The sequence below is a fragment of the Arachis stenosperma genome, chromosome 3 (assembly GCF_014773155.1).
Source record: "Arachis stenosperma cultivar V10309 chromosome 3, arast.V10309.gnm1.PFL2, whole genome shotgun sequence".
Lineage (NCBI taxonomy): Eukaryota > Viridiplantae > Streptophyta > Magnoliopsida > Fabales > Fabaceae > Arachis > Arachis stenosperma.
The window spans coordinates 103,981,896-104,053,984 of record NC_080379.1 but is presented as its reverse complement, the minus strand read 5'-3'; the positions used below and the strand labels follow the sequence as shown (position 1 = coordinate 104,053,984).

Sequence of the window (72,089 nt, the reverse complement as noted above, 5' to 3'; positions counted from 1 at the left end):
AAGCGGGCAAATTGCTTATCCTGTTCTGCTTGGCAGAGTTTCTGAGGATAAGGCATTTTGGCTTTATATTCTTCAACCTTAGTTGCTGTAGGTTTATTGCCTACAGGTGTGGGCTAAGAAGCCATTTTAGAGGGCTTGTTATCAGCCCTTGTATGTGTCTGATCTCCCACTGGTGTTCGAATGCCAGGGGTGGAAGCTGAAGTGGCGTTAGACGCCATCTCCTTACCTGTTTCTGGCGTTTGGACGCAAGAACTGTGCTTCCTTTGGGCGTTCAACGCCAATTCCTTGCTTGTTTCTGGCGTTGAACGCCAGGACTGAGCATGGTCTAGGCGTTCAGCGCCAGCTTTCCCCCCATTTTCTGGCGTTTGGGCGCTAGAGTCATTCCTTTCTGGGCTCTGATTGTCCTCAGATGGATTTTGGGTGGTTTGCTCATTTCTTGACTTCCTGCTACCTTGAAGTGAGGTATTTAATGTTTTCCCACTCCTTAATTGAACTGCTTGGCATTCTTCTGTTATTTGTTTTGATAACTGCTGTTCTGTCTGCTTCAACTGTATTTCCATATTCATATTAGCCATTCTTGTTTCTAGTAGTATCTCCTTGAATTCGGCTAACTTTTTGGTTAGAAAATCTAATTGCTGATTGAATTCAGCAGCTTGATCTGTAGGACTGAGTTCAGTAGTTACTATTTTAGCCTCTTTGTTGATGGAAGATTCCCTGCTTAGGTACAGATGCTGATTTCTGGCAACTGTATCAATGAGCTCTTGAGCTTCTTCTATTGTCTTCCTCATGTGTATAGATCCACCAACTGAGTGGTCTAGAGAAATCTGAGCTCTTTCTATAAGCCCATAGTAGAAGATGTCTAATTGCACCCACTCTGAAAATATTTCAGAGGGGCATTTTCTTAGCATCTCTCTGTATCTCTCCTAGGCATCATAAAGGGATTCATTATCTCCTTGTTTGAATCCTTGGATGCTTAGCCTTAGCTGTGTCATCCGTTTTGGAGAAAAATAGTGATTCAGGAATTTTTCTGACAGCTGTTTCCATGTCTTTATGCTGTCCTTAGGTTGGTTATTTAACCACCTCTTAGCTTGGTCCTTTACAGCAAATGGAAACAATAATAATTTGTAGACATCCTGATCTACTTCCTTATCATGTACTGTGTCAGCAATCTGTAAAAATTGTGCCAGAAACTCTGTAGGTTCTTCCTGTGGAAGACCGGAATACTGGCAACTTTTCTACACCATGATAATGAGCTGAGGATTCAACTCAAAGCTACTGACTCCGATGGAGGGTATACAAATACTACTCCCATATGAAGCAGTAGTGGGGTTAGCATATGACCCCAGAGTCCTTCTGGACTGTTCATTTCCACTTAGTTCCATGATGGAGCAAGGGAGATGATATGGATGTTGATATTATTTATTTTATTAAAAAAATTTATTATATATATTTTCGAAATAATAAAATAAAATAAAATAAAATAAAATAAAATAAATAAATAAATGAAATAAAAATGAAAATAAAAATAAAAATAAAAATTTAAAAATATTTTTTGAAGATTTTCAAAAAAAAATGAGGAGAGAGAAATTGGTTAGGATATTTTCGAAAATTTTGAGAAAAGATAAGATAGAAGATATGATTTGTAAAAGATAAATTTGATAGGAAACAAATATAATTGAAGATTGAAAAGATATAAAAGGTATTTGAAAAAGATAAATTTGTTTTGAAAAAGATATTGTGAAGATTTGAAAAAGATATTTATGAGTTGAAAAGATTTTAAGAAGGAAAATATAATTTTTTTTAAATCTTAAAAGGATAAGATTTGAAAAATTTTGAAATTGAAATCTGAATTTTTATAAAAAAAATTCGAAAATATGGCTTAAAAATAGTTAGAAAAGATATTTTTTTGAATTTTGAATTTTTTGATGAAAGAGAAAAACACATAAAAGATACAAGACTTAAAATTTTTAGATCTAATGCTCCTTGTTTTCGAAAATTTAGGAGGGAAAATACCAAGGAACATCAAACTTAAAAATTTTAAGATCAAAACACAAAGAAGACTCAAGAACACTTTGAAGATTCACAAGAACACCAAGAACAAAAGAAAGAACACCAAACTTAAAATTTTTAGAAAACCACAATGAAATTTTCGAAAATTAAAGAGAGATTAACAAGAAAACACCAAACTTAAAGTTTGGTATAAGATTTAATCAAAGAAATTTTTTTTTAAAAAAGGTTTTAAAAAGGGAAGATACCCAATTGCCAAGAACATAAGCCAACGCTCTAGCCATCTGATTTACAAATGTAACGTGTTTTAATATTGTATATAAAAAGATTTATTTTTGAAAACTAATAATTTGAAATTGCACCATAAAAACACAAAAAATACACAAAACAAAATAAACCAAAGATCAAACAAGAGAAATTGACAAGAACAATTTGAAGATCAAGGAAGAACAAGAACATGCAATTCGAAAAATTAAGAGACAAGGAAAAACATGCAATTGACACCAAACTTAGAACAAGACACTAAACTCACGAAAAAAATTAGAAATTGATAAAGAAAAATAATATTTTTGAAAAATTTTTGAAAAGGGAATAAAGGACTCAGAATTTAATGACTCTATAACAACAAAAATAAATTATTCCTAATCTAAGCAATAAAATAAACCTTTAGTTGTTCAAACTTGAATAATCCCCGGCAACGGCGCCAAAAACTTGGTGCACGAAATTGCAATCACACTTTTGCATTCCGCACAACTAACCAGCAAGTGCACTGGGTCGTCCAAGTAATACCTTACGTGAGTATGGGTCGATCCCACGGAGATTATTGGTTTGAAGCAAGCTATGTTTATTTTATTATTCTTAGTCAGGATTTCAATTAAAATTATCAGTTTGAATTATTAGAAAAATAAAAGAGCGTGAATTAATTACTTGTAATGCAGTAATGGAGAATATGTTGGGGTTTTGGAGATGCTTTGTCCTCTGAATCCCTGCACTATAATGTTCAACTCAATAACATAATTGCAAGGTTCCTTCCATGGCAAGCTCTATGTAGGGTGTCACCGTTGTCAATGTCTACTTCCCATCCTCTCAGTGAAAATGGTCCAGATGCTCTGTCACAGCAAGGCTAATCATCTGTCGGTTCTTAATCAGGTTGGAATAGAATCCAATGATTCTTTTGCGTCTGTCACTAACGCCCAGCCTTCAGGAGTTTGAAACTCGTCATAGTCATTCAATCCCGGAATCCTACTCGGAATACCACAGACAAGGTTAGACTTTCCGTATTCTCATGAATGCCGCCATCAATCCGGCTTATACCACGAAGATTCTGATTAAGGAATCTAAGAGATATTCATTCAATCTGATGTAGAATGGAGGTGGTTGTCAGACACACGTTCATGGGTTGAGGAATGTGATGAGTGTCACGGATCATCACCTTCTCCATAATTAAGCGCGAATGAACATCTTACATAAGAACACGCATATGTGAATGGAAAAATATAAGTAATTGCATTAATTCACCGAGACGCTGCAGAGCTCCTCACCCCCAACAATGGAGTTTAGAGACTCATGCCGTCAAAGAGTATGTAGTTCAGATCTGAAAATGTCATGAGGTACAAAATAAGTCTCTAAAAGTTGTTTAAATAGTAAACTAGTAACCTAGGTTTACAGAAAATGAGTAAACTAAGATAATTAGTGTAGAAATCCATTTATGGGGCCCACTTGGTGTGTGCTGGGGCTGAGACTTAAGCCTCTCACGTGCTTGGGCTGTTTCTGGAGTTCAACGCCAGGTTGTAACGTGTTTTGGGCATTGAACTCCAACTTGTAACCTGTTTCTGGCGCTAGACGCCAGACTGCAACATGGAACTGGCGTTGAACGCCAGTTTACATCCTCTATCTTTGCCCAAAGTATGGACTATTATATATTGCTGGAAAGCCCGGGATATCTACTTTCCAACCCAATTGAGAGCACGTCAATTGGACTCTTGTAGCTCCAAAAAATCTATTCCGAGTGCAGGGAGGTCAGGATCCAACAGCATCAGCAGTCCTTTTTCAGCCTAACTCAGATTTTTGCTCAGCTCCCTCAATTTCAGCCAGAAAATACCTGAAATCTCATAAAAATACACAAACTCATAGTAAAGTCCAGAAATATGATTTTTGCCTAAAAACTAATAAAATTCTATTAAAAACTAATTAAAATATACTAAAATCTACATGAAATTACCCCCAAAAAGCGTATAAAATATCCGCTCATCACAACACCAAACTTAAACCGTTGCTTGTCCCCAAGTAACTAGATAAATAAAAGAGGATAAAAAGAAGTCAAGAAGCAATAATATCTCAGAGTTTTAAGTGAAGCCCAGATTCTAATTAGATGAGCGGGACTAGTAGCTTTTTGCCTCTGAACAGTTTTGGCATCTCACTTTATCCTTTGAAATTCAGAATGGTTGGCATCCATAGGAACTTAGCCCAGAGGGTACGCACAGGTCAATTTTTAGCCGAGTGTGTGGACACACACATCTGTGCGTCCGCACAGGTCCCTGCACGTGATTTTGTTAATGAGACGCATGCTATGCATTTTGTGAAGGCTTTTGGCCCAAATTTTGAAGGCTTGGAGCTGAATTTGGAGTGCTATATAAGGGGGATTCAACACTTAGTAAAGGGGGGCTCACTTAGATAGTTTTGAAAGGGTAATTAGGAGTAGGAGTAGAAGTAGTGTACCATTACTCTCTTAGGGTTTTATTTTCATTTCCATTTCCATTGTAGCAGTTTATAACAAGCTTTAATTTTGGATGTTGATAAATTCTTTTGTGAGTACTCTTAATTTCCTCTTTAATTAAAGCACTTTTACTTTCATTTCCTTTGGTTCAAGTTACTTTGTTCATATTTGCAATTTTGTGTTACTTGAAGTTTTGATCAATAAATTTAATATTTCATGCTTTCTTTATGCTTGTTTGGATGTTTATTGTTGATATTATTGATAGTTGATTATAGTTTTCCATTTTACTTTGCAATTTCCGATGTTTTACTTTTATGCACACCAAGTGTTTGTGAAAATGCCACTTGGTAATTTTGAGTAGATTTTCATACCTTGGCTTGTGGTTTGAGTTTCTAGGATACTAGAGTCATAATGTCCGACATTTAGTGGTGATTCCTGGGTAGTTAGTTGACTCTTATTTCCATGACGCTAGCCTTTTATCAACTAGTTTGATAAGTGGGTCGGGACTTATGGATTAAGGTCAATTATGCTTGCCTGACTTACTTCTCGATGGTTGGGGTTAACTAGGCAAGATTGACTAATCATAATTACCATAGTTGTAGTTGTGATGATGATAGGATTCCTTGGTTCTTCCCTCCCATGTCAAGGCCCCCTTTTATGCATTAATTAAAATTTTTCTCATTACTTAGTTCTTTGATTTCTTAGTTCTTTTAATCGTTGATTTCTCGCTTGAAAATCCCTTTTTGGCCGTAACAACCAAAGAAGTAACACCTCAATTGCGTTTCTAGGGAGAACGACCCGAGGTTTAAGTACTCTCAGTTATTTTGTATTGAATTTATTATTTGATTGATGACTAATTTGTTGGGTTAGGACTATACTTACAACGCAAACTCCATTTTGATAATCAAATTCCTAACCTATGCAAATCGGACGTCGTCACCTCCCGAGTGGCATAAGATAATTCTCAAAAGCTGCACCCCCAATACAATAGTAAAAAGTGCTATATATACTAAACTAGTTACTAGGGTTTACAGAAAATGAGTAACTAAGTGCAGATAGTGCAGAAATCCACTTCCGTGGCCCACTTGGTGTGTGCTTGGGCTGAGCTTTGAAGCTTTCACGTGCATAGGCCATTCTTGGAGTTAAATGCCAGCTTGGATGCCAGTTTGGGCCATCAAATCTCGAGAAAAGTATGGACTATTATACATTTCTGGAAAGCCCAATATGTCTACTTTCCAACGCATTTGCAAGCGAGCCAATTAGGCTTTTGTAGCTCAAGAAAATCCACTTCGAGTGCAGGAGGGTTAGAATCCAACAGCATCTGCAGTCCTTTCTCAGCCTCTGAATCAGATTTTTGCTCAGGTCCTTCAATTTCAGCCAGAAAATACCTGAAATCACAAAAAAACACACAAACTCATAATAAAGTCCAGAAATGTGATTTTTGCATAAAAACTAATAAAAATATACTAAAAAGTAACTAAAACATACTAAAAACTACCTAAAAATAATGCCAAAAAGCATATAAATTATCTGCTCATCAGTAAATAATTTGAACTTTTCCCACTCCTATTCCTTGTTCACACGTATTTTTGCATGAAACTTGTACTTTTTGATGTGAGCCTGAAATAGTTTTGACCTAATCAAGTGTCAGAGGAATTACTATTGAGTTGAGCCACCTTCATTCACAGACTCATGATTTTTTTAAATCAGCAGGGACACATTTTGATTCAATGTGCTTTATGGTTTTCACCAAGGAATCTTAATTTGGAATTCCTTTCTTAAAGTGCACTCTAATTCTCTTTCTGGTGCATTTTTTTATTTTTTTCGACCTTGTTTGATCGTAACACAATGTATCTTTCAATTTCTGGTAGATACCATTCAAGTTGTTTGCTCTCTTTTAAGCTTGGTATCCCTTTGAATAAACTTGAGCTTATTTTGGCGTCACGTGCGATCCTTGGACGCAACCATTCAAAACATTAGTTCCTTATGACACGACTTATGAACGCGAAAGACAGAACTTGTAAGTGTGTGACATCTCTGGGAGTTGTTAAGCTTTGATTTTGCAAATGGCGTTGCCTATGACTAAGTTGATACCCAAGGGTGCCCCATTGGAACGAACAATAGATTGTGGAGAAAATTCTTCAAAACCTAAAGGAGAGGTTAACTATAGTGCCAGTGTTTGTGTTGCTTAAGCCTTATGAACCATTTGGGATCTATAGTGACGCTTCGTTGAAAACTTTGGGATACATTCCGATGTAACATCAGAATATAGTGGCTTATGCACCACAACAGTTGTAGCCGTACTTAGTGAATTCTCTGACTTATGACCTAGAGCTTGCTGCGGTTGTGCTTGCATTGAAGGTGTGAAGCTTGGAGGAAATACCTCTGTGGAGTTGAATTTTGAGTCTTTTCTGACCACAAGAGTCTCAAGTACATCTTTGATCAGAAGGAGCTCAACATGCGCCAGAGGAGATGGATGGAGTTAATGAAGGATTACGACTTTGAATTAAGTTATCACCTAGGGAAGGCTAATGATACTTTGAGTAGGAAGTTGTTGATAGCTACTTGGATTAGAATGAATAAGAAAGAGTTGGTGAATGAGTTTGCAGAACTTAAGTTAGGTATTGGGGAAGTAGACGAAAAGGCTTGTTTGAATCAGTTACATATCTCGAGTGCATTTAGACCGAAATTCAGAAGGCCCAGCAGGGCAAGCAAGAGCTTCAGAGGATGTCATAACCTATTGGAAAAGAAAGTCAAGGAGAGCTCGCCAAGGATGGAGAAGGCATATGGAGATATACGGGGAGGATTTGTGTGGCAAACATTGGGGGTTTGAGACAAGAGTTATTGGCAAAGGCTCATATGAGCGGTTTTTCTATTCATCCTGGAACCACAAAGATGTACCATGATTTAAGGAAGATGTTCTGGTGGCCTGGGATTAAGGAGGATGTAGCTACACTTGTGTCCAAGTGTCTGATGTGTCAGAAGGTGAAGATAGAGCATCAGATACCATCAAGAATACTACAACCTCTTGAAATTTCCCCAATGGAAATGGGAAGGTATTATGATGTGCATAAACTTGATATGCTACGATTTAGGAAATTGCACGATCGGCAAAATTCCTTCCGGCAAGTGCACCGGTTATCGTCAAGTAAAAACTCACAATAGAGTGAGGTCGAATCCCACAAGGATTGGTTGAGTGAGCAATTCGGATTAGAAGTATGTTCTAGTTGAGCGGAATCAAGATTTAGATGAGAATTGCGGAATGTAAAATTGCATGAATTAAAGAGCGAGAAGCTAAATTGCTGAAATTAAAAGGGATGGGGGTGAGTGCATGAATTTAATTGCAGAATGTAAGAGAAAGTGGTAGATCAGAAATGGGGAATTCATTGGGTTTCAAGAGATATTGAGATCTCCGAATCAAAACGTTTTATCCCTTCCTCAACCAATGCATTCATTGAATTTTGCTTGGCAATCTTATATGATTGGATCCCAATCCCTTGGCTCACCAATTCTCTCTAAAAATAAACAAATTCCCAATCCCTTGGTTTAAATGTTCATAAGAAGAGATGATGCTCGATCACTGATTATACCACACAGTTTCATGAACCACAATTTGGTAGGATTACATGTCACAATATCCATCCAAACCCCAATCCAATTCACTGTGAGAAAGCTTCTCTAGCATGAATCCTCCATTCCTTTCCCAAGGTTCCGAAGGATTCCAATTATGGGTAGTTTCTTTCCCAAGACAACTACCCAATGGAATTAGATCGAGAAGCTTTCTAACAAAATTCAAGAGAAAAGATTGAAGAAGAAGATAAAACTATTATTGATTCATTGAATTACAATAGAGCTCCCTAACCCAATGAAAGGGGTTTAGTGAGTCATAGCTCTGAATTCAATTACAAAAAGTATGAAAACTAGAAAAATGATCAAAAGTTCCCCCTGTGTAAAAAGTCCCCCTCAGGGGCTGGATTCCCCTTCAATCCCCCTCCTTTTCAAATGCAGAAACTAAGGCCTTTAAATAGGCTCCCTAAATTACAAAATGAAAATGAAATTAAAAGCAAATTACAATCAAATGAAAATAAACTATTCTAGATGATTCTTGTGGCCTTGATTTGGTGTTGTTGATGGGCCTTGCTTGCTTGAAGGGTAGAGTGACATAATTGATCCAAAAAGGATAATGATCCATTAAACTACACTCAAACGTTGCACCCCCCTTTCTTGAGTCGTCACTTTGTTCTCTTGTCAACCTTACCAATTTGATGCCAAATATAGACTATTATACCTCGTTGGAAAGCTATGGATGTCAGCTTTCTAACGCAGCTGGAAGCACCTCAATTGGATCTCTATAGCTCAAGTTATGCTTGATTGAAGGTGACAAGGTTGCTGGTTGGTTTGACAGCGTTTAAGCCAACGTTTAAGTCACTTAAACGTGCTCGAAAATGCCAATTTTGGGAGCTCAGTTGCATTGTCCACCCCATACTTCTATACATCGTTGGAAAGCTCTGGATGTCTACTTTCCAATTCAACTGGAAGCGCATCATTTGGAGTTCTACAACTCGAGTTATACTCCATGGAAGATGAAGAGGTCAGCTGGCCTGATTGCATGTTGGTACTATGCTCTTCTATGCACATTACGGGGCTGTTTTCTCCCTCAATTTTTAGTATCCACCATGCATGCCATATATGCTTGGAAAGCTCTAGATGTCTTCTTTCCGATGCATTTTGAATCACCTCATTTGGAGTTTTGTAGCTCAAGTTATTTATGTTTGAAGAAGGCATGGTCAAGCTGTTCCATATAACACGTTTAAGCTCCAGTTTAAGCTTAAACTGGAGCTTAAACGCTGGCACTCCCTGGAGGCACAAGCTCGAGCACGTTTAAGCTTCAGTTTAAGGTTAAACTGAAGCTTAAACGTGGAAATGGAAGAAGGCAACCCTGGAGTGTGGAATTGTCGAACACGTTTAAGCTCCAGTTTAAGGTTAAACTGGAGCTTAAACGTGGAATGGCTCCCTGATGCATTTCATTTCTGGCGTTTAACTTCCAGTTTAAGGTTAAACTGGAGGTTAAACGCCACTTTCAGCTTTCATGATTTTGGCGTTTAATGCTCCAGTTTAAGCTTAAACTGGAGCTTAAACTGGAGCTTAAACTCCACATGTGATATTCAAGCTTCTTTTATTGATTTTGTTGCTTCCTTGCCTAGCCTCTTCTTCCCTGAAATCATCCAAACAACTGCATTAAAGTCTTGCTAAAATTCATGAGAATTCTTCCATTCATAGCATTCAAGGAATATAACTAAAAACTCATGGAATTTGCATCAAAATCTTCATGTTTGAATGATTTAAGACAAGCATGACTATTTGGCCCAAATGATTACTTAAGGCTCAAGAAAATGCATAAAACAACTAAAAATAAAAGAAAAAGGCTAGTGAAACTAGCCTAAGATGCCTTGGCATCATATTACCATGGATTTTGTAATGAGTTTGCCAAGGACTCGGACAGGATTTGATGTGGTTTGGTTGAATCAAGTGTGTTGGGACCAAAATTAATAGATAAAACCACTAAACAAATCAAGAGAATTCGAGCAATGATTCTAACTGCTTAAAGCTGACAAAAGAGTTATGCGGACTAGAAGAGGAAACCTTCAGAGTTTAAAGAAAGGATCGTGTATTCTTGAAAGTTACTCCAACAACTAGGATCGAAAGAACAATCAAAATGAAGAAGTTGGACCGAAGGTACATTAGACCATTTGAGGTGTTGAGGCGAATCGGGCTAGTGGCTTATCAAGTGGCCTTACCACCACATATTTCTAACCTACATGACGTATTCCACATGTCACAACTTCATAACTACACACCAGATGCATCGCATGTGTTAGAGTATGAATTAGTTCAATTAAAGGAAAGCCTGACATTTCAAATCACACTAGTGAGGAGTGATGACATTAGTGTGAAGAAGTTGTGCAGAAAAGTAGTTTTGTTGGTAAAAGTAGCATGTAGTAGAGCTAAAAGGGAAGAACATACTTGGGAGCTAGAGTCAGAAGCACGAAAGGACTATCTCGAGTCATTCTCAGGTAAAATCCAAATTTTGAGGACAAAATTTCTAATTAGGAGAGGAGGATGTAAGAATTAGAAAATTAACTAATTATTTAATTAAAATAGAGTAAAAATAATTGAATTGTCCGATAAATGTTAAATTAGAAAATTTAATGAAAAAAATAAAATTTAGTGTAAATATATATATTTTTTTCCACGAAACGGCGCATACCGTCTTAAATTGTTCGGCACTGTGTGTGACAAAAATTAAATTTTGCGTGAATAAATTTAGGAAATTGAATTTCATATTTTGGCAAGATAAAAATACTTGGAATAGAAAATCGGACACTTATTTTAAAGGTTTTGCCCTAAGCTTAGGCCAAACAAACCAAAAATCTAACTGGGCCAAAGTTGAGCCCAAGCCTACCACTTATATATGCCAAAATAAGAGGCATTCAACCTCATTATTCAGAAAAGAGAGTGAGAGATGCTGAGATTGGAAGAGAGGAAGAGAAACCCTATTATCACTATGAATGTCTTCTTTCTTGGATCATAACTTTTGATCCGGAGCTCTGATTGCAGCATCGTTTGTGGGCATGCATTCATCTCGCCGAGCTCTTCAAGTCTATTCAAACAAAGTGATGAGAAACTCAAATTCCTTCCTCCAATTTTCAGCCCTATATCAAATTCAAAAATAGCTGTTGGGTATTAAAATTTTCATGGTTTTGGTTATTTAGGTATAATTTAGCTCGGGTGATTAGTGGGTTTCACCCCAAGTTTCAGTGGGCTAGGTAATATAACTCTAAACCCTTGTGGTTTGCCTAATTCTACGAACCATAGTGTTAATTTTGGATAATTGTGTGAAACTAGCTTGAAATTCATGTTGATTGGAGTTGGTTTGGCCAATTGGATTGCTTGGAAGTGAGCTTTGATGGCTAAAATTATTGATTTGGTTTGGTGGCTTAATTAGAAGCTTGAAAGAAATTGGCAAAGGTATGATTTTGGTTTCTTTTAGGTAATATGTAATGTTATGTGAAACTTTGGCTAGTTGTCTTAAGATAGGATTGAATGATTGAGTATGTGGTTAATTGTTTGAGGATGTGGTATGAGCATGGTGAATGAATATTTGAGGTTGAATTGTATGAATTTGATTGATGAGAAAGATTGGGTTGGAGGTCGTGACTGGGTAAGTTGATGACATGGAATGATTGAATGTGATATGTGAGTAATTGAATAAAGTTTGAATTATGTAAATTGATGATTAAAAATTATTGGATGTTGGTGTGGAATGTGTATGTACTGGATTGATTGGAGAGTGGATGAGTTGTATGATTGAGCTTTAGTATGATGCTACGAAATGATGATTACTAGGGCTTTTGATGATGATTGATGATATTTGTGAGTATGGCATTTAATATGGAAAAATATTGTTGGATTTAGTAATTATGGAATTAATGGATTAATAGATTGATAAATTAAATTATTTAGGTATTGGAATGATTGAGGAGGTTTTGATATGTGTAGGAGTGTTAGTATTGAAATTGGTATGGTACATATTGAAATTGGTTGATCGTTTTGAAAACTAGAGGCTTTGGTAAATTTTGGTAAAAGCTTGTTTCTAACCAACTTCGACAGGCCATAACCTGGTTTCTGGACTTCCAAATTTTGTGGAACTTGTTTTAAATAAAAGTTGGGTCCGTGTAGTTTATAGCATTTGAAGAATGGACAAAAAACAATTTTTAATAAAAAAGTTGTGCGCGTTTGAAGTTTTGTGTAAAAACTGAATTTTCTGCACTTATAAGCTTTTTGGAAAAATTTGCATTTGTGCATGAGGGGATGTCATGTGTACACGAGTCCATAGCTCTGCCTAATACTCTCACATATGCGAAGGGTATGCGTATGCAAAAATGACGATTTTTTACATCATGCGTGCACGAGGGGTCGCATGCATAAGCATGACCACCCTGTTTTGCTAAAATTGTATTTTAGTATTTTTAACTATTCCTCTAGTCTTCCAAACCTCTGTGACACTTATTTAAGGTCCCTTAGCTAGTGTTTAGGCTTTGGGACGAGCGACAGAGTACTGAATAAATAAAAATGGATTTTATTTTATTATGAGTTTAAAGACGGTGACTGGCGCGAGAATTATCGTCGGTCTAGAATTTCCTCAATAAAAGAATCTATCCGTTGCAAGTATACTTCTAAACTGACAAACAACTCTCTGTCAAAGTTTAAATTGTTTGTCATGAGTGAAAACCAATAAAAACTGAGAGTATCTAAACCTCGAGTCGTCTCTCAAAGAAATTGCAGTGAGGTATGCATGTTATCGATTATGAGTATACGGGGGGTGGTTTGCGGATAAAGAGGTGGTAAACTAAATAACAAGAAAGTAAAATTAATAACTAAAGAAAGTATAAGTGCTAAAAGACACTCCAGGCAAGGATTGGGAATCGAAGCTTCCTTTTCAAGTGATTGACCACGAACATAGTGATTATCTAGAGTTGATTCCATTTAGTTATTTCCAACATCGGGAGAAAGTCAAATAGGCATAGTCAGTCTTAATCCATAGGTCTTACTCGTCAATGGAAACAAGAACAACTAACAACCCTCAATCACCAATCAATATCGGACATCAAAGATATCAAGGTCACCTTCATTATTCAATTCCAAGCCAAGAGTGTAAAAATCTACCCTAAAACTAAGAGAGGCATTTCTACAAACACTTGGAAGGCATAAAAGAAAAGCATGGTAAAATTGCAATAATCATAAAATCTAAAACTACCAAGTACAAGATAACAATAAAAAAAACTCAATTAAACATCAATAAATATGAAAACATCAAATTGCATTAAAAGAAATACAAATTCAATAAGAGTTCACAAGATTAAAAGCAACACAATAAAGGAAATAACAAATAAAACTAAGATAGCAAATATGCAATCACAAGAAATTGTAAGGAAAATTAAATCAAGGCAAGATCAAAACCTAAATCTAAGAGAAAATTAAGCTAAGTCTATCCCAATTCTAGAGAAAAGAGACATCTTATCTCTCTAGAAAATAACCTAAAACATGATATAAAATAAACCTAAATTGCTCTCCCCTTGAAATACTTCAGAAATGAATTGGATTTGGGCTTCAGAGGGTCCAAAAATCGCCAGCCACTTTTTTCTTAAGTGAGTGATGTGCTTCATGTTGCGCGTACGCATGGGGCATGCATGTGCGTGACCTGACGAAATCTCCAACGCACGCGTACGCGCAAGGCATGTGTATGCATGACTGTGAATCACTCAAAATCCTCATTTCTTTATAAATTCTCTACGTTGCATGCTTTTTTTCACTTCTTCTATCCAATATGTTCCTTATAAGCCTAAAAATACTCAACAAACACTCATGGTATCGAATAGAATTAAAGTAAATTAAAATTGGCAAAGTAAAGGTCTAAAAAATATGTTTTCAATCTTAGGTGCAAATTAGGAAGAATTCATGAAACTCTGCTATTTTAGTGAATGAATGTAAAAAAAAGTTGATAAAATCAACCAAATTAGTTACAAGATAAACCATAAAATAGTGGTTTATTAGTGACCTAGATTTGGGAAGTTCTGTGGATAGGTTAATTAAAGTGGATTGGTAGAGTGTGATATTGATGGTAATTGAGAAATGAATACGAATGATGAATTATGAAAGATTGAGATTGATGAATCTGATAAAGATGAAAAGTGATTTCTAAGATTGAGCAACATATTATTGATATATCATGATTGGTAAGTCGCTCTGTGTCTCGCACAAGGATGGTGGTTGTATCCCACATGTTGAGGTTGCGACACCGGTGTAGCGGCTATGGCAGTCTTTTGCCTACGTTCAAATATGAGGACTGAGGCAGTGTCCCGCTCACATAACCTTTCGTGCCATAAGAGTGAGCTCGGGCGCTATGTCCCGAAAGAGTGGGCCGGACACAATATCCCAAGGAGCGCAGAAAAGTGAGCCGGACACTATATCACAGGGAGCGCATAAAGTGAGCCGGGCACTATATTCCAGGAGTGGATGTGTCGAGCTAACAGTTGAACCGACAAGTGATATCACAGCCAATCGGACAGGTATTCATCATATGCATTTTCTATGTGTTTATTTGCTTTGATTAATTGCATTATGTCTAAATGTATGACATGCCTAATTGCTAATTGAATTACTTGTTGTATATGAAAATCTTGTGTTTTACTTGTCTGCATTACTTGTGTCTGTTACTGGGATTGAGGATTGATGCCAGGGCATCTAGGCCAGTTTCACTGACCTTTTCTTTATTGTTTTAAGATAGTTCCATGCATTTTCTTAGTGAGTAAGGCAAGTTTTGGATGAAAATACACTTACCCCTTGATTCAAGCAACTATTGTGAATTTCACATGATTTCATGAGGATTTTGCTAGAATTGAATGATAAATTGATGATGCATAATCTCATGACTTTGGCTAGAGTTTTGATGCACTTTAATCTAGTTAACGTGACCACTAACGTGGAATGGTAAATAGCTTGCAACATTAAGGAGAAAAGGGATCACCAATAACGCCCACGAAGCCACCATAAGCCCACGTTAATTACCACGTCAACTAAGTTAACGTGGAGACAGAAGAAAGCTCCAATGTTAGTGGTAAATGTGAACACCACTAACGTTCCAAGATTTGGCAATGAGCCACGTTAAGAGTCACGTTAACTTAGTTAACGTGAACTCTAACGTGGAAGAGAGGAACAATGCCAACGTTAGTGACACTTACCTTTGTCACTAACGTTAGATCAACTAGCATTGGCTACGTTAGTGGTCACATTAAGACCACTAACGTGAAAGTTAACGTAGAGCTGAGATTGATGAGCCAACGTTAGTGACACTCACCTTTGTCACCAACGTTGGAAGATGGCATTACTACCACGTTAGTGGCCACGTTAAGTTAACGTGAGATCTAACGTGGAGATTAGGGGCACTTTGAGCGTTAGTGACAAAGGTAAGTGTCACTAACGCTCTCAAAGGTGAGGTATAACCATGTTAAGAGCCACGTTAGTTACACTAACGTGAACTCTAACGTAGGGACAAAGGGAATAAAGCAACGTTAATGGGAAAGGTGAGTCCCAATAACGCTTGCGAAGGGTTATAAGCCAACGTTATTGGGAAAGGTGAGTCCCAATAACGCTAGCAAAGATTTACAAGGCAACGTTAGTGGTCACGATAGTGCCACTAACGTCGGAGTTAACGTAGGCTATATGGGGTTGGAATGTTAGTGAAAATTGTGATTGCCACTAACATTCTCGAACCCACAATGTCACTTAACGTTAACTTCACTAATGCCCATGCCTAATTCATACTTCTCTGCAAGCTGGGCCCACTAAAGATTGGAACTGCTTCAACTCAAGATCCAAAGCCCACATCCAAGACTTGAAGAACTCACTAGAAGATCAAGAGGAGTAGTATATATATGAGTAGTTTTGAACTATAGAGGAGCTGGGCACTTTGGAGAACTACTCTCTGTATATCCACTTTTCTGCACTTTTAGCTGGGATGTATTATTTTCTGCCATTTTCCATTTCTAGATCTATGAAAAACTAAACCCCTTTCATTGGGTTAGGGAGCTCTGTTGTAATTTGATGGATCAATTATAGTTTTCATTCTCTTCTTCTTTCTTCTCTTTTGATTTACTAGAAAGCATTCGATCTTAATTCAATTGGTTAGTTATTTTGGAAAAGAAACTCTCCATAATTGGATCTCTTCTGAGCCTTGGAAAAGGGATGAGGAGATCATGCTAGAAATGCTTTCTCATGTTGGACCAAATTGGGGTCTGGGTGGATATAGTGACATGTAATCCTCCCAATACTTTGATTTGGAAATACATGTGGTATAATCAGTGACCATACTTCATCTCTTCCCATGAGCAATTAAATCAAGGAATTGGGCAATTGTTCAAGCTTAGAGAGATTGGATTACCAATGGATTGGAATCTAATCACTTAAGATTGCCAAGGAGATCAATAGATGCATTAATTGAGGAAGAGATGAAAATGAACTTGATCCAGAGAATACAACATCTCCTGAGCCCAATGAATTCCCCATTTCTGATCTTACCCATTCTCTTTATTTTCTGTCATTTATTTTCATGCTCATTACCCCAAATTCCCATTTAAGATTCTGCACTTTATTTTCTGCTATTTATTTTTCCGCCATTTAATTTTCTGCAATTCTCAAACTACACTCTGTTTAGCTCAACTAGCATACTCTTCCAACTAAAGTTGCTTGACCAATCAATCCCTGTGGGATTCGACCTCACTCTATTGTGAGTTTTTACTTGACGAAAAATTCGGTATACTTGCCGAAGGGAAATTTGTTGAGAGACAAGTTTTCACGCATCAAGTTTATGGCGCCGTTGCCGGGGATTGATTTTGTATCAACAATGATTAAGTTGGAAGCTCACTAGATTGGGCATTTTTCCCTTGTTTGTTTACTTTATTCAGTCATTTATTTTCACTTTGTTTAACTTCTTCCTCATCCTCTATACCCTCTCTGTTTTTCTTTCTTTTTTTGTTATTATCTACAATTCTCCTCACTAACCCACTATCTGTTTGATAATTTGCATCACTCACACTAACAATCACTCTAACAATAATAACCTCTTCATTTTATCTTTTGCTGCGTGTATTGTTAGTTGTATGACAGGGAGAAGAGGAGGGACCTCAACTTCTTTCGATTCAGAACCTGAGAGAACCCTTGGAGATTAAGGAGGAAAGCAAGAGGGAAAGGAGTTGTTGGTGCTGAGGAAGAGGAAGAGTACTTTGAACCCAACATGAAAGAGAACTTAGAGAACAATCATGAAAAAGAAGCTCACAACCATGCTAGAGAAGGCCCTGCAAATCATGCTGGGCAAGAAAGGAGAGTTCTAGACTCCTACATCAATCCAAATCCAGGAAACTATAGAAGTAGCATCCAGAAGCCCACCATACATGCCAAAAACTTTGAACTAAAACCCCAGCTCATCACCCTTGTTCAGAACAACTGCTCATTTGGAGGAAGTGCTCAAGAAGACCCCAATCAACATCTAACCACCTTCCTGAGAATTTGTGACACTGTGAAGTCTAATGGAGTCCACCCGAATGTCTATAGGCTGCTCTTGTTCCTTTTTTCACTCAGGGACAAGGCATCCAAGTGGGTTGAATCCTTTCCAAAGGAGAGCTTGACAAATTGGGAAGATGTGGTGAACAAATTTTTGGCAAGATTCTACCCTCCTCAAAGAATTAACAGGCTAAGAGCTGAGGTGCAGACTTTCAGGCAACAAGATGGTGAGACTCTTTATGAGGCATGGGAGAGGTTCAAGGACTTAACAAGAAGATGCTCACCAGATATGTTCAATGAATGGGTTCAACTTCATATTTTCTATGAAGGTATTTCCTATGAGTCAAAGAAGGCTGTAGATCATTCATCAAGGGGCTCTCTAAACAAGAAGAAAACCATTGAAGAAGCCATAGATGTCATTGAAACAGTAGCTGAGAATGACTACATCTATGCCTCTGAAAGAAGTAACACTCGAGGAGTAATGGAGCTGAACCACATGGATGCATTGCTAGCTCAAAATAAGATGATCACCAAGCAGCTAGCAGATCTCACCAAGAAGGTGGAGAAAAACCAAGTTGCAGCAGTCATCACTTCATCACCAACTCAAGAATGAGTGAATATAGGAGAAGAAGGTGACTGGGAACAAGCCAACTATGTTGGAAACTCGCCTAGACAAATCCATGACCCATACTCCAAAACTTACAACTCTGGATGGAGAAATCACCTCAACTTTGGTTGGGGAAATCAACAAGACCAAGGTCAAGACCAGAGACGCCACAACCTCAACTCCAACAACAATGCAACTCACCAACATACCTCACAAAGATCCTATCAACACCCGCCTAACCCCAATCCACCATTACTAACGGACGATAGACTTTCAAAAATTGAGACTCTACTTGAAGATTTATGTAGAGAAGTCCAAGACAACAAGGTGTTTAAGGAAGAAGTGCGAGCCAATATAAAAAACCAAGGAGAAAACATCAAGAGACTGGAGTCCCAAGTAGGGCATCTATCTTAACAAATTCCCAAACCCACTGATGGATTTCCCAGTGACACGGAGAAGAACCCAAGAGGAGAAATAAAGAAAGTAAGGTGGGAAGAATGTAAGATGATCACCACAAGTGATAAGAGGAGTATGAATGAAGTAGAACACCTCCAAGACAATCAAAAGGGAAACCAGGAAGAAAGGAGCCATGCACCTCAACCCACACTCAAGGAAGAGTTGAAGAAGATGGAGACACTTAACCCATATGCACCCTTTCCCCAAAGGCTTAAAGGTGGTGTAGCAGGGAGAATGTATTCAAGATTCCCTGACATGTTTGCATCTCTTGATGTAAATACACCATTTATTAAAGCCCTCTATCAAATGCCTTCCTACATAAAGTATATAAAGGAGCTATTAGCCATAAAGAGTTCATTGAAAGGTGGACAAACAATAAAGATGAATAGGGATTGCAGTGCTCTCATTCAACCAGGGCCACCCACAAAGAGGAAGGATACAGGGAGTTTTCATATTCCCTGTGCCATAGGAGAAACAATGATTGATAAAGGACTCTGTGACCTGGGAGCGAGCATCAACTTAATGCCTCTATCCCTCATGAAAAAGTTTCAAATCAATGAGCTAACACCCATAGATGTAATCATTATGTTGGCTGACAAAACTCAAAAACAGGCAATAGGAGTGGTTGAGAATGTGCTAGTGAAGGTTGGGAACTACTTCCTCCCCACAGACTTTGTTGTCCTGGAAATGGATGAGAACCCTATTTACCCCATCATTCTGGGAAGGCCATTCTTAGCCACAGCCAGAGCACTCATAGATGTGGAATGAGGAGAGCTAGTGTTGAGAATACATGATGATCAGCTCACGTTCAATGTTTTCAACCTCTCACAAGAAGCAGATCATGATAACAAAGAGCTGATGGAGGAGCCAAACAAGGAAGCACAAGCACCACACATAAGGACTCCTATGGTTAACAACCAATGTGATCAGAAGGAGCAACAACCAAGTGTAATCCAAAAGGAACCAGACCCACCAGAATCACATGAAATAGACAACAAAACCATTCTCAAAAAGGAAACCACAAGGAACAAGTTGGCATCAACAGACACAAGAAAAAAGGTCCCAAGGGGATGGAAAAAGAAGAAAATCCCTACAGAAGATTTCTCGCCAAGAGATGAAGTGGTCTCTACATACTTCCCATCTATACCACCTCACCTCCTCACTATTCCATCCTAGCTGCCTCCAGTGTACACCATCAATAAAATCTTGTCCCTAGAGCATATGGAGCTTATCAACAAGGCCAATGGACATAGGTTCACTACAAGGGGGAAGATTTCAAGCACTATCAGCCACCTTGACAAGGACCAAACGTCAAGCTAATGACGCTAAAGAAACGCTTCATGGGAGGCAGCCCATTTTCTATGCCCTCTTCCTTTAATTTCTAATAGTAGTAATAAGGCAAATTTCATGGATTTTTAAATCAATTTTGATGACCAATATAAGATCCCTTTACATGCAGCTTATAGTACATGATAAGTTTGGTGTTCAAGGCACACCAATTGGGCTTGAACACATTTTATGAGATAAAATTATTCCCCAAACATGTTGCACCATATGATCACAAACAAGTTTGGTGTACCAACGTTGCATGCATGGGAAATTTAGTGGATGATTGATTTGCATTCATGGAAAGCATTTAGTCATTTAAAAACAAAAGAAAAAGATATTTTTTTAGCTAGCTCACACCTTAAGTTTTCCCACTAAAAATTTCAATTAACCATTTGCATTCTAGTGCACGAAATTGTGATTCATTCTTTTCACAACTCAAACAGTCCCCGGTAATGGCTCCAAAAACGTGGTGCTCAATACCATGGTCTAAACATAATTTCACAACTTCGCACAACTAACCAGCAAGTGCACTGGGTCGTCCAAGTAATAAACCTTACGCGAGTAAGGGTCGATCCCACGGAGATTGTTGGTATGAAGCAAGCTATGGTCATCTTGTAAATCTCAGTCAGGCAGATTCAAATGGTTATGGATGATATATGAATAAAGCATAAAATAAAGATAGAGATACTTATGTAATTCATTGGTGATAATTTCAGATAAGCGTATGGAGATGCTTTGTCCCTTCTGTCTCTCTGCTTCCCTACTGTCTTCATCCAATCCTTCTTACTCCTTTCCATGGCAAGCTGTATGTTGGGCATCACCGTTGTCAGTGGCTACAGTCCCGTCCTCTCAGTGAAAATGTTCAACGCGCTCTGTCACAGCACGGCTAATCATCTGTCGGTTCTTAATCAGGTTGGAATAGAATCCAGTGATTCTTTTGCGTCTGTCACTAACGCCCAGCCTTCAGGAGTTTGAAGCTTGTCACAGTCATTCAATCATTGAATCCTACTCAGAATACCACAGACAAGGTTTAGACCTTCCGGATTCTCTTGAATGCCGCCATCAATTCTAGCTTATACCACGAAGATTCTGATTAAGGAATCCAAGAGATAAACATTCAAGCCTTGTTTGCTTGTAGAACGGGAGTGGTTGTCAGGCACGCGTTCATAAGTGAGAATGATGATGAGCATCACATAATCATCACATTCATCATGTTCTTGGGTGCGAATGAATATCTTAGAACAAGAATAGGCTGAATTGAATAGAAGAACAATAGTAATTGCATTAATACTCGAGGTACAGCAGAGCTCCACACCTTAATCTATGGTGTGTAGAAACTCCACCGTTGAAAATACATAAGAACAAGGTCTAGGCATGGCCGAGAGGCCAGCCCCCAAAACCTGATCTAAGATAGCATAAAACTCTCCAAGATAGCTACCCAGATGATAATACAATAGTAAAAGGTCCTATTTGTAGAGAACTAGTAGCTTAGGGTTTACAAAATGAGTAAATGACATAAAAATCCACTTTCGGGCCCACTTGGTGTGTGCTTGGGCTGAGCATTGAAGCTTTCAACTGTAGAGACTTTTCTTGGAGTTAAACGCCAGCTTTGGTGCCAGTTTGGGCGTTTAACTCCCATTCTTGTGCCAGTTCCGGCGTTTAACGCCGGGCAGTTTTGATCTGATTTGGAACGCCGGTTTGGGCCATCAAATCTCGGGCAAAGTATGGACTATTATATATTGCTGGAAAGCCCAGGATGTCTATTTTCCAACGCAGTTAAGAGCGCGCCAATTAGGTGTCTGTAGCTCCAGAAAATCTACTTCGAGTGCAGGGAGGTCAGAATCCAACAGCATCTGCAGTCCTTTTCAGCCTCTGAATCAGATTTTTGCTCAGGTCCCTCAATTTCAGTCAGAAAATACCTGAAATCACAGAAAAACACACAAAATCATAGTAAAGTCCAGAAAAGTGAATTTTAACTAAAAACTAATAAAAATATAATAAAAACTAACTAAAACATACTAAAAACATACTAAAAACAATGCCAAAAAGCGTATAAATTATCCGCTCATCACAACACCAAACTTAAATTGTTGCTTGTCCCCAAGCAACTGAAAATCAAATAAGCTAAAAAGAAGAGAATATGCAATGAATTCCAAAAACATCTATGAAGATCAGTATTAATTAGATGAGCGGGGCTTTTAGCTTTTTGCCTCTAAACAGTTTTGGCATCTCACTTTATCCTTTGAAATTCAGAATGATTGGCTTCTATAGAAACTCAGAATCCAGATAATGTTATTGATTCTCCTAGTTAAGTATGATGATTCTTGAACACAGCTACTTTATGAGTCTTGGCCGTGGCCCAAAGCACTCTGTCTTCCAGTATTACCACCGGATACATACATGCCACAGACACATAATTGGGTGAACCTTTTCAGATTGTGACTCAGCTTTGCTAGAGTCCCCAATTAGAGGTGTCCAGGGTTCTTAAGCACACTCTTTTTGCCTTGGATCACGACTTTATTATTTTTTTTCTTTTTCTTTTTCCCCTTTTTTTCCATTTTTCCTTCCCTCTTTTTTTTGTATTCAATGCTTTTTCTTGCTTCAAGAATCATTTTAATGATCTTTCAGATCCTCAGTAACATGTCTCCTTTTTCATCATTCTTTCAGGAGCCAACATTCATGAACATCAAATTCAAAAGACTTATGCACTGTTCAAGCATACATTCAGAAACCAAAAGTATTGCCACCACATCAAAATAATTAATCTGTTATAAAATTTAAAATTCATGCAATTCTTCTCTTTTTCAATTAAGAACATTTTTCATTTAAGAAAGGTGATGGATTCATAGGACATTCATAACTTTAAGGCATAGACACTAAGACACTAATGATCATAAGACACAAACATAGATAAACATAAGCATGATTTTTCGAAAAACAGAAAAATAAAGAACAAGGAGATTAAAGAACGGGTCCACCTTAGTGATGGCGACTTGTTCTTCCTCTTGAAGATCTTATGGAGTTCTTGAGCTCCTCAATGTCTCTTCCTTGCCTTTGTCGCTCATCTCTCATGATTCTTTGATCTTCTTTAATTTCATGGAGGAAAATGGAATGTTCTTGGTGCTCCACCCTTAGTTGTCCCATGTTGGAACTCAATTCTCCTAGGGAGGTGTTGATTTGCTCCCAATAGTTTTGTGGAATTAAAGTGCATCCCTTGAGGTATCTCAGGAATTTCAAGATGAGTGGGATCTCTTGTTTGCTCCATCATTTTCTTAGTGATGGGCTTGTCCTCATCAATGAGGATGTCTCCCTCTATGTCAATTCCAACTGAATAACAGAGGTGACAAATAAGATGAGGAAAGGCTAACCTTCCCAAGGTAGAGGACTTGTCTGCCACCTTATAAAGTTCTTGTGCTATAACCTCATGAACTTCTACTTCCTCTCCAATCATGATGCTATGAATCATGATGGCCCGGTCTATAGTAACTTCGGACCGGTTGCAAGTGGGAATGATTGAGCGTTGGATAAACTCCAACCATCCCCTAGCCACGGGCTTGAGGTCATGCCTTCTCAGTTGAACCGGCTTCCCTCTTGAATCTCTCTTCCATTGGGCGCCCTCTTCACAAATGTCTTTGAGGACTTGGTCCAACCTTTGATCAAAGTTGACCCTTCTAGTGTAAGGGTGTTCATCTCCTTGCATCATGGGCAAGTTGAATGCCAACCTTACATTTTCCCGACTAAAATCTAAGCATTTCCCCCGAACCATTGTAAGCCAATTCTTCTGGTTCAGGTTCACACTTTGATCATGGTTCTTGGTGATCCATGCATTGGGATAGAACTCTTGAACCATTAAGATTCCGACTTGTTGAATGGGATTGGTAAGAACTTCCCAACCTCTTCTTCGGATCTCATGTTGGATCTCCGAATATTCACTCTTTTTGAGTTTGAAAGGGACCTCGGGGATCACCTTCTTCATGGCCACAACTTCATAGAACTGGTCTTGATGCACCCTTGAGATGAATCTCTCCATCTCCCATGACTCGGAGGTAGAAGCTTTTGCCTTCCCTTTCCTCTTTCTAGAGGTTTCTCCGGCCTTAGGTGCCATAAATGGTTATGGAAAAACAAAAAGCAATGCTTTTACCACACCAAACTTAGAAGGTTTGCTCGTCCTCGAGCAAAAGAAAAAAGAAGAGAGTAGAAGAAGAAGAAAATAGAGGAGATGGAGGAGGCTATGTGGTTCAGCCAAGGGGGAGAAGTAGTGTGTAGGTTGTGTGAAAATGAAGGAGTGAAGATGGGTTTATATAGGAGTGGAGAGAAGGTGTATGGTTCGGTCATGTATGGGTGGGTTTGGGAGGGAAAGTGGTTTGAATTTGAATGGTGAGGTAGGTGGGGTTTTATGAAGGATGGACATGAGTGGTGAAGAAAAAGATGGGATTTGATAGGTGAGGGGTTTTTAGGGAAGAGGTGTTGAAGTGATTGGTGAATGGGTGAAGAAGAGAGAGAGTGGTAGGGTAGGTGGGGATCCTGTGGGGTCCACAGATCCTGAGGTGTCAAGAAAAATTCATCCCTGCACCAAGTGGCGAGCAAAACTGCTCTTTATGCCAATTCTGGCGTTAAACGCCGGGCTGGTGCCCATTTCTGGCGTTTAACGCCAGCTTCTTGCCCTTTCCTGGCATTTAACGCCAGTCTGGTGCCCCTTTCTGGCGTTAAACGCCCAGAATGGTGCCAGACTGGGCGTTTAACGCCCATTTGCTGCCCTAACTGGCGTTTAAACGCCAGCAAGGTTTTCCTCCAAGGTGTGCTATTTTTCTTTCTATTTTTCATTCTGTTTTTGCTTTTTCAATTGATTTTGTGACTTCCCATGATCATCAACCTATAGAAAACATAAAATAACAAAATAAAATAGATAAATATAACATTGGGTTGCCTCCCAACAAGCGCTTCTTTAATGTCAGTAGCTTGACAGTGGGCTCTCATGGAGCCTCACAGATGGTCAGAGCAATGTTGGAACCTCCCAACACCAAACTTAGAGTTTGAATGTGGGGGTTCAACACCAAGCTTAGAAGTTGGTTGTGGCCTCCCAACATCAAACTTAGAGTTTGACTGTGGGGGCTCTGTTTGACTCTGTTTTGAGAGAAGCTCTTCATGCTTCCTCTCTATGGTAACAGAGGGATATCCTTGAGCCTTAAACAGAAAGGATTCTTCATTCACTTGAATGATCAATTCTCCTCTGTCAACATCAATCACAGCTTTTGCTGTGGCTAGGAAGGGTCTGCCAAGGATGATGGATTCATCCATGCACTTCCCAGTCTCTAGGACTATGAAATCAGCAGGGATGTAATGGTCTTCAACCTTCACCAGAACATCCTCTATAATTCCATAAGCTTGTTTTCTTGAATTGTCTGCCATCTCTAGTGAGATTCTTGCAGCTTGTACCTCAAAGATCCCTAGCCTCTCCATTACAGAGAGAGGCATGAGGTTTATACTTGACCCTAAGTCACACAGAGCCTTCTTAAAGGTCATGGTGCATATGGTACAAGGTATTGAGAACTTCCCAGGATCCTGTCTCTTTTGAGGTAATCTCTGCCTAGACAAGTCATCCAGTTCTTTGGTGAGCAAAGGGGGTTCATCCTCCCAAGTCTCATTACCAAATAACTTGTCATTTAGCTTCATGATTACTCCAAGGTACTTGGCAACTTGCTCTTCAGTGACATATTCGTCCTCTTCAGAGGAAGAATACTCATCAGAGCTCATGAATGGCAGAAGTAAATCCAATGGAATCTCTATGGTCTCATTATGAGCCTCAGATTCCCATGGTTCCTCATTAGGGAACTCATTGGAGGCCAGTGGACGTCCATTGAGGTCTTCCTCAATGGCGATCACTGCCTCGTCCTCCTCTCCAAGTTCGGCCATGTGGGTCATGTTAATGACGTTGCATTCTCCTTTTGGATTCTCTTCTGTATTGCTTGGAAGAGTACTAGGAGGGAGTTCAGTAATTTTCTTGCTCAGCTGTCCCACTTGTGCCTCTAAATTCCTAATGGAGGATCTTGTTTCAGTCATGAAACTTTGAGTGGTTTTGATTAGATCAGAGACCATGGTTGCTAAGTCAGAGTGGTTCTGCTTAGAATTCTCTATCTATTGCTGAGAAGATGATGGAAAAAGCTTGCCATTGCTAAACCTGTTTCTTCCACCATTATTGTTGTTGAAACCTTGTTGAGGTCTCTGTTGATCCTTCCATGAGAGATTTGGATGATTTCTCCATAAAGAATTATAGGTGTTTCCGTACGGTTCTCCCATGTAATTCACGTCTTCCATTGAAGGGTTCTCAGGATCATAAGCTTCTTCTTCAGATGAAGCATCCTTAGTACTGCCTGGTGCAGCTTGCATTCCAGACAGACTTTGAGAGATCATATTGACTTGCTGAGTCAATATTTTGTTCTGAGCGAATATGGCATTCAGAGTATCAATCTCAAGAACTCCTTTCTTCTGATTCGTCCCATTGTTCACAGGATTCCTTTCAGAAGTGTACATGAATTGGTTATTTGCAACTATTTCAATGAGTTCTTGAGCTTCTGCAGGCGTCTTCTTCAGATGAAGAGATCCTCCAGCAGAGCTATCCAATGACATCTTGGACAGTTCAGACAGACCATCATAGAAGATACCTATGATGCTCCATTCAGAAAGCATATCAGAAGGACACTTTCTGATTAATTGTTTGTATCTTTCCCAAGCTTCATAGAGGGATTCACCTTCCTTCTGTCTGAAGGTTTGGACTTCCACTCTAAGCTTACTCAATTTTTGAGGTGGAAAGAACTTTGCCAAGAAGGAATTGACTAGCTTTTCCCAAGAGTTCAAGCTTTCTTTAGGTTGTGTGTCCAACCATATCCTAGCTCTGTCTCTTACAGCAAAAGGGAATAGCATAAGTCTGTAGACCTCAGGGTTAACCCCATTAGTCTTGACAGTGTCACAGATTTGCAAGAATTCAGCTAAAAACTGTTGAGGATCTTCCAATGGAAGTCCATAGAACTTGCAATTCTGTTACATTAGAGAAACTAATTGAGGCTTAAGCTCAAAGTTGTTTGCTCCAATGGCAGGGATAGAGATGCTTCTCTCATAGAAGTCGGGAGTAGGTGCAGTAAAGTCACCCAGCACCTTCCTTGCATTGTTGGCATTGTTGTTGTTTTCGGCTGCCATGGGTTCTTCTTCATTGAAGATTTCTGTTAGGTCTTCTACAGAGAGTTGTGCTTTAGCTTCTCTTAGCTTTCGCTTCAGGGTCCTTTCAGGTTCAGGGTCAGCCTCAACAAGAATGCTTTTGTCTTTGCTCCTGCTCATATGAAAGAGAAGAAAACAAGAAAATATGGAATCCTCTATGTCACAGTATAGAGATTCCTTGAGGTGTCAGAGGAAAAGAAAAATAGAAGGAGGAGGTAGAAGAATTCGAACTTATCAAGAAAGATGGAGTTCGAATTGTGCATTAAGGAGGAGTGTTAGTCCACAAATAGAAGGATGTGAGAAGAGAGGAAGAAATTTTTTGAAAATAAATTAAAAAGATTTTAAAAACATTTTGAAAAATACTAATTGATTTTCGAAAACTAAGAGTGGAAAAGAAATCAAGTGATTTTTGAAAAAGATTTTGAAATTAGAAATCAAAAAGATATTATTGAAAACTATTTTGAAAAAGATGTGATAAAAAAGATATTATTGAAAAGATGTTGTTTTTAAAAAGATATGATTGAGAAGATATGATTTGAAAAATAATTTAAAAAGATTTGATTTTAATAATTAATGTCTTGGCTAACAAGAAAGATATGATTCAAGCATTAAACCTTTCTCAACAGAAAAGGCAACATACTTGAAATGTTAAATCAAATCATTAATTGTTAGCAAGTATCTTTGAAAAAGGAAAGAAATTGATTTTGAAAAAATATGATTGAAAAGATATGATTTGAAAAAAATTTGATTTTGAAAAAATTTTGAAAACTTGAAAAAAATTTGAATTAAAAACAGAATCTTCCCTCTTGTGCCATCCTGGCGTTAAACGCCCAGAATGGTGCACATTCTGGCGTTTAACGCCCAAAACACTACCCTTTTGGGCGTTAAACGCCCAGCCAGGCACCCTGGCTGGCGTTTAAATGCCAGTTTTCCTTCCTCACTGGGCGTTTTGAACGCCCAGCTTTTTCTGTGTAACTCCTCTGCTATATGTTCTGAATCTTCAATTCTCTATATTATTGACTTGAAAAGACACAAAGAAAAATTTTTTTGGATTTTTAATAATCAAAATGCAACTAAAATCAAATAAACAATGCATGCAAGACACCAAACTTAGAAGTTTGTATACTATTGACACTAACAAAATGAGAATGCATATGAGAAACAACAAAACACTCAAGACAAGAGAACTTAAAGATCAGAACAAGGAAATCATCAAGAACAACTTGAAGATCAATTAAGACACATGAATGAATTCGAAAAATGCAAGAAGAACAGAAACATGCAATTGACACCAAACTTAAAATGAGACACTAGACTCAACAAGAAACATAAAATATTTTTGGTTTTTTTTTTATTTTGTAATTTTTTGGATTTTTTGAAAATTAAGTGGAAAAGAAAATAAAGATATCAAAATTCTTAATGAGAATTCCAGGAATCATGCAATGTTACTCTAAAGCTTTAGTCTAAAGAAATTAGACATGGCTAGCCAAGCTTCAGCAGGACATTGCATTCAAGAGCTAAATTGATGAGAATCAATCAGCTTTAGTGATGATAATAACATCACCTTGAAACACTAGAATTCATTCTTAAGAACTCTGAAGAAAAATACCTAATCTAAGCAACAAGATGAACCGTCAGTTGTCCAAACTCGAAACAATCCCCGGCAACGGTGCCAAAAACTTGGTGCACGAAATTGTGATTTACTCTTTTCACAACTCAAACAGTCCTCGGTGATGGCTCCAAAAACATGGTGCTCAATACCATGGTCTAAACATAATTTCACAACTTCGCACAACTAACCAGCAAGTGCACTGGGTCGTCCAAGTAATAAACCTTACGCGAGTAAGGGTCGATCCCACGGAGATTGTTGGTATGAAGCAAGCTATGGTCATCTTGTAAATCTCAGTCAGGCAGATTCAAATGGTTATGGATGATATATGAATAAAGCCTAAAATAAAGATAGAGATACTTATGTAATTCATTGGTGATAATTTCAGATAAGCGTATGGAGATGCTTTGTCCCTTCCGTCTCTCTACTTTCCTACTGTCTTCATCGAATCCTTCTTACTCATTTCCATGGCAAGCTGTATGTTGGGCATCACCGTTGTCAGTGGCTACAGTCCCGTCCTCTCAGTGAAAATGTTCAATGCGCTCTGTCACAGCACGGCTAATCATCTGTCGGTTCTCAATCAGGTTGGAATAGAATCCAGTGATTCTTTTGCGTCTGTTACTAACGCCCAACCTTTAGGAGTTTGAAGCTTGTCACAGTCATTCAATCATTGAATCCTACTCAGAATACCACAGACAAGGTTTAGACCTTCCGGATTCTCTTGAATGCCGCCATCAATTATAGCTTATACCACGAAGATTCTGATTAAGGAATCCAAGAGATAAACATTCAAGCCTTGTTTGCTTGTAGAACGGGAGTGGTTGTCAGGCAGGCGTTCATAAGTGAGAATGATGATGAGCGTCACATAATCATCACATTTATCATGTTCTTGGGTCTGAATGAATATCTTAGAACAAGAATAGGCTGAATTGAATAGAAGAACAATAGTAATTGCATTAATACTCGAGGTACAGCAGAGCTCCACACCTTAATTTATGGTGTGTAGAAACTCCCCCGTTGAAAATACATAAGAACAAGGTCTAGGCATGGCCGAGAGGCCAGCCCCCAAAACGTGATCTAAGATAGTATAAAACTCTCCAAGATAGCTACCCAGATGATAATACAATAGTAAAAGGTCCTATTTGTAGAGAACTAGTAGCTTAGGGTTTACAGAAATGAGTAAATGACATAAAAATCTACTTCCGGGCCCACTTGGTGTGTTCTTGGGCTGAGCATTGAAGCTTTCATGTGTAGAGACTTTTCTTGGAGTTAAACGCCAGCTTTGGTGCCAGTTTGGGCGTTTAACTCCCATTCTTGTGCCAGTTCCGGCGTTTAACGCCGGGCAGTTTTGAGCTAATTTGAAACGCCGGTTTGGGCCATCAAATCTCGGGCAAAGTATGGACTATTATACTTTGCTGGAAAGCCCAGGATGTCTAATTTCCAACGCAGTTGAGAGCGCGCCAATTGGACTTCTATAGCTCCAGAAAATTCACATCGAGTGCAGGGAGGTCAGAATCCAACAGCATATCTGCAGTCCTTTTCAGCCTCTGAATCAGATTTTTGCTCAGGTCCCTCAATTTCAGCCAGAAAATACCTGAAATCATAGAAAAATACACAAACTCATAGTAAAGTTCAGAAAAGTAAATTTTAACTAAAAACTAATAAAAATATAATAAAAACTAACTAAAACATACTAAAAACATACTAAAAACAATGCCAAAAAGCGTATAAATTATCCGCTCATCACATTCCTTTTTTTTTTAGTGTATAGGGAATCAAAAGGGACATTGATGGTACTTGATAGGACAATTAAGGAAGGGAGATTCAGCCACTATACCAAGGAAATCTCAAACTTGTCTTCAAGGGGAATATCTTTGGAAGTGTTGCCATGCAACATTGGGAGTTGGATAGCTTTGGAGACCGAACCAAGACCCTCATAAAAGATGTGATCCTTGTGCTCATTCAATACCAAACCCCAACCATCCACTATCAAACAACACCATCAATCCACACCCTTCAATCATTTGCCATCTTCCTATATAAACCCTGGTGGACGAAATTGTGGTCATCAACAATGGCTCCAAAGACTTGGTGCTCTCAAACATAAATCACACTTTGTCACAACTCCGCACAACTAACCAGTAAGTGTACTGGGTCGTCCAAGTAATACCTTACGTGAGTAAGGGTCGATCCCACAGATATTGTTGGTATGAAGCAAGCTATGGTCATCTTGTAAATCACAGTCTGGCGGATAATAAAGGGTTATTGGATTTTCGAATAATAATAATAAATAATAAATAAATAAAAAATAGTTACTCATATAATTCAATGGTGGGAATTTCAGATAGGTGCATGGAGATGCTGTGTTCCTTTTGAATCTCTGCTTTCCTACTACTTTCATCCAATCTTTGTCACTCCTTTCTATGGCAAGCTGTATGTAGGGAATCACCATTGTCAATGGCTACATCCTATCCTCTCAGTGAAAATGGTCTAAATGCTCTGTCACAGCACGACTAATCATCTGTCAGTTCTCGATCATGTTGGAATAGAATCCCTTGATACTTTTGCGTTTGTCATCACGCCCAACAATCGCGAGTTTGAAGCTCATCACAGTCATTCAATCCCGAAATCCTACTCGGAATACCACAAACAAGTTTAGACTTTCCGGATTCCCATGAATGCCGCCATCAATTCTAGCTTATACCACAAAGATTCTGATTAAGGAATCCAAGAGATATGCGCCCGATCGGAAGTGGTTGTCAGTCACGCGTTCATAGGTGAGAATGATGATGAGTGTCACGGATCATTGCATTCATCATGTTAAAGTGCAACGAATATCTTGGAATAGGAATAAGTCGAATTGAATAGAAAATAGTAGTAATTGCATTGAAACTTGAGGTACAGCAGAGCTCCACACCCTTAATCTATGGTATGTAGAAACTCCACCGTTGAAAATACATAAGTGATGAAGGTCCAGGCATGGCCGAATGGCCAGCCCCCAAACGTGATCACAGGACCAAAAATACAATTCAGGATCCAGGATGTCTAATATGATAGTAAAAAGTCCTATTTATACTAGACTAGCTACTAGGGTTTATAGAAGTAAGTAAATGATGCATAAATCCACTTCCGGGGCCCACTTGGTGTATGTTTGGGCAGAGCTTGATCTATCCACGATTTGAGGCTTATCTTGGAGTTGAACGCCGAGTTATAACGTGTTTTGGGCGTTCAACTCTGGTTCATGACGTGTTTCTGGCGTTTGACTCCAGAATGTAGCATGGAACTGGCGTTGAGCACCAGTTTACGTCGTCAAATCTCCAACAAAGTATGGACTATTATATATATCTGGAAAGCTCTGAATGTCTTCTTTCCAACGCTGTTGAGAGTGCGCCATTTGGAGTTTTGTAGCTCCAGAAAATCTATTTTGAGTGCAGGGAGGTCAGATTCCAACAACATCAGCAGTCCTTTGTTAGCCTTCTATCAGAGTTTTGCTCAGGTCCCTCAATTTCAGCTGGAAAATACCTGAAATCATAGAAAAACACAAAAACTCTTAGTAAAGTCCAGAAATGTGAATTTATCATAAAAACTAATGAAAACATCCCTAAAAGTAACTAGATCATACTAAAAACTACCTAAAAACAATGCCAAAAAGCGTATAAATTATCCGCTCATCACAACACCAAACTTAAATTGTTGCTTGTTCCCAAGCAACTGAAAATCAATTAGGATAAAAAGAAGAGAATATACAATAAATCTCAAAATATCAATGAATATTAATTCTAATTAGATGAGCGGGACTTGTAGCTTTTTGCTTCTGAACAGTTTTGGCATCTCACTTTTTCCTTTGAAGTTTAGAATGATTGGCTTCTCTAGGAACTTAGAATTTCGGATAGTGTTATTGATTCTCCTAGTTAAGTATGTTGATTCTTGAACACAGCTACTTTTATGAGTCTTGGCCGTGGCCCTAAGCATTTTGTTTTCCAGTATTACCACCGGATACATAAATGCCACAGACACATGACTGGGTGAACCTTTTCAGATTGTGACTCAGCTTTGCTAGAGTCCCCAGTTAGAGGTGTCCAGAGCACTTAAGCACACTCTTTTTGCTTTGGATCACGACTTTAACCACTCAGTCTCAAGCTTTTCACTTGGACCTGCATGCCACAAGCACATGGTTAGGGACAACTTGATTTAGCCACTTAGGCCTGGATTTTATTTCCTTGGGCCCTCCTATCCATTGATGCTCAAAGCCTTGGATCCTTTTTACCCTTGCCTGTTGGTTTTAAGGGCTATTGGATTTTTCTACTTGCTTTTTCTTTTTCTTTCTATTTTTTTCGCAAATTTTTTTTTTGCAAGCTTTTATTTTTCACTGCTTTTTCTTGCTTCAAGAATCAATTTCATGATTTTTCAGATCATCAATAACATTTCTCTTTGTTCATCATTCTTTCAAGAGCCAACCACTTTAACATTCATAAACAACAAGATAAAAAATATGCACTGTTCAAGCATTCATTCAGAGAACAAAAAGTATTGTCACCACATCAATATAATTAAACTAAATTCAAGGATAATTTCGAAATTCATGTACTTCTTGTTCTTTTGAATTAGAAACATTTTTTATTTAAGAGAGGTGAAGGATTTATGGAATTTATTCATAGCTTTAAGACATAGTTACTACATATTAATGATAATGAAGTAGAGACACAAAAAATAGATAAAAATGAAAAAATAAGAACAAGGAATGAATCCACCTTAGTGGCGTCTTCTTCTTGAAGGACCAATGATGTCCTTAAGCTCTTCTATGTCCCTTCCTTGCCTTTGTTGCTCCTCCCTCATTGCTCTTTGATCTTCTCTAATTTCATGGAGAATGATAGAGTGCTCTTGGTGTTCCACCCTTAATTGATCCACATTGTAACTCAAATCTTCTAAGGAAGTGTTGAGTTGTTCCCAATAGTTGTTGGGAGGAAAGTGCATCCCTTGAGGTATCTCTGGGATTTCTTGGTGATGAGCTTCCTCATGCGTCTCTTGGGTTCCATGAGTGGGCTCTCTTGTTTGCTCCATCCTCTTCTTAGTGATGGGCTTGTCCTCCTCAATGGGGATGTCTCCTTCTATGATGACTCCAGCTGAGTAACATAGATGGCAAATAAGATAAGGAAAAGCTAGCCTTGCCAAAGTAGAGGACTTATTGGCTATTTTGTAGAATTCAAGGGAGATGCCTTCATGAATTTCTACTTCCTCTCCAATCATGATGCTATGGATCATGATGACCCGATCCACAGTAACTTCAGATCGGTTGCTAGTGGGGATGATGGAGCGTTGGATGAACTCCAACCATCCTCTAGCCACAGGCTTGAGGTCTAGTCTTCTTAGTTGAACCGGCTTGCCTTTGGAGTCTCTTTTTCATTGAGCTCCTTCAACACATATGTCCCTAAGGACTTGGTCCAACCTTTGATCAAAGTTGACCCTTCTTGTGTAGGGGTGTGCATCTCCTTGCATCATAGGCAAGTTGAATGCCAACCTCACGTTTTCCGGACTAAAATCTAAGTATTTTCCCCGAACCATTGTAAGATAATTCTTTGGGTTCGGGTTCTTACTTTGATCATGGTTCCTAGTGATCCATGCATTGGCATAGAACTCTTGAACCATTAAGATTCCGACTTGTTGGATGGGGTTGGTTAGAACTTCCCAACCTCTTCGTTGGATCTCATGTCGGATCTCCGGATACTCATTTTTCTTGAGCTTGAAAGGGACCTCGGGGATCACCTTCTTCTTGGCCACAACATCATAGAAGTGGTCTTGATGGGCTTTGGAGATGAATCTTTCCATCTTCCATGACTCGGAGGTGGAAGCTTTTGTCTTCACTTTCCCTTTTCTAGAGGTTTCTCCGGTCTTAGGTGCCATCAATGGTAATGGAAAAACAAAAAGCTATGCATTTACCACACCAAACTTAAAATATTGCTCACCCTCGAGCAAGAGAAGAAAGAAAAGAAGAAGAAGAAGAGAAAATATGGAGAGGAGTGAGGGGGAGGTGTATTCGGCCAAGGTGTAGAAGAGGGGGTTGTGTTGTGTGAAAATTAAGGAGAATAAATGGGTTTATATAGGGAGAGGAGAAGGTGTAGGTTCGGCCATTTAGGGTGTGTTTGGGTGGGAAAGAAATTTGAATTTTGAAGGTAGGTGGGGTTTATGGGGAAGAGTGGATGGATGTGAGTGGTGAAGGGGGTGATTGGGAAGAGAGATTGAGGTGATTGGTGAAGGGTTTTGAGGAAGAGTATTTATTGGAAAGAGAGGATGAAAGTTGAGAAGAGGGGATAATATAGTAGGTGGGGATCCTGTGGGGTCCACAGATCCTGAGATGATCCTGTGGGTCCACAGATCCTGAGGTGTCAAGGATTTACATCCCTGCACCAATTAGGCATGTAGAATGCCTTTCCATGCAATTCTGGCATTTAAACGCCGAAGTGATGCATGTTCTGGGTGTTCAACGCCCAGTTGCAGCATGTTTCTGGCGTTGAATGCCAATTCCATTCTTGATACTGGTGTTCAGCGCCAGCTCTCCTCAGGGTGCATTCCTGGCGTTTGAACGCCAGGGTATTGCTTGTTTCTGGCGTTTAGCGCCAGATCCATGCTCTGTTATGGCGTTGAACACCAGCCAGATGCTCCTTACTGGCGTTTAAACGCTAATAAGTCCTTCCTCCAGGGTGTGATTTTTCTTCTGCTGTTTTTGATTCTGTTTTTAATTTTAATATTTTTTCGTGACTCCACATGATCATGAACCTAATAAAACATAAAATAACAATAAAATAAAATAAAATTAGATAAATAAAAATTGGGTTGCCTCCCAATAAGTGCTTCTTTAATGTCAATAGCTTGATAGTGGGCTCTCATGGAGCCTCACAGGTTATCAGGTCAATGTTGTATAGTCCCAACACCAAACTTAGAGTTTGGTTGTGGTGATTCAACACCAAACTTAGAGTTTGGTTGTGGCCTCCCAACACCAAACTTAAAGTTTGATTGTGGGGACTCTGTTTGACTCTGTACTGAGAGAAGCTTTGCATGCTTACTCTCCCTTGTTACAGAAGGATAGCCGTGTGCCTTAAACACAAGGTAGTCCCCATTCAATTGAAGGACTAATTCTCCTCTGTTAACATCAATCACAGCTCCTGCTATGGCTAGGAAAGGTCTTCCCAGGATGATGCATTCATCCTCTTCCTTCCTAGTGTCTAAGATTATGAAATCAGTAGGGATGTAAAGGCCTTTAACCTTTACCAACACTTCCTCTACTAATCCATAAGCTTGTCTTACTGTCTTGTCTGCCAATTGTAATGAGAATAAGGCAGGCTGTACCTCAATGATCCCCAGCTTCTCCATTACAGAGAGTGGCATAAGATTTATGTCTGACCCTAGGTCACACAGAGCTTTTTCAAAGGTCATGGTGCCTGTGGTACAGGGTATTAAGAATTCGCCAGGATCTTGTTTCTTTTGAGGTAAGGTTTGCTGAACCCATGTATCTAGTTCACCAATAAGCAAGGGAGGTTCACCTTCCCAAGTCTCATTACCAAACAACTTGAAATTCAGCTTCATGATAGCTCCTAAATATTGAGCAACTTGCTCTCCAGTTACATCTTCATCCTCTTCAGAGGAAGATTAGTCTTCAGAGCTCATGAAGGGCAGAATGAGGTTTAATGGAATCTCTATGGTCTCTATATGAGCCTCAGATTCCTTTAGGTCCTCAATAGGGGACTCCTTCTTGCTCATAGGACATCCCAGGAGGTCTTCCTCACTAGAATTTTTGTCCTTTCCTCCCTCTCTGTATTCGGCCATATTGACTATATCAATGGCCTTGCACTCTCTTTTTGGATTTTCTTCAGTATTGCCTGGGAGAGTACTAGGAGGGGATTCAATGATTTTCTTACTCAACTGGCCAACTTGTGCCTCCAGATTTCTGATGGAGGACCTTGTTTCATTCATGAAACTTAAAGTGGCCTTAGACATATCAGAGACTAAGTTTGCTAAGTTAGAGGTATTCTGTTCATAATTCTCTGTCTGTTGCTGAGAAGATGATGGATAAGGCTTGATATTGCTGAGCCTATTTCTTCCACCATTATTAAAGCCTTGTTGAGGCTTTTGTTGATCCTTCCATGAGAAATTCGGATGATTTCTCCATGATAAATTATAGATGTTTCCATAAGGTTCACCCATGTAATTTACCTCTGCCATTGCAGGGTTTTCAGGATCATAAGCTTCTTCTTCAGAAGATGCCTCTTTAGTACTGTTGGATGATTTTGCCATCCATTCAGACTTTGAGAAATCATGTTGACTTGCTGAGTCAACACTTTGTTCTGAGCCAATATGGCATTCAGAGCATCAATTTCAAGAACTTCCTTCCTCTGAGGCGTCCCATTATTCACGGAATTCCTCTTAGAAGTATACATGAATTGGTTATTTGCAACCATGTCAATAAGTTCCTGAGCTTCTGCAGGCGTTTTCTTTAGGTGAATGGATCCACCTGCAGAGTGGTCCAATGACATCTTGAAAAACTCAGATAGACCATAATAGAATATATCTAATATGGTCCATTCTGAAAATATGTCATAAGGACACTTTTTGGTCATCTGCTTGTATCTTTCCCAAGCTTCATAGAGGGATTCACCATCTTTTTGCTTGAAGGTCTGAACATCCACTCTAAGCTTGCTCAGCTTTTGAGGAGGAAAGAATTTATCCAAGAAGGTCGTGACCAGCTTATCCCAGGAGTCCAGGCTATCCTTAGGTTGTGAGTCCAACCATGTTCTAGCTCTGTCTCTTACAGCAAAAGGGAAAAGCATGAGCCTGTAGACTTTAGGATCTACTCCATTCGTCTTAATAGTCTCACAAATCTGCAAGAACTCAGTTAAAAACTGGTAAGGATCTTCAGATGGAAGTCCATAAAACTTACAGTTCTGTTGCATTAGAGCAACTAATTGAGGTTTCAACTCAAAATTGTTTGCTCCAATGGCAGAAATTGAGATGCTTCTTCCATCAAACTTGGACGTGGGTTTAGTAAAGTCACCAAGCATCCTCCTTGCATTATTGTTGTTGGGTTCGGCTGCCATTTCCTTCTCTTATTCGAAAATTTCAAAAAGGTTGCCTCTGGATTGTTGTAATTTAGCTTCTCTTAGTTTCCTCTTCAGAGTCCTTTCAGGTTCAGGATCAGCTTCAATAAGAGTGCCTTTTTCCTTGTTCCTGCTCATATGAAAGAGAAGAGAAAAAGAAAAGGAAGAGGAATACTCTATGTCACAGTAAAGAGGATCCTTATTATTAGTTGAAAAAGAAAGGGGATAAGAATTAAGAAGAAGGAATAATCCAAACACAAGGGTAAGGATAGAGGAAGTGATTGGAGATGAAGAGAGGTGAAGAAAAGTGTTAGTAAATAAATAAATAAATAGAAGAAGATGAGAGAGAGAATTCAAAAATTAATTTTGAAAAGGAGTTAGTGATTTTTGAAAATTAAAGATGAGATAGAATTAAAATTAAAATTTAAAACAATCAATTAATTTAAAAAGAATTTTGAAAACAGGATGAGATATTTTCGAAAATTAGAGAGGGAGAAGTAGTTAGGTGGTTTTGAAAAAGATAAGAAACAAACAAAAAGTTAATTAGTTAGTTGAAAAAGATATTAAAATCAAATTTGAAAAGATAAGAAGATATGATAAAAAGATAAAATTTTGAAAAAGATATGATAAGAAAAAGATATGATAAGATAGATTTAATTTTTAAAATTAAAATTAATTACTTAACTAACAAGAAACTAAAAGATATGATTCTAGAATTTAAAGGTTGAACCTTTCTTAACAAGAAAGTAACAAACTTCAAATTTTTGAATCAATCACATTAATTGTTAGTGTAATTTCGAAAATTTGAAATAAAATTAAGAAAAAGATTTTGAAAATAATTTTAAAATTTTCAAAATTAATAAGATAAAAATGAAAAAGATTTTATTTTTAAAAAAATTTTTGAAAAGATGGGATTTTTAAAATTCAAAATTTGACTTGACTTATGAGAAACAACTAATTTTAAAAATTTTTGACTAAGTCAACTCAAATTTTCAAAAATTAGGAGAGAAATAAGGAAAAGATATTTTTTTTATTTTTGAATTTTTAATTATGAGAGAGAAAAACATAAAAATGACTCACAACATGAAAATTATGAATCAAAACATATAATGCATGCAAGAACACTATGAATGTCAAGATGAACACCAAGAACACTTTGAAGATCATGATGAACATCAAAAACATATTTTTGAAAAGTTTTTGATGCAAAGAAAACATGCAAGACACCAAACTTAGAAATCTTTAATGCTTGGACTCTAACAAACAAAAAATGCATATGATAAACAACAAAGAATACAAAACAAGAAAACATCAAGATCAAACAAGAAGACTTACCAAGAACAACTTGAAGATCATGAAGAACACCATGAATGCATGAATTTTTCGAAAAAAAATGCAAGAACAATATGAATATGCAATTGACACCAAACTTAAAAATTGACTCAAGACTCAAACAAGAAACAAAAAATATTTTTGATTTTTATGATTTTATGATTTTTTTTTGGATTTTCTTACTAAATTTTTCGAAAACATATTTTGGAGAAAGGAAGTAATGAATTCATAGTCCTCAATCAAAATCCTATGAGTTAGACATGGCTTAATAGCCAGCCAAGCTAAAACATGTTTCATGAAACACTAGAATTCATTCTTAAAAAATTTTGAAAAATTTTCGAAAACAAAGGGAAAAATTTTGAAAAATATTTTTGAAAACTTTTTGAAAAGAAAAATAAAAAGAAAATTACCTAATCTGAGCAACAAGACGAACCGTCAGTTGTCCATACTCGAACAATCCCTGGCAACGGCGCCAAAAACTTGGTGGACGAAATTGTGGTCATCAACAATGGCTCCAAAGACTTGGTGCTCTCAAACATAAATCACACTTTGTCACAACTTTGCACAACTAACCAGCAAGTATACTGGGTCGTCCAAGTAATACCTTATGTGAGTAAGGGTCGATCCCACAGAGATTGTTGGTATGAAGCAAGCTATGGTCATCTTGTAAATCTCAGTCAGGCGGATAATAAAGGGTTACTCATATATTTCGAATAATAATAATAAATAATAAATAAATAGAAAATAGTTACTCATATAATTCAGTGGTGGGAATTTCAGATAGGTGCATGGAGATGCTGTGTTCCTTTTGAATCTCTGCTTTCCTACTACTTTCATCCAATCTTTGTCACTCCTTTCTATGGTAAGCTGTATGTAGGGCATTACCGTTGTCAATGGCTACATCCCATCCTCTCAGTGAAAATGGTCCAAATGCTCTGCCACAGCACGGCTAATCATCTGTCGGTTCTCGATCATGATGGAATAGAATCCCTTGATTCTTTTGCGTTTGTCATCACGCCCAGCAATCGCGAGTTTGAAGCTCGTCACAGTCATTCAATCCCGAAATCCTACTCGGAATACCACAGACAAGGTTAGACTTTCCGGATTCCCATGAATGCCGCCATCAATTCTAGCTTATACCACGAAGATTCTGATTAAGGAATCCAAGAGATATGCGCCCGATCGAAGGTAGAACGGAAGTGGTTGTCAGTCACGCGTTCATAGGTGAGAATGATGATGAGTGTCACGGATCATCGCATTCATCATGTTAAAGTGCAACGAATATCTTAGAATAGGAATAAGTCGAATTGAATAGAAAATAGTAGTAATTGCATTGAAACTTGAGGTACAGCAGAGCTCCACACCCTTAATCTATGGTGTGTAGAAACTCCACCGTTGAAAATACATAAGTGATGAAGGTCCAGGCATGGCCGAATGGCCAGCCCCCAAATGTGATCACAGGATCAAAAATACAATTCAGGATCCAGGATGTCTAATATGATAGTAAAAAGTCCTATTTATACTAGACTAGCTACTAGGGTTTACAAAAGTAAGTAATTGATGCATAAATTCACTTTCGGGGCCCACTTGGTGTATCTTTGGGCAGAGCTTGATCTATCCACGAGCTGAGGCTTATCTTGTAGTTGAACGCCGAGTTATAACGTATTTTGGGCGTTCAACTCTGGTTCATGACGTGTTTCTGGCGTTTGACTCCAGAATGTAGCATGGAACTGGCGTTGAGCGCCAGTTTACATCATCAAATCTCTAACAAAGTATGGACTATTATATATATCTGGAAAGATCTGGATGTCTACTTTCCAACGCCGTTGAGAGCACGCCATTTGGAATTCTGTAGCTCCAGAAAATCCATTTTGAGTGCAGGGAGGTCAGATTCCAACAGCATCAGCAGTCCTTTGTCAGCCTTCTATCAGAGTTTTGCTCAGGTCCCTCAATTTCAGCCAGAAAATACCTGAAATCATAGAAAAACACAAAAACTCATAGCAAAGTCCAGAAATGTGAATTTATCATAAAAACTAGTGAAAACATCCCTAAAAGTAACTAGATCATACTAAAAACTACCTAAAAAATAATGCCAAAAAGCGTATAAATTATCCGCTCATCAAACCCCTTCACACAACCTCTCCGTACACACTTCATACTATCATTCCTCTCCCTTCCTTCTCTCGGACACACATACTTCATCCTTCACTTTACCAAAAGTTTCATACACACTCTCCTAGCCACGTCTAGTGAACCGCAACCACACATCAACCATCTTGCATGGCATCATCAAGTTCCAAGAGGCGAAAAGGAAAGGAGCCCATGGAGCAACCTCCTTTCGACGCAGGGAGATTCAAAACTGCCTTCCATAAGCTTCAATATGAATGGATCAAGAACAAGAAAATATTTCCAGAGTTGACATTCTAATTCAATGAGGATGAGTGCCCTAAGATCAGAGAAAAGATTGCACAGAGGGGTTGGCAAAAGCTCACCAATTCAGAGACAAAGATAAATGCAAACCTCATCAAAGAGTTCTATGCAAACATGGTCAGAGAAGACATTACTAGGGCACCCACCTTCAAAAGTTATGTAAGAGGAACAGAGGTGGACTTCAGCCCCAACGCTATAACAAGGACTCTTCAGCTGAAATCACCACATTTTGATGAGCTTAGCTATCAAGTAAGAATAAGTAATGCTCCCGAGGAAGATGAACTTGAAGAAATTGTGAATGATATGTGTGTTATTGGGTCTGATTGGGAAAGATACTCGGATAAGAGGCCGAGGTTCATTAGGAGAGGTGACCTCATCCCAGAAGCCAAGGGATGGTTTGAGCTAGTAAGGAGGTCTATCCTTCCAGCCGCAAATAATTCTAAGGTCAATATTGCTCGAGCTACCATGGTTCATTGCTTAGTAAAGGGTGGAAGCATCAATGTGCATGAAATTATAGCTGAATGGATCAGGGATTCAGCCGAGAAGAATGATCCGGGTGCTAGACTTTGGTACCCCAGCACCATCCTGAGGCTATGCATGAAAGCCAAAGTGGTATTCGAAGACAACAATCCACAATAGGTAAATCCTGGGAGGTTAGTCACGCTCCAACGCATAAATTATGTGACACCCGCCCAACAGCAAAGGAGACCTCAGATAAGGAAAAGAACGGCACAAGAAGAACCTCACCAAGAAGAACCCCAACAAACAGGGCACCAGTAAGAAGGACAATTTGATCCAACCAATATAAATCTGTTTCACATCAAGGAAGCCATTGAGTATATGGCAAGTAGCTATATGGAGGGACAAGAACAGCAACTACATGACCAAGCTCAAAGGATGGATCATCAAGTAAAACTACTCTCTAGTTGGATGGATCAACAAAGAGAGTGGCAGAAATAGCTAATGGAATTACAACAGGAGCATTACTCCCAGCTCACCCAAGCCATCAGTCAAGTGTCCAAAAGACAAGAAAGCCAAGACAAATGCCTCCAAGAACTCAACCAACGCCAGATAGCTCAGATGAAAGCCTTCAATGAATTCAGTGTGCTCAACGAAGGAAGGCAACTGCATCGAGAAGAATTTAGCATAAACACTCAGGCTAAGTTAAACAATATGACTGGGCATATGCATAACTTACACCCTGCCATCCCAAGTTATGAGGCAGTTCGCAAGGACTTAACAGAGCAAGAAGAGGGGAAGGAGAAACAGCAAAAGGAAGCGTTAAAGAAGAAGATGGAGGATTCCGGGTTTCTGGAAAAAGCTGATAGGGAAGCGCAAGGGGAATGGAGACTCAAGCAATCAAGGAGGATCCCAAGACAAGGGAACATGAGCATTCTAATAATTGAAAGGTGGTGGAGTTCCTTCTTAGTTCTACCTTTTTCAAAGCTTTAAATAAGGAAAATCATGTATGAAATAGAACATGCTTCCATGGTAGCTTAGGATTTTTAATTCTGCATTTAAGTTTTTCATTGCTTAGGTTTATGTTTATTGAGCTTAATGTCTCTAGTGTTTACTTCCACCTTTCTTACTTGTATGCTTATCTTTTAAGCTAATCAAAAAGAAAATGCTATGAAAAGAACATGAGTGGAGTTATTTCGTGAAGTAGGTTCTGAATGTTTGTGGTAGGATGATTAGTAAGTTAAGTTGGTTCACCAAACAAGAAAAGAAGGCAACTATCTACCCTGAATCCTATGCTTGAAACACATCCTATAAGACTAACTAAATAATAAGATCCCAATATGTAATAAACCTTGGAAAAGAAGGAAGGATCAACAATTAAGAAGTCTCAAAGGATGTAATCAAGAGAGTGACCAAGGACTTGATAAAGGCCTGAAACCTAGTAAAGGAAAGAAACTAAGTTGCTATGCATAAAACCCCATAAACTAGGAATTCTACTTCTATATTATCTTCTTGCTCTTTCATTCATTCTTCGTATGTTTCAGTACTTGCTTAGGGACAAGCGAGCTTTAAGTTTGGTATTGTGATGCCAGGGCATCTAGGCCAGTTTTACTAACCTTTTCTTTAGTGTTTTAAGGTAGTTTCATGCATTTTCTTAGTGAATAAGGCAAGTTTTGGATGAAAATACACTTACACCTTGATTCAAGCAACTATTGTGAATTTCACATGATTTTATGAGGATTTTGCTACAATTGAATGATAAATTGATGATGCATAATCTCATAACTTTGGCTAGAGCTTTGATGCACTTTATTTGCTTGATTTCAGGACAAAGGAAGCAAGGAAGAACCACGTTAGTACTTACGTTAATCTAGTTAACGTGACCACTAACGTGGAATGGTAAATAGCTTGCAACGTTAAGGAGAAAAGGGATCACCAATAACGCCCATGAAGCCATCATAAGCCCACGTTAATTGCCACGTTAACTAAGTTAACGTGGAGACAGAAGAAAGCTCCAACCTTAGTGGTAAACTTGAACACCACTAACGTTCCAAGATTTGGCAATGAGCCACGTTAAGAGTCATGTTAACTTAGTTAACGTGAACTCTATCGTGGAAGAGAGGAACAATGCCAACGTTAGTGACACTCACCTTTGTCACGAACGTTGGATCAACTAGCATTGCCTACGTTAGTGGTCACGTTAAGACCACTAACGTGAAAGTTAACGTAGAGCTGAGATTGATGAGCCAACGTTAGTGACACTCACCTTTGTCACTAACGTTGGAAGATGGCATTACTACCACGTTAGTGGCCACGTTAACTTAGTTAACGTGAGCTCTAACGTGGAGAGTAGGGGCACTTTGAGCGTTAGTGACAAAGGTAAGTGTCACTAACGCTCTCGAAGGTGAGGCATAACCACGTTAAGAGCCACGTTAGTTACACTAACGTGAACTCTAACGTAGGGACAAAGGGCGTAAGGCAACGTTAATGGGAAAGGTGAGTCCCAATAACGCTTGCGAAGGGTTATAAGCCAACGTTATTGGGTAACGCTAGCGAAGATTTACAAGGCAAAGTTAGTGGTCACGTTAGTGCCACTAACATTGGAGTTAACGTAGGCTATATGGGGTTGGAAGGTTAGTGAAAATTGTGATTGCCACTAACGTTCTCGAACCCACAATGTCACTTAATGTTAACTTTACTAACGCCCATGCCTAATTCATACTTCTCTGCAAGCTGGGCCCACTAAAGATTGGAACTGCTTAAACTCAGGATCCAAAGCCCACATCCAAGACTTGAAGAACTCACTAGAAGATCAAGAGGAGTAGTATATATAGGAGTAGTTTTGAACTATAGAGGAGCTGGGCACTTTGGAGAACTACTCTCTGTATATTCACTTTTCTGCACTTTTAGCTGGGATGTATTATTTTCTGCCATTTTTCATTTCTAGAGCTATGAACAACTAAACCCCTTTCATTGGGTTAGGGAGCTCTGTTGTAATTTGATAGATCAATTATAGTTTTCATTCTCTTCTTCTTTCTTCTCTTTTGATTTACTAGAAAGCTTTCGATCTTAATTTAATTGGTCAGTTGTCTTGGAAAAGAAACTCTCCATAATTGGATCTCCTCTGAGCCTTGGAAAAGGGATGAGGAGATCATGCTAGAAATGCTTTCTCATGTTGGACCAAATTGGGGTCTGGGCAGATATAGTGACATGTAATCCTCCCAACACTTTGATTTGGAAATACATGTGGTATAATCAGTGACCATACTCCATCTCTTCCCATGAGCAATTAAATCAAGAAATTGGGCAATTATTCAATCTTAGAGAGATTGGATTACCAATGAATTGGAATCTAATCACCTAAGATTGCCAAGGAGATCAATAGATGCATTGATTGAGGAAGAGATGAAAATGAACTTGATCTAGAGAATACAACATCTCCTGAGCCCAATGAATTCCCCATTTCTGATCTTACCCATTCTCTTTATTTTCTGTCATTTTTTTTCATGCTCATTACCCCAAATCCCCATTTAAGATTCTGCACTTTATTTTCTGCTATTTACTTTTCTGCCATTTAATTTTCTGTAATTCTCAAACTACACTCTGTTTAGCTCAACTAGCATACTCTTCCTACTAAAGTTGCTTGACCAATCAATCCCTGTGGGATTCGACCTCACTCTATTGTGAGTTTTTACTTGACGACAAATTCGGTATACTTGCAGAAGGAAAATTTGTTGAGAGACAAGTTTTCACGCATCAAGGATGTTCGGTAGGTGGTGGCGATGGGATCACGTGGAGGATAGGTTGGTGAAGGATGTGGGATAGCGGTGAGTGTTAGAGTAGAAATATCTTATGTTAGATAAGCCTTTTATGGTTTAAGCTATTATAAGTTAGATTTCTTTGACGTGGGAGTTCTAGGATTGTATTTGACTTTCCGGAACCTTATATCTTATCTATTGGGAACTGTTACCATATTGAGAACTGATGCATGGGCATCATGTTGTGTTTTTCTTTACTTTTTCAAATAAAAATTTAATTAATCATGCTTAGTTATTGAGTATTTTTATGCTTAAGTCATATATTACTTTCATCTCTTTGATTTTATTTACGTTGTAGAAAATAACGGACAAAGAAGCGAAAGAAAGCACAAAACAAGCATAAAAATAAATAGGCTAGTGCTCACTTTAGCACTCATGCACGCAAGTGCTAGCGCTCTCCTGGGAGGCCTCAGTGCACACTCCCACGCTCACTTGCACGCTCGTTCACCAGTGCCATAACAAAGGGTCTCGTGTACGCGTGGGTGACTAATGCCAGGGAATCTAGGCCAGTTTTACTGACCTTTTCTTTACTGTTTTAGGGTAGTTTCATGCATTTTCTTAGTGAATAAGGCAAGTTTTGGATGAAAATACACTTACACCTTGATTCAAGCAACTATTGTGAATTTTACATGATTTCATAAGGATTTTGCAAGAATTGAATGACAAATTGATGATGCATAATCTCATGACTTTGGCTAGAGCTTTAACGCACTTTATTTGCTTGATTTCAGGACAAAGGAAGCAAGGAAGAACCAAGTTAGTAGCCACGTTAATCTAGTTAAAGTGACCACTAACGTGGAATGGGAATGAGCTTGCAACGTTAATGAGAAAAGTGATCACCAATAACGCCTGCGAAGCCATCATAAGCCCACGTTAATTGCCACGTTAACAAGGTTAACGTGGTAGTTAACATAGAGATAAAGAGAGCTCCAGCGTTAGTGGTAAACGTGAACACCACTAATGCTCTAAGATTTTGCAATGAGCCACGTTAAGAGTCACATTAACTTAGTTAACGTGAACTCTAACATGGAAGGGAGGAACAATGCCAACGTTAATGACACTCACCTTTTCACTAACATTGGATCAAGCTAGCATTGCCCACGTTAGTGGTCACGTTAAGACCACTAACGTGAAAGTTAACGTGGAGCTACGAGTGATGAGCCAACGTTAGTGACACTCACCTTTGTCACTAACGTTGGAGATGGCATTCACTACCACGTTAGTGGCCACGTTAACCTAGTTAACGTGAACTCTAACATGGGGAGTAGGGCGTTTGGAGCGTTAGTGACAAAGGTAAGTGTCACTAACGCTCTCGAAGATAGGCATGCCCACGTTAGTTAAACTAACGTGAACTCTAATGTAGGGAAAAAGGGGCATAAGGCAATGTTATTAGGAAAGGTAAGTCCCAATAACGCTTGCAAAGGTTCATAAGGAAACGTTAGTAGTCACATTAGTACTACTAACGTCGAAGTTAACGTGGACTATATGGGGTTGGAATGTTAGTGAAAAAGGTGATTGCCACTAACGTTCTCGAACCCACAATTTCACTTAACGTTAACATCATTAACGCCCATGCCTAACTCACACTTTTCTGCAAGCTGAGCCCACTAAAGATTGTAACTGCTTCAACTCAAGATCTCAGGCCCACATTCAAGACTTGAAGAACTCACTAGAATATCAAGAGGAGTAGTATATATAGAAGTAGTTTTGAACTGTAGGAAGCTTTTGGCACTTTAGAGAACTACCCTCTGTATATTTACTTTTCTGCATTCTGAAGCATGTATTCTTTTCTGCCATTTTTCATTTCTAGAGCTATAAACAACTAAACCCCTTTCATTGGGTTAGGGAGCTCTGTTGTAATTTGATGGATCAATTATAGTTTTCATTCTTCTTCTTCTTTCTTCTCTTTTGATTTACTAAAAAGCTTTCGATCTTAATTCAATTGGTTAGTTGCTTGGAAAAGAAACTCTCCATAATTGGGTCTCCTCTGAGTCTTGGAAAAAGGATGAGGAGATCATGCTAGAAATGCTTTCTCATGTTCGACCAAATTGGGGTCTAGGCGGATATAGTGACATGTAATCCTCCCAACACTTTGATTTGGAAATACATGTGGTATAATCAGTGACCATACTTCATCTCTTCTAATGAGCAATTAAATCAAGGAATTGGGCAATTGTTCAAGCTTAGAGAGATTGGATTGCCAAGGAATTGAGATCCAATCACCTAAGGTTGCCAAGGAGATCAATAGATGCATTGATTGAGGGAGAGATGAAAATGAACCTGATCCGAAGAATACAACATCTCCTGAGCCCAATGAATTTCCTATTTCTGATCTTACCCATTCTCTTTACTTTTTGCCATTTATTTCCATGCTCATTTCCCCAAATTCCCATTCAAGATTCTGCACTTTATTTTCTGCTATTTACTTTCCCGCCATTTAATTTTCTGCAATTCTCAAACTATACTCTGTTTAGCTCAACTAGCATATTCCTCCAATTAAAGTTGCTTGACCAATCAATCCCTCTGGGATTCGACGTCACTCTATTGTGAGTTTTTACTTGACGATAATTCGGTATACTTGCCGATAGAAAATTTGTTGAGAAACAAATTTTCGTGCATCAGTGACGTGTACGCGTGACAAGGGAAAAATGAAGACCACGCGTATGCGTGGGGATGCATACGTGTGAGGATGACAACAATGGCACTCGTGATGAGTGCTCGCCTCTACGCTCACGCACACCAATCCCCCAGCCTATCACTTGTGTCAGCGCTCTCGTTCACTCTCGTTGCTGAGCGCCTCCGACAAGGGTCACGCGTACCACGCATACGCGTGACAAGGGAAATCAGCGCCACGCTCGTTTGCATGCTTGCTTCCAAGAGCGTCAAGATCAAGGCTCACACATACACATGGGCGACGCGTACGCGTGACCAGGAAAAATGGCCAACGCTCTCACCCACGCTCTTACCCTCGCTCTCACTCACGCTCGCCCATGAGTGCCAGCAGTTCATGCTCTCTTGAATGCTTGCCCAAAGGAGCGCCAATGCACACCAAGTGACCTCTGGAGCTTCATCTTTGCTCAATTAATTTCACTCCAAATCTACTTAAATTTCAAGCAAGCCATCCCACTAATACTACTCAATCAAAGCCACAAGAAGCATCTAAAATAGTTAATTTTCATTTGATTATAATTTGCTTTCAATTCCATTTGAGTTTGTAATTTAGGAGAGCCTATATATAGGCCTTAGTTTTATGATAGGCAAGCATTACTGGGAGGGGTCTTCAGACTCTCCCTTCACACACTCTTCTTCTCCTCCATTTTCTTTCTAACTTGTAAATATTTTAGTTATGAATTACTGACTCTTTCCATTGGAAGAGAGAGCTCTATTGTAATTTAATTGATTAATTTGTTTTTATTCTTCTTCTTCTCTTCATCTCTCTTTGATTTGCTAGAAAGATTTTTGTTCTTCATTCAAGAACTCAATTATCTTGGGAAGGAGGTTGAGTTCATATGGATTCTATGTGAGCCTTGAATAGATTTGGGTTTGGGTTGGATATTGTGACATGTAATCTTCCCAATACTTGGATTTAGGAGAGTGTGCGGTATAATCAGGGACCATTCTTCATCTCTTCTCATGAGTAATTAGATAAAGGAGTTGGCATTTAATCATGATTTGAGAGTTTGAATTACCATGGGATTGGGATTCAAACACTCATGATTGCCAAGAGATCAATAAGTTGCATGATTGAAGATGAGATGAAAAATAATTTATTCGGAGAATTCAATATCTCTTGATCCCAATGTTCATTTTATCCATAGTTCTTATTTTTACTTTATGGTCATTTACTTTCTAGCACTTTACTTTCTTGTACTTTACATTTATGCCATTTACTTTCTTGCACTTTATTGCTTTCCTTTACTTTTATGTCATTTACATTTCCTATTTATTGATCACTTCAATATGATTGTGTAACTACAATAATCAATTAACTATTGATTGCTTAATTCTTTAATCCTCGTAGGATCGACCTCACTCTAAGTGAGTTTTATTACTTGATATGACCCGGTGCACTTACTGGTAGTTATTACGGAATTAAATTTTTTTGTATCAAGAACACCCGGTTCTCATACCATATATTTGTTGTTTTCTAGATACAGGTCGCAACCCACCTTAATGAGTTTTGCAGACATGGTGACAAAGTGGAGGATGATTCCAGTTTTATTTTTGTTTTATTGTTGTAGAATCTCTCCCTAGTGTATATTTTTACCTTAGAGGCTTTTACTTTGAAACTTTGAGAGATAGGGTGTTAGCTATTTTATTATCAAAACTCTGATGTATCTTTTGTTTAAACTAGTTGACCTAAACTTTGTGGACTGCGGCTAGTTCCTTTTTGGATATTGTATATATATAACTTGTTTACTTTATTTACTACCTTGTATATCTTGGAGCTTTTGGAAGGTTTTATGTATTTTGTTCTTATTTGTGCCTTCGTGCTTTAGTTATCGTGTGTGAACACTTCGCGCTTTGTATCTCTATTTTATACGTCTCTGATCATCTATTCCTTTCGTCAAGCTTCTAGTTTTATTATTTCTTGGTTATATACTATTTTATGAGCTTTAGAACTGTCGTAATGCTTTATTGTCTTTGCTTTACGGCTATAGGATAACGCTTATTGTGATAGGGTGTTACAATCCTCCTTTGTCCCATGTCTGACTTGATCATTAGAGGTTTATGATCAAAACCATGATCTTATAAATGAAGAACCACGGCTCTTGGAAAATCGTACCTCCATTGCATAGATACGAAGTACCTGCCAAGCCTCTCCTTTACCAAACTGCCTCCGTACTGCCTATTTGTCCAAGTAACCTTACTACTTTCAAACCCCAAGTCCACCAGCCCTCCTTCATTAATAAACTCATCAAAACTCACAATAGAAGTTGCTGGTTTCATGCTTCCACCTTCTTTTTCATGGAACGATGTGATTGTATTGAAGTCTCTAAGCACCATATAATATTGGACAGCATTGTTAATGATGCCTTTTAGTTCTCCAAATTGATTATACCTCAGCCTTTCATCACTATGCAAATGAACAGTAAGTACTATCCATGATGTATTTAGCACATTGTCTATCCACCTTCATTGGATATAAACTTCTGCCTAGTTCTCCACTATAATTAAACCTCTCATCTTCTAAGCTAGAGCCAAACCTCCTGCTAAACCTTGTGGATCTATGCAATGCAGTTTATCAAAACTCACCTTTTTACACTGTGTGCAAACATACGAAGCATTATTTTTGGTTTCACATAAGAATAACACCTTGGGAGAATAAGATTTTGTAATCTCTTGCATATTGTGAACTGTCAGGAGTTTCTCCAAACCTTGACAATTCTACATGATCATCTTCGTAAGCCCTTGGATGCCAAATTAAGGTTGGCATCTGATGTGAGCAAAACCGTTGGCTAAGAATCTCTTCTCGGTAAAACAAGAGAAATAACTTCGTTGTAGGTATAGTTCTCTACCAACAAGTAATGCTCAATCAAAGTTTGATATTTTCAAATTCAAATAATATAAACCGAGATTAAGAGTAATTCAACCTCGGGTCGTTCTCCCTAGGAATGCAATTAAGGGTGATACGCTTTTGGGTTGTAAGGTCAAATAGGAGTGGTTTCTAAATCAAAGACTGAAAGATTAAAAAAACTAAGAAATAAAAGAACTAAGCAATGATCAAAATTGATATTAATGCAAGTAAAAAGGGGATAAGATCAAAACTCGTGAAAATGCTAAAAATGCATAAAAAGACTTGACTTGGGGATGAGACTCTAAGGATTCCTATCATTGCCATAACCACAACTATGGTAAGTATCATGAGTTAATCTCGCTTAGTTAACCCCAAACTTCGTGGAGTAAGTCAAGCAAGCATAATTGACCTTAATTCGTAAGTCCTAACCAACTTACCAAACTAGTTAATAAAATGCTAGCTTTAATGGAAACAAGAGTCAACTAACTCACCAAGAATTACCACTAAAAGTCGGACATTATAACTCTAGTATCCTAGGAACTCAACCCAAGCCAAGGTGGGAAAAATCTACTAAAAAACTAGAGTTGACATTTTCACAAATACCTTGTGTGCATAAAGTAAAATATAGAAAATTGCAAAGTAAAATAGAAAACTATGACCAACTATCAACAAAACCAAATATAAACAAGAAATCAAACATAAAGGACGCATGAAACATAAAATTCATTCATCAAAACTTCTAGAAACACAAGATTGGAAATATGAACAAAGTAACTTGAACCAAAAAGAAATGAAAGTAAAAGTACTTTAATTAAAGAGGAAATTGAGAGTACTTACAATTAAAGAAGCAAAATCCGAAATCAAGGCTTGCTATAAAATGCTACAATGGAAACTACATAAACCCTTGGAGAGCTCTCTACACTACACTACTCTTACTCCTAATTACTATGTAAAACTATCTAAGTGAGCTCTCTTGATAAGTGTTGAATTCCCCTTCATATAGCATCAAAATTCAGCCTTCAAGCCTTCCAAAATGGGCCAAGAAGCCTTAGAAATCGTGAAGCACGTGTTTCTTTAATGAAATCACATGCAGGGTCCTGTGCGTACGCACAGATGTGTGCGTACGCACACTTGGCTGAAAGTTGACCTGTGCATATGCATAGATGCTTGTGCGCACGCACACTTCGCTGTGTGTGCTTCTCCTTGTTTTCTTCATGTTTTCTCCCTTCTACATGCTTTCTTCCACTTTAGCCTAGCCAAACTTGCCTCAATGACCTGAAATCACTCACAAAACATATCACGAAATCAAATGGCATAAAATCGCAATTAGTTTGCTCAATTTAAGCACAAAATTGCATGTTTTCACATTTAGGATCAAATTAGGGACAAAACACAAAAGTATGCTATTTGGGTGCTTAAGTGTAGGTTTACGTGCTAGAATCCATCCAAATTGAGTCAAAATATATCATCAAATATGGACTCATCAATTTCTCCACACTTAAACAATAGCATGTCCTCATGCTAAACCAACAAGGAGAAGGATGAAAAGGGGTAATCAACTTATTAAATGCAACTATCTATATGCATGCAAGTATGTATATTCCATATGTACCTATATATATATATATATATATATATATATATATATATATATATATATATATATATAGGTACATATGGAATCTGGTATATATATATAGGGCCATCTGGTATCAGAGCCTGATGGAGAAGTAGGAATCTACATATTATCATTAAACTATCTCTGAAATTCATGGATCTGGGATTTTTCTGTCCATGTTCTTATTTACTGTTCATTTTTGTATATATGAAACAACACTTTAAATCTGGAAGTACAGGCCGTTTAATCTTATCACTCAAAGGGGCTGTAGCAGTAAGACCCTGGATTTCGGGCAGTAAGACTAACTTGATGATGTCCCTAAAGGTGATAAGGGTCCAAACGTAAGAACTCCTGGTGGCTATAGATTTAAAGGGTTATTAAAAAAAAAAAGAGTTACAAACCCAGATTCAAAAATTTGAGTGATAGTTTAGTGATAATATATACGTTCTCTCTGAACCAAAGGAGGGCCATGATATCAGATTTTATGTAATCATGTCTAAACTCTTTCGCTCTCTCTCTAGACGCCTTTCCTCTTCTTCACCGTCCTCTTCTTCTTCCTCTCCGATCCATTCCTCTTCCAATCCCCTTACTGAGAAAGTTACTCGTCTTGAGGAACTTTTCCCCAAACACAATATCTTTGAAGAAGAAGTTTGCTTCGAAGATATCAATCAAGCCATTGACAATTGGGAAATACCCAAAATCCCGCAAGATGAGTTATATGTCCCTGATGATAACAAGAGAAAATCTGATTATATCATCAAAACCGCTGAAAATAATATTCCTCTAGGACCCGATTCCGGTGAGGAATTCCATCTCCTGACTAAACAATCTGTTAGAGAACATGCCCGTCACTACAGATATCTTCACATAGGGTATGTCCAAGTTGCAGTCAAACCACTCATCCGAGAAGGTTTGAATGCCTCTATCCTCATGTGTCTTAGAGACATTAGACACAATGACTTCCAAGACTCCTTAATCGGAACAGTTGAAACAAGTCTAGGACATGGTCCAGTTTACTTCAACTGTTTCCCAAACAAGACAGTCAGTCTGTTAGATCTTAACATTCTTGACTCTCTTTTCCTAAACATTCGAATTCATGGTCTTAACATGAAAGAAGGTTCCATTCCAGCCGCTTTAATCTATAGGATTCAATACAAGGTCATGAACACTTGTAACTCTAGAGTCCTTCTTAAGTCCCAAGATCGTGAAACCACTTTGTTTGTCACAGACATGACAAAGGCCAACGTTATGATCCCAAGGCTCATAAGATGGGATGAAATTGACCTCCCTCAATCATGGTCAATTGACCGAGCCATTCCAACGCAACCTAGACAAGCACCTCTATTACGAGAAGTAAAACAAGATGAATCAGGGAAAGTAGAGATTTTCTTTGATAGACGAAACTCTTTTTCTTCTAGATCTGAAGCAGGAACATCTAATGATTTTGCTTCAGCAAGAAGATCTTTTTCAGTAACTTCTGAATCTCAGTTTTCAAAAATGTCGAGACCAGCCAATTCTGAAATACATATTTCCGGATTACAAAACAATTCAAGCATTTCTCAAGGAGTTTACCAAAAAGATGATGGTGATGTAGAATATGAAATTGAATCTTCTATTCCATCCCATCAATCTCCAACATATTCTTCTTTGAATGGTAAATGAATAACACGAAATTTATTATAAACAGAGAAGCCTTACTTAAAAACCTTAACTCTAAAGAGTATGACCTCCAAAGAGAATGGTATTTAAGTACTTATACAGCTTCTCAAATCTCATCATTCAAAGAAAAATATTACAAATTTCTAAATGATGTTAGATTGCATATTCCTTTTTTTGAATGGTTTCATGCTTACTCCATAAAAAACAACATTGAGTATCCTTTTAAAACTAAACAAACTTCATTTTCAGCAAATGTAATTTCAACCTGGAAAGTCAAAGATGGGAACTTAGTTAGATCTGAGTTTCCTCCAAAAGGAGCTTTTATTATTTCAAATACGGAAGGACATAATCCTGTTATGGCCTCTCCTTTTAAAACAAAGAATGTGGATGAAGCTGTCGCCCCTAAAGATATTAAAAATCTCATTGAACAATCAAATTATACCAACAGATTTTTACAATGCTTGGGTGACAACCTTTCATCTTCAGGATCTACTTTCTCTTTGAAAAATGTTTCTGAAACATCTACTTCTAAAAGTATTGAGAAACCTCTTTTTAAACCTTTCAAAATAAGTAGCAAGACTAAGAAAAGTCTTAAAACCTCCATTTTAAAACAACAATCTAGTGATTCGGAAGTTATTCAAAAAATTGACCAACTTTTGAACCGTTTCACTACTATCCCTGAAACTCCTACAAACTCTGGTGAATCTACTTCTCGTATTCAAACACGCTCATCTAAAGCCATTAATGCCCTCGGACTTGAATCCAATGAATCTTGCTCTGAGCAAAGTGATGATTCTGGTAAATCATCCCTCAAGATCAGTCCCATTTTGAGCAACTCCCTGACCAAGTGGAAGGGTTTAACTAAACCCTCTACGTATGGTTATAATCGTGTATCCGCTCCAGATCTAGCTCTCGAAGAAAGAGAACTAGGTTTTGTTAGCTTCAATGCCAATAATGTCTATGAATGGAATATAGATGGCAAAACGGAATATAATATCATGAGTATGCTCCAGCATATGACAATGGTAGGAACAGCCTATCAAGCGGCCCATGATACCTCTGAAGAAGCTATAGCCAATGTTATTGTTTCCGGGTTTAGTGGTCAACTGAAGGGATGGTGGGATAACTACCTTTCCGATAACCAAAAACACTCAATCTTTTCTGCCATAAAAGTCAACGACCAGAACGAACCCATCATTAGTGAAGATGGGGAACCTATCCCCGATGCTGTCAATACCTTAATTTTTACCATAGCAAGCCACTTCATTGGTGATCCATCTCTTTGGAAAGACCGTTCTGCGGAACTGCTTTCCAATCTTAGATGCAAAACTTTGTCTGACTTTCGATGGTATAAAGATACCTTTCTTACTAGGGTTTATACCAGAGAAGACAGTCAACAACCTTTCTGGAAAGAAAAATTCCTTGCTGGACTCCCCAAATCCCTTGGAGATAAAGTAAGGGACAAAATTCGTAGCTTAACCCCTGACGGAATAATACCCTATGATGAGTTAAGTTATGGCCAACTCATTTCTTTTATCCAAAAGGTTGCCCTAAAGATTTGTCAAGATGATAAAATTCAAAGGCAACTTGCTCGTGAGAAAACTCAAAATCGTATCGATTTGGGAACTTTCTGTGAACAATTTGGTCTTCCTGCTTGTCATCCGAGGAAATCTAAAAGACCTTCCAACCGAAAAGTTTTTAAACCTAACCCTGAAAAGAATTTTAGAAGATTCAAAAAGGGTTTTCAAAACCCTAAAAATAAAACAGGTTTCCAAAAGAATTTTCAAAAGTATCCCCAGAAAAACCCCATTATTTGTTACACATGTAAAAAACCAGGACATGTTAGCAAATATTGTCGGTTAAAAGGAAAGATTAATAATCTGAACCTTGATCCTCAGATTGAGGAACAGATTAATAATCTTATGATTGAAAGTTCAGATGACAATTCTGGACCAGAATCTTCTGATGATAATATCAACAATATCCAAGTTGATGATGTTGAGTCATCCTCAGATTCAGATATCAAGCAAATTAATGTTTTATCCAAAGATCAAGATCTCTTATTTGATGCTATCGAGGCTATTGATAATCCAGAACAAAAGAAAGATTTTCTTTTGAAACTAAAACGATCTTTACAAAAGGAGAAAAAACCCAAAAATTTGGTCCTTAATAATAAATATGATGTCAAACCTATTTTCAAAAAATTAGAAAAACAAGTTATTCGTCCCATAACCATTCAAGACCTCCAAGCTGAGGTTAACAATCTTAAGAGAGAAATCCAGGAAATCAAAAGAAACCAAAACGATCATCATCTTATTCTCTCACAATTAGTACAAGAAGAAGAATCTGGTGATGAGGATCTTGGTTCTCTTTTAAACCAAACTGAGTGCTCTAAGGAACAAGAAAATAAAATTTCTAACGACAATGAGGTAAAACAAATTTTGAGAATAATAAATGTATTCTCCTTCATGAAGCATCGTGTTAATGTCCGAATTGTCGTTAAAGATTTTGTCTTTGACACCATTGCACTCTTTGATTCAGGTGCAGATTCAAACTGTATTAGGGAAGGTCTGGTCCCCACAAAATATTTCGAAAAAACTGCTGAACGCCTTAGCTCAATAACAGGTGAAAGGCTAAGTATCAATTTTAAAATAACCAATGTTTTTATTGAAAAGGGAAATATCAGTATTCCCACCGATTTCATCATAGCAAAAGATATAAAAAATGATGTAGTTTTGGGGACACCTTTCATAAATCTTTTGTTTCCATATCTGGCAGATTGGCCTGGACTTACCTCTTTTGTAGGAGGACAAATAACTTTCTTTGAGTTTTTAGACTCACCCAAGCAAAGATCTCTAAACCTAATTGAATCCAAAACCAAACAGATTTGTTTTCTAAAAGAAGAAATCTCTTTCAAAACCCTTGAATCGCAGCTTTCGCAACCAAAGATTCAAGAGAAAATAAAAAATCTTTTAAACCAAATTGAAAAATCTATTTGTTCTGATTTGCCTCATGCCTTCTGGGATAGGAAACAACACATAGTTGATCTTCCATATGAAAAGGATTTCAAAGAATCTAAAATCCCTACAAAAGCCCGTCCCATTCAAATGAATGAGCAGCTTTTGCAGCATTGTCAACAAGAAATTAAAGATCTCTTGGATAAAAGATTAATCAGGCCTAGCAAAAGTCCTTGGTCTTGCTCTGCTTTTTATGTTAATAAACAAGCTGAGATAGAAAGAGGAACTCCCAGGCTTGTTATCAATTACAAACCTCTGAATCAAGCTTTACAGTGGATTCGTTACCCCATCCCAAACAAAAAGGATTTGCTTAATAGATTAAACTCAGCAAATATCTTTTCAAAATTTGATATGAAGTCGGGTTTTTGGCAAATCCAAATCACTGAATCAGACCGATATAAAACAGCTTTTACAGTTCCATTCGGGCAATATGAATGGAATGTAATGCCTTTTGGTCTGAAAAATGCCCCTTCAGAATTTCAGAAAATCATGAATGATATTTTCAATCCATACTCAAACTTTGCAATCGTTTATATTGATGATGTCTTAATTGTTTCCCAAACTCTGGATGAACATTTCAAACATGTTAAAACTTTTATGTACATCATCCAAAAAAATGGACTCGCTGTTTCTAAACCAAAAATTGTTCTTTTTCAAACAAAAATCCGATTTCTTGGTCACATAATTTTCCAAGGAACAATAACTCCTATTGAAAGATCAATTTTGTTTGCAGAAAAGTTTCCAGATTATATCCTCGATAAACCTCAACTCCAGAGGTTCCTAGGATGTCTTAATTATGTTTCAGATTTCATCCCGAATCTGAACAATCTCCTTAAGCCCCTCCATGACAGGCTTAAGAAAAATCCCCCACCTTGGACAGACAAACATTCGGATATTATCAGATTTCTTAAAACCAAAGTTCGCAATCTTCCATGTCTTTACCTACCCATTCCTCATGCATTCAAAATAGTAGAAACTGATGCATCAGATTTAGGATATGGTGGTATTTTAAAACAAAGACTGCATGATAAAGAAGGTATCATTGCATTTACATCCAAACACTGGAATTTTACTCAACAAAAATATTCCACAATCAAAAAAGAAATTTTAGCCATTGTTTTATGCATCACAAAATTTCAATCAGACTTACTCAATCAAAAATTTTTAGTCCGAGTTGATTGTAAATCAGCTAAAGCTGTGTTACAAAATGATGTAAAAAATCTTGCATCAAAACAAATTTTTGCCAGATGGCAAGCAATTTTAAGTGTCTTTGATTTCGACATTGAGCATATCAAGGGTAACTCAAACTCTCTCCCTGACTTTCTCACACGTGAATATTTGCAGGGATATAATCAAGGAAAAGATGCCTAGAAAGGCAACATTAGCCTCGGTAAGAGGCAGAGGTATTCGCCTAGCCCTTCCTGGGCCGACAAAGAGATCTGGGTCAAGTACCCCAACTGGGTCATCTACCCAACAACCTTCCCCTTTAACCCAAGAGCCGACTGGGTCATCTACTCAGATCACAAAAAATGTAGTTGAGTCATCTACTCAACCCCCAAGTAGCCAAACAGCCAAACAACAAAGGCAGATTATGCCTTCCCAATCCAAACCTTGTTGGCCTTACAAGATGCAGGCCTTACAAAACTTCATAAAAAATCCTGGGCTGACATATGTGACAGCTCAGATGAAGATGAAATAGACCTTACCAAACTTATCTCACAAATGGCAACTCAAAAAACCATTTGCAATTATCCAAAAGAAAAAACAATTGCCCAAACCATGCCACATCAATCAAACCAAACCCACCCTGTCAACACTCAATTAAAACAACCAACCACATACATTTCAAAAAACAAGTTCTCATCTGTCCTTCTAATGGAACCTGAATTTTGGGAAAAATCACCTTTTAAAGTTATTCCTAAAGTCTTTCCACCAGGATTCCATTTTAGACCAACAGCCCTGAATAAAACCAGACAGTTTTATGAATTCATATTAGTGGATTCAGATTCAGTCTCAATAAAACATTACAAAGATCCTAAAGATGCCACCAACATAACTCATTCAACCATTCAAATTCTAAAAGTTCTCACCCCTAATCAATTTGGTAAGAACCCAAACAATACAAAAAAATTCTCTAATCCTTATGACCCGATAGGATATTCTTATTGGGATTATGTGGATGCCTGGACAAGAGTATTTTGGTTACAAAATAATCAGAACAGACATTCTTGGCTCATTTATTTCAAGAAAAATACCAATTATCAATTCCCAAATTGGTTCACCCAATGGTGGGATTACTTTGGTCCTCTACCAGAAATCTTGCCCCCACCTGCCGATGAGGGGTTCAAAATTTTCACCAAAAAATTTGACCAACAGGAAACAAGCATTCCTGCAGATCTTCAATTTTTCTCTGTTTTCTCCCTGGCCTGGGTATTCTCATGGCAGTACAGGTACGGCAAACAAGAACATCCAAAATCACCACCTATGCTTCAAAGGAATGCCTATGTAAAATGGTGGTCTCAGTTTGATGCCGACATGGCTCATCCAGATAAAGTTCGTAATTGGTTCAAAGAGCACCCCAAGTTCACCAAACCATTCGACCATGAAGAATCAGTATTCCTCAACCAGAAAGCCCAAATTGCAGCAGCCCTTGCAGGGGCCCAATCAAAAGAAACCTTAGCAAGACACCTTCAACAAATCATGCAGATGACCGAGGAAGACAAAAAACACAAAGATGATCCTACTCCCTCAGAAGAATTATCAAGTGATTACAATCAAAATGAAGATGATTGTTTTGGAATCAATCTAGGAGAAGATTAGATCTTAAGACAAATTTGCAAAAAATAAATTGTATCAATTTGTTCTGTAGCAATAGTACCGGTTAACATAACCGGCACTGTAGAAACAATATTTTTCTCAACTATAAAAGGAGGCTACGCTTTCATAGTAAGGCACCCTTTTCATTTCACAAAAACATAGAGAGAAGTGAGTGAGAGATGCTCTGAGAGTTCCCCTTGTAAGCTCTCCAGCTCTTCTTCCCTCTTCTCCCTTTTCAATACATTCAATAAAAATCTTTTATTCAGTTCTTCATTTTAGTGTTTCCATTTTTACATTTCTGCAATTGCATATGTGTGCGGACTACCGCCACATCTAACTACATAACTAACTTGCATATGCGAGCGGACTACTGCCGCATCTAACTTCATATTTACTTCCCTACTTTTGCATATCATACTGCATTCATACTGACGATTACTTTTCAGCCTTCTTCCCCTTTCCCTCCTTGATCCACTTCGGGCCATCTGGTATATATATATATATATATGAAATTGGTGAAAACCGACAAACAAATTCCCAAGCAAGTATAGACAATTAGCGCAAAGCAAGGAAATAATCCAATGCAACCAAAATCTAGAGAATTGATTCAAATTTCAAAATGAAGCATCTTACAAGAATTCATGATAAGAAAGGTGAAAACATAGAATTGAATAATTGAATCCTCATTAGGTGTGTATACACTCTAATCACTCGGGGCTCAGGGTCAATTCACTCAAATCTCCTCCTAATCATGCTTTCAATGATTTTCTTTTCATCTAACAATCAACAAGCAAGTGATGCATGAATGCAATTATCATAAGGACTTATTAGGGTTGTAACGGGGTCAGGGTTAAGGTGGCATAGATATGGCTAAGTGGACTAAAATGATCGAATCCTTGATTAGTTTAAGTTTCCAACTCAACCTTTATCAATCCAACAATAAAATATGCAATCCTAACTTCCCATCATTTCTTTCTCACAAACATTCATGTATGCTTTATCATTTACATCACATATGCATTTCTAATTCACTTTTCTTTGGGGTAACCTTTGTTCCCTTTTTGGTGATGATGATGAAATTTATTTATTTATTTTTTTAAGATAAATGCATATGGTTCAATAGCTCATTCATGAATGCACCCATTTTTCAAAATTTTCAACGAATACTCAAAAATAGACATTTTTAGTCCCTACCAATGTTTCCTAAAAATTTTTCCACACTTAAATGAAACACACTCCTCAACCTAAGCTAATCAAGGATACAATCCAAGGTGAATCATGGTTTTCCGCTTAAGGTTGTAATGTGCTAATATCAAGAACAATGGGGTAAATAAAGCTCAAAGGGGATTAACAATGGTAGATGCAAAGGGTAGGCTATATCGGTAAAGTAGCTTTAATCAAAGATGTCCCCAATCATGCTCAATGCAATTCAAAACATCAATCATTGGAAATAAAAAATCAAGCAAAACCAAGATTACAATCATAGAAGAGATATAGCACACAATGAACAAAATTAGTGGTTAAAATGTGTAACCACTCAATATAGCTCAAAAGCTCACAAGGTATTTGTTCTTTACTCTTCTATGTTCCATAAAAATCATTCAAGCAAGTTTTTTTTAAAAATAATTTTCCAAATCAATTCAATAGAATGCCTTTGAAACAAAATTCTTGAAAAAGTTTGTTGTTTTTCACCAAAATTATTTCCTATATGTATGTATGATAAACCACTATTTTATGGTTTATCTTGTGTTTAATTGAGTGGTTTCATCAAGTCTTTACCCACTTATTCATATGAACTGCATGATATTACAGTCCCTTTCTAAGTTTGTTCTATGGTTGAAAACTTGCTTCCAAGAGATCTTTAATTTGTGTATTTCAATTCTCCTTTATACCATTCGATGCCGTGATCCATGTGTTAAGTGTTTCAGGCTTTACAGGGTAGGAATGGCTTAGAGAATAGAGAGGAAGCTTGCAAAAATGGAAGGAACACAAGAAACTAAGGAGATGACCAGTGAGCATCGACGCGCGCGCATGGCTCACGCGAACGCGTGGAATGGAGAAAGTCACAGTGACACGTGCACGTGCCTGACGCGTATGCGCGGATTGGAGTCTGCACGAATGACGCGCATGCGTAAACGACACGGACGGGCGACAAGAAAAATCACCGAATGATGCGCACGCGTGACTGACGTGTATGCGTGACATGCGCGATCTGCAGAAATAACAGAAAATGCTTGGGGCAATTTCAGGCCAAGTCTTGAGCCAGTTTTCACCTCAGAAACACAGAATAAAGCCAGGGAACGTGTAAAGACTCAAGACACACATCAACACATTCTCATTAGGATAGTTTTAGGATCTTAGATCTGAATCTAGAGAGAAATTACTCTTCCTCTAGGTTCACTTTATATTCATATTTTATTAGTTCTATGCTTTTTGCTTTGGATATTGAAGAGTCATCACCTCCGTTGAAGATACTATTCTAGTTTATTTCCTTACTTGCTCTTTTATTTATTCCACATTCTTAATTCTCGTTTAAAGTGGTAGTTAGATTATTTTCATGGATTGTTGATACAGATGATTACTTTTATTTTTAATTAATTTTTTGTCTCTATTTTATTTAATTTATTATGTCTTCTTCTTATATTTTTCTGAGTATTATATTCATGTCAATGGAGTAGATTCCCTACTTAACATGGGGGTTGATTAAGAGGAGTGATGAGCGGATAATTTGTACGCTTTTTGGCATTGTTTTTACATAGTTTTTAGCAAGTTCAAGCTACTTTTAGGGATGTTTTCATTGGTTTTTATGTTAAATTCACATTTCTGGACTTTACTATGAGTTTGTGTATTTTTCTATGATTTCAGGTAAATTCTGACTGAAATTGAGGGATTTGAGCAAAACTCTGAAAAAGGCTGACAAAAGGACTGCTGATGCTGTTGGATTTTGACCTCCCTGCACTCGAAATGGATTTTCTGGAGCTACAGAACTCCAAATGGCGCGCTCTCAACGGCGTTGGAAGGTAGACATCCAGGGCTTTCCAGCAATATATAATAGTCCATACTTTATTCGAAGAATGACGACGTAACTTGGCGTTAAACGCCAAGTTCATGCTGCTGTCTGGAGTAAAACGCCAGAAAAACGTCATGATTCGGAGTTAAACGCCCAAAACACGTCATAACCTGAAGTTTGACGCCAAGAAATGCCTCTACACGTGGATTGATCAAGCTCAGCCCAAGCACACACCAAGTGGGCCCCGGAAGTGGATTTATGCATCAATTACTTACTCATGTAAACCCTAGTAGCTAGTCTAGTATATATAGGACACTTATCTATTGTATTAGACATCTTTGGTCTCAGTTTTGTTTTATTCTTCATCCTAAGAGATCATTGATCGCATTTTAGGGGGCTGGCCATTCGGCCATGCCTGAACCCTTTGCTTATGTATTTTCAACGGTGGAGTTTCTGCACACCATAGATTAAGGGTGTGGAGCTCTGCTGTACCTCAAAGATTAATGAAGTTCTACTTTCTTTTATTCAATTCCTCTTTTATTCTTATTCCAAGATATTCATTCGTACTCAAGAACATGATGAATGTGATGAGTTAGATAACCCTCATTATTATTCTCACTTATGAGCGTGCGTGATTGACAACCACTCCCGTTCTACATGCAAAGAAGCTTGAATGTGTATCTCTTAGATTCCCCAACAGAATCTTCGTGGTATAAGCTAGATGGATGGCGGCATTTATGAGGATCCGGAAAGTCCAACCTTGTCTGTGGTGTTCCGAGTAGGATCCTGGGAATCCGGAAAGTCTACCTTGTCTGTGGTGTCCGAGTAGGATTCCGGTAATGAATGACTGTGACGTGCTTCAAACCTATAACCTGCTGGGCGTAGTGACAACGCAAAAGAATCAATGGATTCTATTCCAGTAGGGGAGGGAACCAACCGGTGATTGGCCGTACTGTGACAGAGTGCGTGAGCATTAGCTTTCACTGCGAGGATGGGATGTAGCCATCAACCATGGGTGATGCCTCCAGACTGGTTAGCTGTGCGAGTGACAGCCGCATAGGATATTTCCCCGAGAGGATGAAAGTAGCCACAGCTGATGGTGAACCCCTATACAAAGCTTGCCATGGAAAGGAGTAAGAAGGATTGAGTAGAAGGAATAGGAAAGCAGGCGTCCGTGAGCTCTACAGCATCTCCATTCCGCTTATCTGAAATTCCTACCAATGAATCTACATAAGTATTTCTATCCTTTTTATTATTCCTTTTTATTTATTTACAATCCAATAATCACAATTACCCTTTAATCTCCCTAACTGAGATTTGCAAGGTGACCATAGCTTGCTTCATACCAACAATCTCTGTGGATTCGACCCTTACTCACGTAAGGTTATTACTTGGACGACCCAGTACACTTGCTGGTTAGTTGAACGGAGTTGTGAAGAAAATAAACAGTGCCATAAGAGTATACATCCTTTATAAACAAATAACAAGTGATCACAATTTCGTCCACCAAGTTTTTGGCGCCGTTGCCGGGGATTGTTCGAGTATGGACAACTGACGGTTCATCTTGTTGCTCAGATTAGGTAATTTTCTTTTCAAAAATCTTTTTCAAAATTTTTATTTTATTTTTCGTTTTTCCAAAAACATTTTTCGAAAAAAAAATAATAAAAATACAAAAAAATAAGAAAATCATAAAAATCAAAAATATTTTATGTTTCTTGTTTGAGTCTTGTGTTAATTTTTAAGTTTGGTGTCAATTGCATGCTTTTAAAATTTTTCTTGCATTTTTTCGAAAATCCATGCATTCATAGTGTTCTTCATGATCTTCAAGTTGTTCTTGATAAGTCCTCTTGTTTGATCTTGATGTTTTCTTGTTTTGTATTGTTTGTTGTTTTTCATGTGCATTTTTGCATTCATATTTTCCATGCATTAAAAATTTTTTAAGTTTGGTGTCTTGCATGTTTTCTTTGCATCAAAATTTTTCAAAATTATGTTCTTGATGTTCATCATGATCTTCAAAGTGTTCTTGGTGTTCATCTTGACATTCATAGCATTCTTGCATGCATTCATTGTTTTGATCTAAAAATTTCATGCATTGAGCATTTTTGTTGTTTTTCTCTCTCATAATTAAAAATTCAAAAATCAAAAAAATTTCTTTTCCTTATTTCCCTCCAATTTTCGAAATTTTGGGTTGACTTGGTCAAAAAAATTTTCAAAATTAGTTGTTTCTTACAAGTCAAGTCAAAATTTCAATTTTAAAAATCTTATCTTTTCAAAATCTTTTTCCAAAATCATATCTTTTTCATTTTTTTTATAATTTTCGAAAATTTTAAAAATCTTTTTCAAAATATTTTCAAAATCCTTTTCTTATCTTTACATCTAATTTTCGAAAATTAGCTAACAATTAATGTGATTGGTTCAAAAATTTGAAGTTTGTTACTTTCTTGTTAAGAAAGGTTCAATCTTTAATTTCTAGAATCTTATCTTGTAGTTTCTTGTTAGTTAAGTAATTTTAAAAAAATTAAATCTTTTTCAAAATATCTTTTTCTTAAAAATCTTTTTATCTTTTTATTTTATCTTTTTCAAAATTTGATTTCAAAATATCTTATCTAACTTCTTATCTTCTTATCTTTTTAAAATTTTGATTTCAAATCTTTTTCAATCAATTAACTAACTTTTTGTTTGTTTTTTATCTTTTTCAAAACTACCTAACTACTTTTCCCTCTTCTAATTTTCGAAAATATCTCTCTCTTTTTCAAAAATTCTTTTTCATTAATTAATTGTTTCATGTTTTATTTTTAATTACTATTATCTCTAATTTTCGAAAATCACTAACTTCTTTTTCAAAAAATTATTTTCGAAACCTCCCTCCTCTTTTCTTCTTCTATTTAATTATTTAATTACTAATACTTCTCTTCACCTCTCTTCATTCATATCCTAATATCTCATCTCACATCTCTGCCATCCTCACAGTTGTGTTTCTTCCATTACATTACATTCTTTGTCACCCCCTTCTTCATTCTTCTACTCCCTTCTTTTTCTACTAACATAAAGGAATCTCTATACTGTGACATAGAGGATCCCTTTTTCTTTTCTTGTTTTCTTCTCTTTTATATGAGCAGGAACAGGGATAAAGGCACTCTTGTTGAAGTTGATCCAGAACCTGAAAGGACTCTGAAGAGAAGATTAAGAGAAGCTAAATTACAACAATCCAAAAACATCTTTAAGAGAAACAACCTTTCAGAAATTTTCGAACAAGAGAAAGAGATGGCAGAAGAAAATAATAATAATAATGCAAGGAGAATGCTTGGTGACTTCACAAAACCAACGTCCAAATTTGATGGAAGAAGCATCTCCATTCCTGCCATTGGAGCCAATAACTTTGAGCTTAAGCCTCAACTAGTTGCTTTAATGCAACAAAACTGCAAGTTTTATGGACTTCCATCTGAAGATCCTTATCAGTTTTTAACTGAATTCTTGCAGATCTGTGAGACTGTAAAGACGAATGGAGTTAATCCTGAAGTCTACAGACTCTTGCTTTTCCCTTTTGCTGTAAGAGACAGAGCTAGAGTATGGTTGGATTCACAACCCAAGGATAGCCTGGACTCATGGGATAAGCTTGTCACTGCATTCTTAGATAAATTCTTTCCTCCTCAAAAGCTGAGCAAGATGAGAGTGGATGTTCAAACCTTCAAGCAAAAAGATGGTGAATCCCTCTATGAAGCTTGGGAAAGATACAAGCAGCTGACCAAGAGATGTCCATCTGACATGTTTTCAGAATGGACCATACTAGATATATTCTATTATGGTCTCTCTGAATTTTCGAAAATGTCATTGGATCATTCTGCAGGTGGATCCGTTCACCTGAAGAAAACGCCTGAAGAGGCTCAAGAACTCATTGACATGGTTGCAAACAACCAATTTATGTACACTTCTGAGAGGAATTCCGTGAATAATGGGGTACCTCAGAAGAAAGGAGTTCTTGAAATTGATGCTCTGAATGCCATATTGGCTCAGAACAAAGTGTTGGCTCAACAGGTCAACATGATCTCTCAAAATCTGAATGGATTGCAACATGCATCTAATAGTACTAGAGAGGCAGCTTCTGAAGAAGCTTATGATCCTGAGAACCCTGCCATGGCAGAGGTTAATTACTTAGGTGAACCTTATGGAAACACCTATAACTCATCATGGAGAAATCATCCAAATTTCTCATGGAAGGATCAACAAAAACCTCAACAAGGTTTTAACAATGGTGGACGCAACAGGCTGAATAATAGTAAGCCATATCCATCATCTTCTCAGCAACAGACAGAGAGCTCTGAACAAAATAATTCTAATTTAGCCAATATAGTCTCTGATCTGTCAAAGGCCACTTTTAGTTTCATGAATGAAACAAGATCCTCCATTAGAAATCTGGAGGCACAAGTAGGCCAGCTGAGTAAGAAAGTCATTGACACTCCTCCCAGTACTCTCCCAAGTAATACAGAAGAAAATCCAAAAGGAGAGTGCAAGGCCATTGATTTAATCAAAGTGGCCGAATGCACCAAGGAGGAGGAGGACGAAAATCCCAGTGAGGAAGACCTCCTAGGACGTTCCTCAAGCAAGAAGGAGTTTCCTATTAAGGATCCTGAGGAATATGAGGCTCATCTAGAGACCATAGAGATTCCTTTAAATCTCCTTCTGCCACTCATGAGCTCTGAAGAATATTCATCCTCTGAAGAGAATGAAGATGTGACTGGAGAGCAAGTTGCTCAATATTTAGGAGCTATCATGAAGCTGAATGCCAAGCTGTTTGGTAATGAGACCTGGGAAAGAGAACCTCCCTTGCTCATTAGTGAACTAGATACTTGGATTCAGAGAACTCTACCTCAAAAGAAACAAGATCCTGGCAAGTTTCTAATACCATGTACCATTGGCACCATGAGCTTTGAAAAAGCTCTATGTGATCTTGGGTCAGGAATAAATCTTATGCCACTTTCTGTAATGGAGAAGCTGGGAATCATTGAGGTACAACCTGCCTTGTTCTCATTACAATTGGCAGATAAGTCCATAAGACAAGCTTATGGAATAGTGGAGGACGTGCTAGTAAGGGTTGAAGGCCTTTACATCCCTACTGATTTCATAATCCTAGACACTAGGAAGGAAGATGATGAATGCATCATCCTAGGAAGACCTTTCCTAGCCACAGCAGGAGCTGTGATAGATGTCAACAGAGGTGAGTTAGTCCTTCAATTGAATGGGGACTACCTTGTGTTTCAGGCACATGGCCATCCCTCTGTGACAAAAGAGAGTAAGCATGAAGAGCTTCTCTCAGTTCAGAGTCAAGAAGAGCCCACACAGTCAAACTCTAAGTTTGGTGTTGTGAGGCCACAACCAAACTCTAAGTTTGGTGTCTGAACCCCATATCCAAACTCTAAGTTTGGTGTTGGGAATACCACACTTAAGTTGACCTGATCACCTTGTGGCTCCATGAGAGCCACTGTCAAGCTACTGACATTAAAGAAGCACTTGTTGGGAGGCAACCCAATTTTATTTATCTAATTTTATTTTATTTTGTTTCATTGTTATTTTCGTGTTTAATTAGGTACATGATCATGAGGAGTCACGAAAAAAAATCAAAAAAATTAAAAACAGAGTCAAAAACAGAAGAAAAAAATTTTCACCCTGGAGGACGCACGGGCTGGCGTTCAACGCCCAGAAGGTGCATCTGGCCGGCGTTCAACGCCAGAACAGAGCACCATTCTGGCGCTGAACGCCCAAAACAAGCTACATCCTGGCGTTTAACGCCAGGATGCGCACACAGAGGACAATCTGGCGCTGAACGCCAGAAACAAGCTTGAAACTGGCGTTCAACGCCAGAAACAAGCATCACATGGGCGTTTAACGCCCAGAACATGCACAAATGGGCGTTTGAACGCCAGAATGATGCATGAAGGCATTTTACATGCCTATTTGGTGCAGGGATGGAATTCCTTGACACCTCAGGATCTGTGGACCCCACAGGATCACCTCAAGATCTGTGAACCTCACAGGATCCCCACCTACCTCGCCCTCTATCTCTCCATTCATGGTCATCCCTTCTATTTTTCATTCACCACTCACCCTTTCCCATAAACCCCACTCACCTCCAAAATTCAAAATTCTTTCCCACCCAATCCCACCCATATAGCCGAATCCTTCTCCCCTCACTCACCTCCATTTTTCTTCTTCTTCTTCTTCTCTTCTTTCTTCTTCTCTTGCTCGAGGGCGAGCAATATTTTAAGTTTGGTGTGGTAAAAGCATAGCTTTTTTGCTTTTCCATTACCATTAATGGCACCTAAGGCCAGAGAAACCTCAAAGGGAAGACAAAAGCTTCCACCTCTGAGTTATGGGAGATGGAAAGACTAAAAATATAAGCCATCATAGCTCAGTGGTAGAACATGTGGCTGCAAATCAAGAAGATCCCTGAGATACCTCAGGGGATAAGTTGTCCTCCACACAATTATTGGAAGCAACTAAGGGTGGAACATCATGAGCACTCCATCATTCTCCAATAAATAAGAGAAGAGCAAAAAGCAATGAGGGAGGAGCAACAAAGGCAAGGAAGAGACATAAAGGAGCTCAAAAAGCACCATTGGACCTTCAAAAAGGCGCCACCTTCACTCAGGTGGATTCATTCCTTGTTCTTTATTTCTTTCTGTTTTCGGTTTTTAATATTATGCTTATCTATGTTTTGTGTCTTTATTTCATGATCATTAGTATGTAACCATGCCTTAAAGCTATGAATAAAATCCAGTACTCCTTCACCTCTCTTAAAAGAAAAATGTTTTAATTCAAAAGAACAAGAAGTACATGAATTTCGAATTTATCCTTGAAGTTAATTATATTGATGTGGTGGCAATAATTTTTGTTTTCTGAATGAATGCTTGAACAGTGCATATGTCTTTTGATCTTGTTGTTTATGAATGTTAAAATTGTTGGCTCTTGAAAGAATGATGAACAAAGAGAAATGTTATTGAGGATCTGAAAAATCATGAAATTGATTCTTGAAGCAAGAAAAAGCAGTGAAAAAAAAAAAAAAAAAGAGAAGGGGCGAAAATTTTAAAGCAAGGATCCAAGGCTTTGAGCATCAATGGATAGGAGGGCCTAAGGAAATTAAATCCAGGCCTAAGCGGCTAAATCAAGCTGTCCCTAACCATGTGCTTGTGTCATGAAGGTCCAAGTGAAAAGCTTGAGACTGAGTGGTTAAAGTCGTGATCTAAAGCAAAGAGTGTGCTTAAGAGCTCTGGACACCACTAACTGGGGACTTCAGCAAAGCTGAGTCACAATCTGAAAAGGTTCACCCAGTTATGTGTCTGTGGCATTTGTGTATCCGGTGGTAATACTGGAAGACAAAGTGCTTAGGGCCACAGCCAAGACTCATAAGTAGCTGTGTTCAAGAATCAACATGCTTAACTAGGAAAGTCAATAACACTATCTGAAATTCTAAGTTCCTAGAGAAGCCAATCATTCATAAACTTCAAAGGAAAAAGTGAGATGCCAAAACTGTTCAGAAGCAAAAAGCTACAAGTCCCGCTCATGTAATTAAATTAATATTCATTGATATTTTGGACTTTATAGTATATTCTCTTCTTTTTATCCTATTTGATTTTCAGTTGCTTGGGGACAAGCAACAATTTAAGTTTGGTGTTGTGATGAGCGGATAATTTGTACGCTTTTTGGCATTGTTTTTACATAGTTTTTAGCAAGTTCAAGCTACTTTTAGGTATGTTTTCATTGGTTTTTATGTTAAATTCACATTTCTGGACTTTACTATGAGTTTGTGTGTTTTTCTGTGATTTCAGGTAAATTCTGACTGAAATTGAGGGATTTGAGCAAAACTCTGAAAAAGGCTGACAAAAGGACTGCTGATGCTGTTGGATTCTGACCTCCCTGCACTCGAAATGGATTTTCTGGAGCTACAGAACTCCAAATGGCGCGCTCTCAACGGCGTTGGAAAGTAGACATCCAGGGCTTTCCAGCAATATATAATAGTCCATACTTTATTCTAAAATTGACGACGTAACTTGGCGTTAAACGCCAAGTTCATGCTGCTGTCTGGAGTAAAACGCCAGAAAAACGTCATGATTCGGAGTTAAACGCCCAAAACACGTCATAACCTGAAGTTTGACGCCAAGAAATGCCTCTACACGTGGATTGATCAAGCTCAGCCCAAGCACACACCAAGTGGGCCCCGGAAGTGGATTTATGCATCAATTACTTACTCATGTAAACCCTAGTAGCTAGTC

General features: G+C 38.0%; 3 non-coding genes across 3 annotated transcripts; 2 read left to right on the top strand and 1 right to left on the bottom strand.

Annotated features, from left to right (window-relative positions):
- Positions 1-18,029: 18,029 nt before the first annotated feature.
- On the bottom strand, positions 18,030-18,136 carry LOC130972086 (small nucleolar RNA R71). The gene has a single exon (XR_009083285.1). It is a non-coding gene; the product is annotated as a small nucleolar RNA R71 (small nucleolar RNA).
- An 8,779-nt stretch (positions 18,137-26,915) lies between these two features.
- LOC130972441 (small nucleolar RNA R71) lies at positions 26,916-27,023 on the top strand. The gene has a single exon (XR_009083609.1). It is a non-coding gene; the product is annotated as a small nucleolar RNA R71 (small nucleolar RNA).
- Positions 27,024-37,641: 10,618 nt separating this feature from the next.
- On the top strand, positions 37,642-37,745 carry LOC130970900 (small nucleolar RNA R71). The gene has a single exon (XR_009082146.1). It is a non-coding gene; the product is annotated as a small nucleolar RNA R71 (small nucleolar RNA).
- The last annotated feature ends 34,344 nt before the right edge of the window (positions 37,746-72,089 follow it).